General features: G+C 37.8%; 2 long non-coding RNA genes across 2 annotated transcripts; one reads left to right on the top strand and one right to left on the bottom strand.

Moving 5' to 3' along the window:
* Positions 1-40784: 40784 nt before the first annotated feature.
* LOC131246209 (uncharacterized) lies at positions 40785-54268 on the bottom strand. The gene is made up of 7 exons (XR_009171251.1): positions 54045-54268; positions 53854-53923; positions 53579-53766; positions 53195-53491; positions 52964-53071; positions 51956-52882; positions 40785-41017 (listed from the first exon to the last, which is right to left on the bottom strand). It is a non-coding gene; the product is annotated as an uncharacterized LOC131246209 (long non-coding RNA).
* An 11247-nt stretch (positions 54269-65515) lies between these two features.
* Positions 65516-66012, top strand: LOC131246208 (uncharacterized). The gene is made up of 3 exons (XR_009171250.1): positions 65516-65563; positions 65653-65844; positions 65982-66012. It is a non-coding gene; the product is annotated as an uncharacterized LOC131246208 (long non-coding RNA).
* The last annotated feature ends 6077 nt before the right edge of the window (positions 66013-72089 follow it).

Here is a 72089-nt window from a genome sequence, read left to right as displayed (position 1 = left end):
AGAAGTCTTCTGAGCCACAGTAGTCCACAAAGTCCTTTATCCATTCCATGAACTCTGCTTCAGCACTTGATAACGCCACCACTTTTTGCTTCTTACTTCTTCATGTAACAAGATTCCCTCCAACAAACATGAAGTACTAGAGGTGGATCTTCTGTCTGTGGTATTCCCCGCCCAATCTGCATGTATATAACCATTAACTCTGAGATGGTTATTTTTAAAAAACATAAGCCCTTTTCCCAGAGAGGATTTTAAGTATTGTAAAATCTGGATCACCACCTCCATATGATCTTTACTAGGTGGATGCATGAATTGACTTACTACACTCACTGCATAGGCAATATCTGGATGGGTATAGGAGAGGTAAATAAGTTTACCAACTAATCTCTGGTATATTCCTTTGTCTGTTGACATTTGACTTGAATATTCTCCGAGCTTGTGGTTCTAAATAATTGGAGTGTCTGCTGGCTTACAATCCAACATTCCAACCTCACATAGTAAGCTAATATATATTTTCGCTGAGAAAGAAATATACCTCACTTTGATCTAACAACCTCTATACTTAGAAAATATTTGAGTCTTCCTACACTTTTCATCTCGAACTCAGTCGCTAATTGTTTTTGAAGCGTAGCAATTTCCTCCTTATCATCCCCTGTGATGATCATATCATTGATATATACAATTAAAGTTGTTACCTTGCCCCATTGGTGCTTCAAAAATAATGTATGATCTGAATTACTTTGGTGGAAGCCATACTTCTTCATCGCTAGAATGAACCTCCTAAGCCAAACTCGAGGTGATTATTTTAATCCATATAGTGCTCGCTGCAATTTGCACACAAGTTCAGCTTTTGAAGATGCTGTGTAGCCTGGAGGAGTATCCATGTAGACTTCCTCTTTAAGGTCACCATGGAGAAATGTGTTCTTTACATCAAATTGGTGTAATGGTGTGAGACCTGACCCGAGTTCACATGTTTGCATGTGTGTGTGTGAGTATGCATCTCGTGTATTTTGGTCCCGCGGTCCTACCGGTCAAATTTCAACGACCCGCGGCCTTCGGATAGTGATTGCGGTCACCCTCGAGTTTGGTCATGTAGACCCAACTCGGATTGACCCAAGACCTATGCCATTCCGACCGCATCGTCGCCGCGGTTCCAATGCCGGGTCTCATGCATAAATCCGGCGTGTCCATCGAAAGTTATGGGCCGCGCATTATTTGGACCGTTGATTGCATTTTTGGTGGGACCCACCTGATTGCACATTTCCCCATGTGCACTATTCCCCATGTAAGCCACCTTTAGCCTAGCAATAATGGCTTCTTTTCTCAAGAAAACCATGATGAGATTGGCTTCTCTAGGCAATGATGAGCCACCTTATCCCATGAGCAATGATTATTTCTCTTTTCAAAAATTCATCTTTTTCTAAGAAAGCAATCATTTCAACCTTAGAAACTCTCTCATCTCCCTCTCTCTTTCTTCATTTCTCTCTTCTCCTCTTTGCAAATGTCCTCCATTGCTGAATTTTTCCAGCCCTCTTTCCTCTTCTTTCCCCCTAGATCTAACCATCAAAGATCCATCATCACCATTGAACCTCCTTCCTTGTAGCTTAAGGAGCATGGTGGTTGAAGAATCTTGAAGATCCAACAAGTGGGTGAGCATGTAGGATAGATTGCATGATTCTTATTGTCATAGATCTTTTGTTGCTTCATATGGAGAGTGTAGGACTCACCACATCAATGGTGAAGGTCCACCACTCCTTGGATAAGGTCTTTTTAGCCATCACTTGCATGCATGTGATCTTGATGGGGCCATTCTCCATGGACCCCATCTTGATGAGATTTCCTTTATTCCTCTCTTCTCCACTTTCTATGGTTTGGATGTAATGATTATGTGGCCCACCTGATGTGCCATGCAACCAGAATTTTTAAATTTTGGGACATCCAGGCCCAAGTTGTTGGACACCCAGGCCCAACTGTGCTGCCTAGTTTTGTTGCTTGATTTGGAAAGCCTTTGGGCCTGATTTTATGGATTTTCTTGGGGAGGTGCTGGGCTTGGGAGTTGTGTAACACATCAGGGTGGACCCCACCTTATGAAATCTATGATTTATTTCCCATTTATTAAATTTTTGGGCTGATCTAGACAGCAACATGTTGCTGTCCAGATTGCTGGAATTTTTTTTATGCTGTAATGTATGTGTTGTAGGCCTTGTTTGTGGTCTCATTTTTCCTGATTTCTTAGACTTCTCTTTGAGGTATGGACCCCACCTAAAAGTATGCTAAACCTCAGCTTCAAATGTCCCTATTTGATCACCCAAAAGGGTGGGCCAAGGAGGGTGGACGGTCCAGATTTTTCTGGACTGTCCAGCTACACTGTTTGCTGGAGACTCATAAATATCAGCCTGATTTTGAAATGCTGGGCCACCTTTGTGGACCCCACCTTAATGTATACTTGTATAGGAAGGTTGGCCTTGTATTTTTCCAAACTTACATAGACCTGGGCCCACTCAAATGGGGTGCTAAAGTCAGGGACAGCAGCATTGCTGCAGCAGGAAAATAAAAATCTGGACCTTGCTGTCCATAAATTGCATGAGTTAAATAAAATATTTTTACTATCCCAAAAATCCTAAATTTTTTTAGGGAGGTGTCCCACCCATAGTAGGACCTATCCACAAAATTTCAGGGCCAAGGAATCCTATTTGGGCATCCAAAAGGGTGGGCCAACATACTGGACTGCCAGAAATTTCTGCTGTGCAGTCCAGCAGCATAGTCCCATAAAAATAATATTAAAAAAATAATTTCTAAGAAGGTGGGCTATATTTCTGGATGAAAAATTGTTTTAGGCTTGATGAGGGACCTTGGGTCCAAATTTCAGGAATTTTGGAGGCCCAGAACCCACCCATTGGATGGCCCAAATTCAGGACAGTTATATTCCAGCAATATTTCACCCTGGATAGATTGTATTCTTTAAATTAATTTAAATACTTCTGAGTATCCTAAAATCATGAAAATTTACAGAGAGGTGGTCCACCCATGGTGGGACTCACCTACAAATTTTTGGGGCCAATGGAGCCCTGTGTACACCGTGAAAAATGCTGGAATGGCTCACCACGTCCAGGTGTCCCGATTCACCAGATTTTCTTAATGGTCTGATTTATTTAAATTAATTAAAATACTTCTGATCGTCCAAAAATCACAAAATTTTGAGGATTCGTGGTCCACCTATGGGAGGACCATCTTATAAATTTTCATGGCCATCGGGCCCCTGTACTGATCGTGGTGTGGCCTACAAACTTGGGTCGGTTTTGGGCCAGATACTCAGGCCCGTAGGACTACCCACCACGGGACGCCCCTACCTTGGGCTGTTGCTGGGCCTGTATTCTAGCAGCATGGCCCACTTCTAATGCGTGTTGTGCATTCCCCTCTCATCTGGTGGGACCCACTGTGATATGTGTGGGTCACCATGGGCTGGTAACCCATTGAATTACATAAATTTCTGGATTCCAGCAGGCCCAGGAAGTGGGTGGGCTGAAATTCCAACAAGGGGCCCAAATTTGCTCCATAGTTGATTGTTTTGGAGCTGTTGTGGCCCACCAAATTTAAAGGAGTGTTGCACACACTCCTTGCCTTATTTCCTTAGATATTTTTGGGCATAATTAGTGGCTCTTAAGGCTCACCTTTGTGGTGATGTTGTGGGTTAGCCTTAACCAGATTTTTGGTAGTTTATAGACCCAATGGGCTGGAAACCTATTTCTTGAGCCCAAGATCGTGTAGGGCCTGACCTTATTGTTTCACGGGCCCAACGAGCCGTCTACAGGCTGACCGTGTGTATTTATTAGCCGTGATGCCCTCATGAAATGCTTAATTATGGGCTGACTTGCGGGGCCCACATAAATGTATAGTGTGGAGGGCCTTGCTAAGTCTTTGGGCTGATGTGGCAAGGCCCACACTGTCAGTATAGGCCTTGCCTATGTGTATTCTTGGGTTTATGGGCTGCCCTCAAGCCCACCATAATGTATGAATTGGATGACTTTTGTTTTGGGCTATTTCTTTAGGGCCCATTATGTGATATAGTATATGCATGTTTGTGTTAGCAAGTAGGCCTTGTGGACTCAGTTCTTTTGGATAGGCCCATTGATCTTGAGCCTATACTCTCCTATCTATTGTGATGGGCTTAGGGGCAATGATACACAAGAAGTCGGGCCCTTGGCTGCCCATTAAACTGACCCTGTACTTAGGCCAAAAGTGAGGCCCAACTCACTTGTGTTAAATGTGAAACTTGCCCATGTAAATGAATTATTGGGCTGCCCATGAAGCCCACCACAATATGTGGAATTATGACCTTTGTGGTTGGGCCCAAACATTACTTGAGGGCCCACTATATGGCTTATGAGTTGGGCTTGGTGTATGGCCTACTAGTCTACGCATTGCTTAGGCCTTAGATCTTTCATTATATGGGTAGTGGTGAGCTACCTCTTGGAAACCAGTTGAGGTTGGATGTCCTCCTGGGTGATCCTAAGGCAAGCTCATAGGTTTCTCTATGGGTGGTTAAAGGCCCACCATAGACCTTAGGCTATTTATTTAAGGCTCAAATGCATGTATGTAGAACCTACCTTAATGCATGTTTGGTCCAGGCCGTCCAAGCCTTGGATCGCCCGATTGTGGAAGCACTCTCTGCCTTGGGTTGCTGCTGGACTCACAATCCAGTAGTAGGCCTACTTGATCTTTTCATGATATATACACACTCTCCATCTGGTGCGGTTCCCCAGTGAGTATAGTTGACCTTCATGAGATTATTTCTACATACTCAACTAATTTCTGGACCTTAGCAGGCCCAGGAAGTCAAACGGGCCAAAAGTTTATCAAAGGGCCTTTAATGTACAATTTTATGGTTACAACTTTATTTAACTGTGGGGCTCACCATATTGAGAACTTGTGTACGTGTTACATGCTTATGCTTTCTTATAATCCTTGGGCTTAATCAATGCATTCTTTTAGGTCACTTTTAGTGATCTTATGAAGACCCCATCTTAAGATCAGAATTTTGGGACATCCAGTGAGCCCAGATTGGGCAGAGACATCCTAGCTTGGCCCAACCATACATTGGGCCGACTTCCACCATTTTGATGGACTTGTGGGCTGAGGTAAGGATAGTATTGGGTCCTCGGTTGCCTACTCAAATTGCTAATTATTGGGCTGATATAGTGGGGCCCATTTCATCCAAACTTAAACCTTTTTTTGGGTCATATATTGTATATGCGGGCTGCCCACCAAGTCCAACTTAATGCATGGATTCTATGGCCATTGGGAATTGGGCCTTGGGCCTTAATTCCCCTCTTAGAGCCATGTTGTTAAAAGTGGTATTATATCTTTTTATGGCCTATTATGAGAAATATATGTATGTAATTACTTTTATTTTTATCTTAAATGTAGGCCTTGGGCCTTTTATCCATATAGTTCATGGTAGATATGCCTTTTTGGGGAATGGTGGTTAAATGTCCCCATTATGGACCCCTCTAGGTCTGATTGTATTTAAAAGTGATTGGATACTTATCTTAGACAATTGCTAGGCTCATTTCTATATTACTTAGACCCGTAGTTGTATGCTTAGTCTTGTGGGCTACCCCAGGTAAATGGGCCCCCACTAGAGGTGGGATTCCTTATGGATATTATCAAAGTACCTAGTCTTGGTTCCTTCTTGGATAGGAGGAATGTAATTTACTTTGTATATCGCCGCATGATTCGCCTAGACCCATCTTCATGACCCATGTGCATCATTGTATGCTTGGATGACACTGTGTGTGTGGTTATGATTGTGCCATTGAGCATTGCATGCTATCTTCCCGAGGGACGTAATATTCCCTCTTGAGCATGTTGGATGCTTGGAATTGATGCATAGTTGATTGTGTGATTCATGCATCTGGCATTGCATAATATATGAGCATTATCACCCTTGCTTCATCAGGGTTGTAGCCTCCACAGATACATCGTGGATGGCCATGTTTGGACACCGGAAATGTTACTTGAGTATACTGGGTGCATAGGATGCCCATGGGTGAAATTCCCAAAACTTCCACGGTACCAAGGATCTGCTCCAACGCCGTGACCGAGTGGAATATATGAGCGCACGAGGGCCTTATATTATTAGGCCGCGACTCCCACTGTCGTGTAGTCGGTTGGATAGGGGTGTGGCCTTACTCGCCTGATGTAAGAGGGCATTGCTAGGCTGAGTCTGACCAGCTCGTGAATGGGTCCGCTACCGTCAGGCCTTGCTGGTGATTGGTTGTCCACAAAGCGGGTAGTGAGGTCTCTTACGCTCGTTTGATGTGCGGGGTCTGTAAAGCGGCGGTCATTCCAGCAGTGTAATGGACCCGGTGATTTCCTTATGATTGGAAATATACTTGACATATGGTTTGGTTATGAGCACGGCATTACTTGCATCGCATTAGTATTGGTTATGTAAGCCCCTTCATGCATTGCCTTGGTATGGCGTCCGTACTCATTGCATCATATTCATGATAAGCCTTGGTAAGGCTAGTGATATTCTCATTGAGCATGTCTCCTTCCCGTATCTCCTATTATTCTTCGTGCACTATTATCACACACTTACACCACCCTCTAAGCTTCTATAAGCTTATGCACGATTGATGCGTGCGGGAGACTCTAGGTAGGCGCCAAAGTAGCAGAGCGTGGAGTAGAGCTGAGCTTGAGGACCCAGTATTGCATCCTTCCTTTCTTTCTTCTATTATCTTATGTATGTCCTTTTGGACCTTATGTAACTTGTAAAAGTTCAAATTCTTAGTGGATTTTGTGATATGTGCCTTTTTTATTCTCAGATTTACTTGTTATGATCTTGGGTATGCTCGTATTGGAAATGGTTATATTGTTATGAAAATCCTCCTTGTAGGATCCCAGGATCGGAACCTGCTTTAGGAGCCGAGAATGGGGTACTACGGAGGCTGTTGCGGCCAGAACCGGCCATCTGGTTCCTTGTGAATCCGATTACCGAGTCTGGGGCGTGACAAATGGCCAGTCTAAGTTGGCTACGAGAGATAACAGGACCCTGACTGTATTTAACTTGGCTAATGGTGAAAAAGTTTCTTGATAATCTCTGCCATATGTTTGAGTGTATCCCTTTGTGACTAGCCTTGCCTTATATCGTTCTATAGATCCATCTGCCTTATGTTTAACAGAGAAGACCCATTTGCACCCGAGTGTTTTTTTTTCCTTTGGGCAATGGAACTAAGGTCCATGTTTGATTCTTTAGTAGTGCTCCCATTTCTTCCTCAATTGCCTGCATCCACTTGGGATCAGCTAAAGCTTCCTGAACTATAGTGTGAATATGACATGCAGACAACTTGTGTGAGAATATCTTAAAAGGTTCAGGTAGATTTTCAGTGGAAACATAGTTGGCAATTGGATACCTTGACCTTCTTTCCTCAATGTCTGGAGAGTATTTGTTTAATGGCTTCCCACTATTATGCCTGAAAGGTAAGGTATACCTAGTAGACATATCTATATTATTCATAAATGAGGGTGTAGTGAAATTGCTTACCTCAGGAATATTCTCAGGAGATGGGTCTGCAGGCACAGAGAGACGGGGGGATTCTGGTTTTTCTCCTGATGATGTGAGCTCAGTTGCCGAATGCCCTCTAGATTTAGAGGATATGTCAGGCCTTGAAGATATATTTGTTGATTCCTTGCCAATTATTGGTGTGTCATTTTGATCTTCAAGCCAGCCAAAACTCAGCCAATTCAACTCTTTGTCTAGTGTCTCCCCCCTGAAGAGAAGAAGTGGATGCTGAAGAAGGATAGAACGGTTCAGATTTCAAAAAGGTGACATTCATAGTCACATAGGTACACTTGGTAGCAGGATCATAGTAGTGACATCCTTTTTTATGTGTAGCATAGCCTAAGAAGAGGCACCGAAGGGCACATGGGTCAAGTTTGGTGCGTTGGTTCTTAGGACGTGCATATACGCCACACACCCAAATATGCGAGGAGGGAGCATTAAGGCCGTAAGTAGAGAGACCTAGGCTGATAGAGACTATAATGGGGTCTTAAAATTAATATTTTGGAAGGAAAGCGGTTGATTAAATGTACAACAGTGTTAATAGCATCGGGCTAATGTCGTGTGGGGACATGAGCGCCTAGAAGGAGAGCCCGAGCAGTCTCAAGAATATGCCGATTCTTCCATTTTGCTAAGCGGTCTGAGGACACGAGGTCTCATGAATAAGACCATGTTGTTGAAAATAAGAATGAAAGTGGTGATTAACATATTCACCACCATTGTCAGAGCGGAGAATCCGAATCTGAGCGGAAAACTGGGTCTGAACCATAACGTGAAATGACTGAAAGATACTAAACACTTCATCCATATGTTTCATCAAATATAACCAAGTTATCTGGGTGCAATCATCAATAAATATCACAAACCACCATACACCAGATATAATAGATAAAGGAGAGGGTCCCCATACATCAAAATGAATTAAAGAAAAAGGTGTATCACTTTTATTCATACTTAATGGATAAATAGCATAATAACTTTTGGCTAAAATGCAAATATCACAGTGAAATTCAAAATTCTCGACATTAGAGAATAAATAAGGAAATAAATGTCGTAAGTACCCAAATGACAGATGTCCCAAATGACGATGCCACAACCAAATCTGTCGAGCCTTGGAACTAAGTATAGAAGACATGTGATGCACATGACCCAAACTGAAATCATCCATGTAGTATAATCTCCCCTCCTAGTACCACGCCCAATTATCTCCTTAGTGAGAATATCCTCAATAAGACAAAAATAAGAAAACATCAACACCACACAATTTAGATCTATAGTAACTTGGCTAACAGATAATAGTTTGTGAGATAAAGAGGAAACAAGCAGAGTGTTTGGTAAATGAAGAGAGGGTGATAGGGTTATAGATCCAGTCCTTGTGACAGGTGAGGTCACCCCATTAGCATTCGTAATGCTGGTGCGCCTTGGAGGTGAGTGGTGGGAGAAATCCGTGGGATCAAACGTCATATGATCCGTGGCCCTAGAGTAGAGGAGCCAATCATTACTATCCACGTCGTGGCTACGACTAAGCAAGGCATGATAGAGGTTACCTGGATCCACAGGAGAGAAATCTGATTTAGGTGAGGCAGTGGGCAGGACGAGAGAGAGATAAGGTTTGGCTACTGCCACAGCAGCCTTTCCTGCACCTTTAGTCGTACCATCTCTATATGTCCTAGAGGGGAGGGGAATAGGACAATGCCAAATTAAAATGAGAACAGCGGAAGTTAAAAAATTAAAGGAAAGATAGCACTATAATCAAATCACAATACTGAAATGTAAAGCAACCTCAAATGTATGAGTATTGAGAGATTGATACAAATGTTGTTCTAAGGACAACCTTACACCAAAAACCAAGGTTTATGGTAGGACAACTTGGTTCCTAAAAAGGTCTATGTATCAAAAACTCAAACTTGATATAGAGGAATAAATAAATAAATAGCAAGGAAATGAAATCTAAGTTATTACAACATTCACATCCACAAATACATTCCACAATATTGAATGATAAAAGATATAGAAATTAAACCACACATCCAAACACAAAGGATTATAGTGGTTCGCCTGTGTGTACACCAACTGTTCAACAACAGCCACACAGCTACTCCACTCCTAATATCCTCACACAGTGGATATTAGCATTCACTATGAAAATAGGTTTTTCTCAGGTTCACCTAAAACCTACACTCTTTGAGTTTTCTAGTTCTCCTCAGATAACAAAAAAGAATGAGATTTTTCTGGCTTAATCTCAAAAGAAACCAATACAATGGAAAATACAATAATATAAAATACCTAAATTTCTCCTTTTATTACAGCCTGGAAGAACCAAGACGAAGTAGAAGTTCGAATAGAAGTTCAATGTCCAATACTCACTTTGAAATGGTTCTAGGTTCTAATTGATTTTAAATTAAATCAAGTTGGGCTAGCTCTATTTGATTTTGATTCCAAGAAGTGGGAATACCTCAATCCCTCTTTCAAATCAGATAGGAATGTAGAATACAAAATCAAATATAAAAAGCTAATAAAAGAGAATATGAAATGAGCACAATATAGCTTAAAAAGTTTACAAACTTATCTCTCAGAGTGATGCCTTGATCTTACTTGAATTGAATTGTCAAACTCTGAAAATCATACTCTATTTATAAGTGAAGAAGTCGCACCTTTGACTGGTCCTGTGGACTCTATGACTGGTCGTAAGACCAACAGATTTTTGAAATTTTGATCACGATCGGATAAAATCGTTCCACGACTAGTCGTAGGTCCTTCACGACCGGTCGTGAGGCCTCCACGACTGGTCGTGAGGAGCCAGGAATAGTTGCTGGAGTTTGAATCATAGTTGCTGGACTGGTCGTGAACGAGTCGTGCACTGTTCACATGACCGGTCGAGCAGACTTAAGAACTGGTAGTGGCTTAGTAAAAAATTCTAAAAATTTGCAACAACTTAGGACTGGTCATGAAATTTCTTGAACTGGTCGAGCCAGTGCTAGGACTAGTCGAACAGACTCCAAGACTAGTCTAAGAACAGACTTAAACACTTATAAAATAAGTAATTGACTAATGTATCTGAAATGACCTACCCTAAGGTCAATCTATGGTCTTTCATACCTTAAACATGAAGTATGAACATTGAACCTTCTTTTCTTTAGATGATGGATGATCTTTGACGTTCATGAAGCTTGAGATCTCAACACTTAATGAAGCTTGAATTGAGATTTTTGGAAGCTTGAATTTGTAGTTCTTGAGTTGTACTTCACCTTGAGTCTTGAACAAGATCTCATCTTTCAATGCAACTTTAAAACTTTGAAGCTTTCAGAAGAGAACAATGTACTTGATCTTGCAGTTCTTGAAGTAGATCTTTGTTCTTGACTTGAAGCATTGTCCTTGTACATGAGATGCATTGCCTTGAACATATATATAATGTGCTACACAAGACAAGATTGAGGTTTTGGCACTTACAATCTCCCCCTTTGTCAAATTTGTGACAAAACACACTCAAGAAATAAGAGAGGCATCTCAATAAAGAATCATGCACTAATTATAAAAGAAAACCAGTTACAGCCTAGTTAAAGAGTCATGTACCAGTTATCATCAACTTAGCACACATTATCATAAACTAGTCAAAACACCTCCTTGCTTACTCCCCCTAAGTAGCACACGTATATCCATAAAAAAAATACTACTATCCAATCCCAATCGAATCCATATCCATACAAGCATAACAAAATAATTTGCCCCCTTTTTTGTCACAATATGACAAAGGAAGCAACTAAGATATGGAAGAGGAAAAGAAAAGAGGAATAAGGAAGCAAACTAGTCAAGTTATGAAAGAGATAAGCAAATTCAAAGATCACATATCATTAACCAGCATAAACTAAATTCATCCAAAGTCAGTCTCAAAAACTGAAAGAAAAGAGTTAAGTATCACAAGAGTTATTACAACCCAAAAAGAAACTTAATCAGATCCAGAAGATGGTGCAGGAATAGATGGATCAATTTGGTGTAAACCCTTGTTTAAGCGCCTCATACATTGAGAATCTTGGGTTACACGAATCTGAGCCACCTGTTCCTCAAGAGATTGTAATCACTCATCAAAATTAGAAGGCCGATAGTCAGGGTCAGCCTCAGAATCTAATTCAATCTCATTGAAGACATCATCCATATTTATATCATCAGGAGGTAGATCGCATTCTTCTTCATTCACTGCTTCAGCTCCACCACCACCATCCACTAGGCCATCAGCCAACCTTAAATTTATCTTATTAATATTGGATTTGTTGAAAATAAGGTGATGAATAGGAGCCTCTCTGACAGGCATAGCAACTAGAATGTGAGTAGCTAACACAGTCATAAGATATGCAAATGGAATATCACTGTGTCCAGGATGGAGACGAAATTGAATTATAGAATGACAGATCAAAGAAGGAAGACAAATATTTGTGCCTGAAATAATGAAATGCAAAATTTGATCCATAAAGGAAGTCAGTTCTGTATTGTTACTAGAACGTGGATACAGATTTGAAATAAATATTCGATGAAGAACCCTGTATCTGGGTAACAAGTACTTGGAAGCAAGCGCATTCCCATTTTGACTCCATTGTGCATCTATGTTGCATAATGCTCTAGTAAGCATGCGTTTTTCTAATTCTGAGGGTTTCTCAATTAGAGTGTGAATAGAATTACCCTTGTCATTAACAGGTATGTCCATTAGAGATGAAATCAGATGACGGTCAATTTCAAACGAGCCTTCTCTGGTAGTAATTTTAAAAGTTAAATTTTTTGTAGAGAAATCAGAAATGCATGCCAACATAGCCTGCACAATAGACTGGTATGTCGGCCCACCCCATTGTAGAATGTTAACCCATCCTACAGCATGAAGAAGTGGAAGGAGACCAAAAGGAGCAATGTGTTCAACATGCACAGGTCGCTCAACAATAACATTGCGCAATCTTAAATCCCGCACATATGAGGGATCATCTTCGGGACCGAAGATGGCACCTTGTTAAAGGTGTCAATCTAGATGAGGAGGCACCACGAAAAGTTTTCTTTTTACCTCTAGTATCCATTTACAACTAAGAAATGAAGGAATCAAGAGGTTGTAAAAGATGTAGAGTGGGTTTCTTCAAAATCAGATTATGGAGAAGAAAACTCCAAAAACTTCAAGAAAACTTGAAATCAAGCACTCCAAGGAAGAAAATGAAGTGATTAGAGCTTGAATCTATGAGAAAAACTAAAATAATGCACTAACCTTGATGAATTAAGAAGTTGGGTATGACTAGTCATGCTATGGTCTGTTGGAGAAAAAAGAGGAAATAAGGAAGAAAGGGTTTTTCCCCAAATTAAAAGATCCAGCGTGCTACACGATTGGTCGTGGGACATCCTTGACCGGTCGTACCATGACTGGTCGAGTACGTCCTCGACTGGTCTGCAAAAACAAAAACATGCATTTTTCACATAATTCTCAAATTTAAAATTAGAATTTAATAAATATATAAACTATAATATAAAAATGCATGAATAATCAATTTAAATTGCACATTCCAAGATCAAATTTTAATTTATTAAACCTGCTTTTGTCGAGCGGTTTAGTAAAAATGTCAGCAAGCTGAGTCTCGGTTGAAATGTAATCCAAAGAGATTGTCTTTTCTTCCACTAATTCATGAATGTAGTGCTATCTAATGTCAATGTGCTTGGTTCGTTAATGGTGAATTGAATTTTTAGATATATTTATTACACTGAAATTATCACAATATAAAACCATTGAATCCTGTACAATTCCATAATTGCTTAACATTCTATTCATCTATACAAGCTGAGTACATGCATTTCTAGCTGCGATGTATTCAGCCTCAGCAGTTGATAGCAATACAGAACTTTGCTTCTTGCTAAACTAAGAAAGTAAATAATTTTCAATATAGAAATAACCACCACTGGTTGATTTCCTATCATTGATATTACCAACCCAATCAGCATCTGTGTAACTAGCCAATTGAACACTAGTATCATATGGATACCAGAGACCTAAATTAGTTGAACTTATGATATATCACATAATCCGCTTAACAGTAGTTAGATTAGACTCTTTAGGGTCAGATTAATATCTAACTCAAATACCAACATTAAAAGCAATATCAGGTCTACTTGCAGTTAAATAAAGTAAACTGACAATCATACTACGATATAATTTAGGATCCACACTTTTACCTGTAGAGTCTTTTGAGAGTCTTAATGTTGTACTCATAGTAGTATCAAAATTTTTTCCATTCTCAAATCCGAACGTTTTAATTAAGTTCAAAGTATATTTGGTTTGAGAAATAAAAATACCATTAGGTTGTTGTTTTACTTGCAAGCCTAGAAAATAATTCAATTCCCCAACCATGATCATTTCGAACTTAGATTTCATTAAATCTGCAAACTCAATAGTCAAGTTAGTATAGATAGATCCATAAATAATATCATCAATATAGATTTACACTATTAAGATATGATCACTATGTTTCTTAACAAAAAGAGTCTTATCAACACTTCCCATTAGAAAATTATGACTTAGTAGAAACTTAGTCAATTTTTCATACCATGCCCTGGGAGCTTGTTTCAAACCGTAGGGAGCGTTTTTTAGGCGATAGACATGATCAGCATTCTTAGGGTCTTTAAAACCCGTTAGTTGTTCAACATATACTTCTTCATGCTGATCACCATTTAAGAAAGCACTCTTTACATCCATTTGATATATTTTGATCTTTCTAAAGCAAGTAATGGATATAAATAGTCTGATTGATTCAAGACGAGCCACTAGGGTAAAGGTTTCATTATAATTGATGCTTTCAATTTGAGTGTACCCTTATACAATCAGTCTAGCCTTGTTTCGAATTATATTACCAAGTTCATCAAACTTATTTTTGAAAATCCACGTAGTTTTGATAGTATGTTTATTTTTAGGTCTATGAACAAGATACTAAACATCATTTCTCACAAATTGGTTAATCTCTTATTGCATTGCAATAATCTAGTATTCGTCAGTAAGAGCTTCTTTTACGTTAGCTAGTTCTGTCTGGGATGTAAAGCACACGTAATTACATATATCTTCTAGTTGTCTAGAACTGTGCACACCAGTGAGATGGTTTCCAAGAATTTGAGTGGTTGGATGATCTTTAATAGTCCTCAGTTCAGAGTTAGTTTGATTTGATGAAGTATTTGGTTTGCCAATTAAAAGAACTTCATCATTATCTAAATTTGAGGTAGGTGTATTTAAGTGATCATCAATGACCACATTAATGGACTCTTGAATAACACCGGTCCTCTTATTTAGTACTCGACATGCTCGACTATTAAAAGAATATCCTAAAAAGATCCCTTCATCACTTTTAGTGTCAAACTTGCCCAGATTTTCATGGTCACATAAAATATAGCACTTGCTGCCAAAAACTCGAAAGTATTTGACAGTAGGCTTCTTATTGGACCACATTTCATAAGCCGTTTTATTATAATTTTTACTTGTATAAACTCGGTTGATTATATAGCATGGAGTATTTACAGCTTCAGCCCAAAGATTTTTACGGAGCTCCAGACTATTCAACATTACATTTGCCATTTCTTGAAGCACTATATTTTTTCTTTCAACAATTCCATTTTGTTGTGGTGTTTTGGGTGTAGAGAATTCATGTAGTATTCCCTAATCACTTTTCAAAACTACCACTACCAAAAAATCAAGCAAAGGCTATGGAGGGTGGAAGCTTTTAACTACGAATTTAATCCATAGCTATAGCCTAAGTTTTCTGTCGCTAAAGCTACTCCCCACCTAAAATATATTAAATATATATTAAAAACAAAAGGTGCTCTAGGGATCCATGAGGTCCACTGGAATATACGCGTTTGATCTAAGCCGTCTAAAAATTCTGATATATAATTTTAGTGTATGAGCCCAAAAATTATATAGTTTAAATTTCTAAGTGGACCACACCATAAGAAATAATATAAATTGAATTTATACTGTTAATATATTGTGTGGTCTCCTTATAGATTCGATCTAACTCATTTTTTTAATCATCACTTATAATAAAAATTTAAAATTAATGGACAGAGTGGATATATGAAATACATCACAGTGGGCCCCACGGTCCTTAAAACAGAAAACGTCCAGGGAGCCGTCCGTCACGCGCCCCTCCAAAACCTCAAAATCCCTTCAAAACCCAAAACGCCCTTCCGCCATTTTCTCCCGCTCGCCCGACGAACCCATCTCTCTATCTCTCTCTCCATCTCTCTCTCTCTCTCTCTCTCTCTCGCACTCAATCTCTCTCTCTTTCCCTTGCCCTCTCTCGATCTCCTGATCTCCCTCACCCTCTCTCCCTGTCTCAAGGCCGCATTCCCCTCTCTGTTTTCAAAAACCCATTTCACTGCAAGAAGGAGAAGAAGAAAGAGAAGGAGAAGAAGATGGAGCAGTTTCTTTCTTTCTCTCTCTTTATCTCTTTCTCAAATCTTTCAATCCTTCAATCTGCATTCCCCTCTCCCTATTTCTGAAATCTAAGGGCCTGTTTGGCCAGTAAGATTGGAAGGGATTGGATGTTATTGGAAGGGATTGGAAGTTAAATCCTGGGATTGGCCGGGCGTGCCAAATAGAGTCAACCACCCATATTGGCCATTTTGGGCATTTCAGATACAGGCCAACCTCGAATGGAACGCCCACCATTAGGGCCTGTGGTGATTGAATGCCCACCATTAGGGCCTGTTTAGCTGGGCAGATTGGATGGAATTGGATGGTATTAGAGTGGATTGCACAGATTTCTAGGTAATGATAGCTGCGTCAGTGGATTGGTGCAAGATCTATGAGATTGTTATTTTCGGTCTATTTGGGATGCTCGACCAATACCACGATTAAACCTTCAAATCCCTTTTAATCCCTTAAACCAAACACGTCCCAAGCATTTTTGAAGGGATTAGGGTGGATTGGATGGGATTTAAAGGTAATGATGGTGATGTCAGTGGATTGTCTTAAGATCCATGGGATTGCTATATCCTGGGATCAGGATCCTGTGTATGTTTGGCATCAATTTGAATTTCTATGTTTTTTTTTCAATGTCTTTTATGTTACTGGCACAGGCATTCATATACATTGAAAAATATGATTGAAGTGCTAGACTAACATGTGCATTTACACCATTTTTTAAATGTTGGTGACTCATCCACCACATGTGTCATAAAACATGTTAATCCACTGCATTGCATTCATCAGGAATTAAGCAGTGGTATGGAGCTATTGAGATGCATCTGACTTTATTGCACACTATTGCAATGGTTGGTCATAGTGTTTGCAAACATCAACTAACTTTCATTCAGCATATATATATATATATATATATATATATATCTTGAAGGGAATTTCAGAAAATTTGTTGGTTTGTCAGTTTGTGAGATCAATTTGAATGTCTTTTAATTTGGTGTAATGTCTATTATGTTACTGGAACGAGCATTCATATACATTCAGAAATGTGATTGAAGGGCTAGACTAAGTCACTAAGATGTGCATTTCCACCATTTCTTAAATGGTGGTGTCTCATCCACCACACATGTGCCATAACACATGTTAATTCACCTCACTGCATTTGTCAGGTATCAAGTAGTGGCATGAAGCTACTAAGATGTTCATTGCCATAACACATGTTAATTCCGTAGCCTTTGCTCGATTTTTTGGTAGTGTAAATTTTCATGAAGTTCTCAAGACCATTCCTTGAGAATAATATTGCATTTTGATATATGTGGCTTTATTATCAGTTTATGATTCAGAATATTTCAGGTGCCTGGATTGTAATATGAGGCATTTTTTTGGCAGCCATTGGATTTAGGCCTCACAAACTGTAAATAAATATAGAATTTTGGCTCTCAAGTTTACAGTCCCTGTATATGGTTGAATCAAATTAACTGTGGGTACAAAACAAAAACTTTGGCTGCAACTATACTTTCTAGCTCATTTGACAGATTTAAGGCTTGTTGGATGTCCCATGTAACCATTGTGGGATTGAAGGATATTTAAAAAAGCAATGGCGGAAGATTTGTTTCCCCACTTATATCAGTTTGGAGCAAAGAACTATTGGAAATGTTGCTTATTTAGATTCAGAATTTGGCAAATGCTTGTATGACAGATGAGCATCTATTCTGCCTCAGGTGGATGTTGAATGTGGGAGGGTTGGAGCTACATATTTCAGATTCAAGCATCTGGTACGTCTCTTGTCAAGAATGCACATGTGTAGTTCATTAAACAATACATTATGTGATATCGTGTGCATGATATCTATGTTGTAATTTCCCTCATGCATTTTGCTTAAAATCCATGTTTATGCATGATTCTCATGCATTGACATGGATTTGGGCCAAAAAAGATCGAAATGGAAAATTCGAGAAAATAGGAGAAAATTTCTTTTATAAAGTAAGTATTTGGGGCCAAGTGATTATGTATTTACTCCATTAAATTTGCTCGAAATTAATGAAGCAGACCCGGATGTGCGTCGGAGCTATCTGGATGAGTGGGGGTCCCTGGAAGGTGGGAACCGCTGTTATGACCATGATGAAGCTGTCAATTTCCTATGGACAGCATTAGAGGGGCCTGACCATTTGGACAAGTCGTGTTTTTGTATTTGTTCGAAATTAATGGAGCAGACCCGGATGTGTGTCGGAGCTATTCGGATGAGCGGGGGTCCCTGGAAGGAGGGAACCACTGTTATGACCATGATGAAGCTGTCCATTTTTTATGGACAACATTGAAGCCTGGCCATTTACGCTGGATGGCCGTGTTTATATCTGTATTTGCAGGGACCATACCCTTAACCTAAACCAAAACGTATGACCTAAAACCTTAACCTATAACCTAAACGTCAACCTTAACCTAAACCTAAACCTTAACCTAAAACCTAAAACCTAAACCTAAACCTAAAACCTAAATGTATTCTCAAATCCCTAAACCTAAACCTACACCTAATCCTAATCTCAACTCCCTAACCTAAACCTATACTTAAACTTGAAAACCCAAACATAAACCCGATCCCGAACCTGAACCCGATTTCCTAAACCTAAACCTTAACCTATTCTCAATTCCCTAAACTTATATCTTATAACCTAAACCTAAACCTTAACCTAAACCTAAACCTAAACCTTAACCTATACCTATAACCTTAACCTAAACCAAAACCTATGACATAAAACCTTAACCTATAACCTAAATCTCAACCTTAACCTAAACCTAAACCTTAATCTAAACCTATAACCTTAACCTAAAACCTAAAACCTAAACCTAAACCTAAAACCTAAATGTATTCTCAAATCCCTAAACCTAAACCTACACCTAATCCTAATCTCAACTCCCTAACGTAAACTTAGACCTAAACTTTAAAACCCAAACCTAAACTGGATCCCGAACCCGAACTCGATTTCCTAAACCTAAATCTTAACCTATTCTCAAATCCTTAAACCTAAACCTACACCTAATCATAATCTCAACTCCCTAACCTAAACCTATACCTAAACTTGAAAACCCAAAATAAACCTGATCCCGAACCCGAACCCAATTTCCAAAACCTAAACCTTAACCTATTCTCAATTCCCTAAACCTATAGCTTATAACCTAAACCTAAACCTAAACCTAAACCTATAACCTTAACCTAAACCAAAACCTATGACCTAAAACCTTAACCTATAACCTATAACCTAAAATTATAACCTATAACATAACCTCAACCTAAACCTAAAACCTAAACCTTAACCTATAACCTAAAACCTAAACCTAAACCTAAAACCTAAATGTATTCTCAAATCCCTAAACCTAAACCTACACCTAATCCTAATCTCAACTCCCTAACTTAAACTTAGACCTAAACTTTAAAACCCAAACCTAAACTGGATCCCGAACCCGAACTCGATTTCCTAAACCTAAATCTTAACCTATTCTCAATTCCCTAAACCTATATCTTATAACCTAAACCGAAACCTTAACCTAAACCTAAACCTAAACCTAAACCTTAACCTATACCTATAACCTTAACATAAACCAAAACCTATGACCTAAAACCTTAACCTATAACCTAAACCTCAACCTTAACCTTAACCTAAACCTAAACCTAAACCTAAACTTAAAACCCAAACCTAAACCTAAAACCTATAACCTAAACCAAACCTATAACCTAAACCCAAGCCAAAACCTATATCCTAAACCCGAACCCATTCTCAAATCCAAAAACCTATAACCTAAACCTAAGCCTTAACCTAAACCATTAACCTATAACCTAAGTCAAAACCTCTAACCTAAACCAAAACCAAAACCTATAACCTAAACCCGAACCCATTATCAAATCCTAAAACCTATAACCTAAACCAAAACCAAAACCTATAACCTAAACCAAAACTAAAACCTATAACCTAAACCCGACCCATTCTCAAATCCCAAAACCCAAACCTAAACCTAAACCTAAAACCGAAACCTAAACCTATAACCTAAACTCAAATCCCTAAACCTAAACCTAATCTTATAAACTAAACTCAAATCCCTAAACCTTAACTTATAACCTAACCTAAACCTATACTTATAACCTAACCAATCCCGAACCTAAACCCAATTTCCTAAACCTGAACCATAACTCATTCTCAAATCCAAAAACCTATAACTTAAACCTAAACTAAAAGAAAAATTTATAACCTAAACCCGAACCCATTCTCAAATCCCAAAACCTATAACCTAAGCTAAAACCAAAACCTATAACCTAAACCCGAACCCATTCTTAAATCCCAAAACCAATAACCTAAACCTAAACCTTAACCTAAACCTATAACCTATAATCAAAACCTATAACCTAAACCCGAACCCATTCTCAAATCCCAAAACCTAAAACCGAAACATAAACCTAAACCTATAAACCTTAACCTAAACCTATAACCTATAACCTAAATCAATGCCAAAACCTAAACCTATAACCTAAACCAATAACCTATAACCTAAATCAAAACCTATTACCTTTCCCTAAACCTTAACCAAAACCTATAACCAATAACCTAAATCAAAACCAAAACCAAAACCTAAAACCTAAACCTATAACCTATAACCAAAATCAAAACATATAACCAAAACCAAAACCAAAACCTATATCCTAAACCCGAACCCATTCTCAAATCCTATAATCTAAACCTAAACCTAAACCTATAACCTATAACCTAAACCAAAACCTATAACCTAAACCAAAGCCAAAACCTATAGCCTAAACCCGAACCCATTCTCAAATCCAAAAACTTATAACCTAAACCTAAACCTTAACCTAAACTGTTAACCTATAACCAAAATCAAAACCTATAACCTAAACCAAAACCAAAACCTATAACCTAAACCCGAACCCATTATCAAATCGTAAAACCTATAACCTAAACCAAAACCAAAACCTATAACCTAAACCCGAACCCATTCTCAAATCCCAAAACCCGAACCTAAACCTAAACCTAAACCTAAAACCTAAACATAAACCTATAATCTAAACTTAAATCCCAAAACCTAAACGTAAACCTAATCCTATAACCTAAACTCAAATCCCTAAACCTTAAATTATAACCTAACCTAAACCTATACTTATAACCTAAAACTATTCTCAAATCCCAAAACCTATAACCTAAACCTAAACTTTCCCTAAACCTATAACCTAAACTCAATTCCCTTAACCTAAACCTAGACTTAAACCTAAACCTATAGCCGAAACTCAAATCCCTAAACCTTAACCAATAACCTAACTTAAACCTATACTTATAACCTAAAACTATTACCAAATTCCAAAACGTATAACCTAAACCTAACCTTTCCCTAAACTAAATTCCCAAAAGCTAAACCTACATCTAATCCTAATCTCAAATCCCTAAACCTTAACCAATAACCTAACCTAAACCTATACTTATAACTTAAAACTATTCCCAAATTCCAAAACCTATAACCTAAACCTAACCTTTCCCTAAACTCAATTCCCAAAAGCTAAACCTACATCTAATCCTAATCTCAAATCCCTAAACCTTAACCAATAACCTAACCTAAACCTATACTTATAACCTAAAACTATTCCCAAATTCCAAAACCTATAACCTAAACCTAACCTTTCCCTAAACTCAATTCCCAAAAGCTAAACCTACATCTAATCCTAATCTTAACTCCCTAACCTAAACCTAAACCTAAACTTGAAAACTCAAACTTAAACCCAATCCCGAACCTGAACCCGATTTCCTAAACTTAAACCATAACCCATTCTCAAATCCAAAAACTATAACCTCAACCTAAACCAAAACCAAAACTTATAACCTAAACCCGAACCCATTCTCAAATCCCAAAACCAAAACCTATAACCTAAACCCAAACCCATTCTCAAATCCTAAAACCTATAACCTAAACCTAAACCTTAACCTAAACCTATAACCTATAACCCAAACCTATAACCTAAACCCAAACCCATTCTCAAATCCCAAAACCTATAACCTAAACCTAAACTTAAACCTAAACCTTAACCTAAACCTATAACCTATAACCTAAATCAAAACCAAAACCTAAACCTATAACCTATAACCTAAATCAAAACCTATTACCTTTCTCTAAACCTTAAGCTAAACCTATAACCTATAACCTAAATCAAAACCAAAACCAAAACCTAAAACCTAAACCTATAACCTATAACCTAAATCAAAACATATAACCAAAACCAAAACCAAAACCTATATCCTAAACCCGAACCCATTCTCAAATCCTATAATATAAACCTAAACCTAAACCTAAAACCTATAACCTAAACCAAAGCCAAAACCTATAACCTAAACCCGAACCCATTCTCAAATCCAAAAACCTATAACCTAAACCTAAACCATAACCTAAGCCGTAAACCTATAACCTAAATCAAAACCTATAACCTAAACCAAAACCAAAACCTATAACCTAAACCCGAACCCATTATCAAATTCTAAAACCTATAACCTAAACCAAAACTAAAACCTATAACCTAAACCCGAACCCATTCTCAAATCCCAAAACCCAAACCTAAACCTAAACCTAAACCTAAAACCTAAACCTAAACCGAAAACCTAAACTCAAATCCCTAAACCTAAACCTAAACCTAATCCTATAACCTAAACTCAATTCCCTAAACCTTAACTTATAACCTAACCTAAACCTATACTTACAACCTAAAACTATTCTCAAATCCCAAAACCTATAACTTAAACCTAACCTTTCCCTAAACCTATAACCTAACTCAATTCCCTAAACCTAGACCAAAACCTAAACCTATAGCCTAAACTCAAACCCCTAAACCTTAACCTATAACCTAACCTAAACCTATACTTATAACCTAAAACTATTCCCAAATCCCAAAACCTATAACCTAAACTTAACCTTTCCCTAAACCTATAACCTAAACTTAATTCCCTAAAGCTAAACCTACATCTAATCCTAATCTCAACTCCCTAACCTAAACCTAAACCTAAACTTGAAAATCCAAAGTTAAAACCAATCCCGAACCTAAACCCGATTTCCTAAACCTAAACCATAACTCATTCTCAAATCTAAAAACCTATAACCTAAGCCTAAACCAAAACCAAAACTTATAACCTAAACCCGAACCCATTCTCAAATCCCAAAACCTATAACCTAAACCAAAACCAAAACCTATAACCTAAACCCAAACCCATTCTCAATTCCCAAAACCTATAACCTAAATCTAAACCTTAACCTAAACCTATAACCTATAACCAAAACATATAATCTAAATCTAAACCTAAACCTTAACCTAAACCTATAACCTATAACCTAAATCAAACCAAAACCTAAACCTATAACCTATAACCTAAATCAAAACCTATTACCTTTCTCTAAACCTGAACCTAAACCTATAACCTATAACCTAAATCAAAACCAAAACCAAAACCTAAACCTATAACCTATAACCTAAATCAAAACATATAACCAAAACCAAAACCAAAACCTATATCCTAAACCCGAACCCATTCTCAAATCATATAACCTAAACCTAAACCTAAACCTAAAACCTATAACCTAAACCAAAACCTATAACCTAAACTAAAGCCAAAACCTATAGCCTAAACCCGAATCCATTCTCAAATCCAAAAACCTATAACTTAAACTTAAACCTTAACCTAAACCATTAACCTATAACCTAAATCAAAACCTATAACCTAAACCAAAACCAAAACCTATAACCTAAACCCGAACCCATTATCAAATTCCAAAACCTATAACCTAACCCAAAACCAAAACATATAACCTAAACCCGAACCCATTCTCAAATCCTAAAACCCAAACCTAAACCTAAACCTAAACCTAAAGCCTAAACCTAAACCTATAACCTAAACTCAAATCCCTAAACCTAAACCTAAACCTAATCCTATAACCTAAACTCAAATCCCTAAACCTTAACTTATAACCTAACCTAAACCTATACTTATAACCTAAAACTATTCTCAAATCCCAAAACCTATAACTTAAACCTAACCTTTCCCTAAACCTATAACCTAAATTCAGTTCCCTAAACCTAAACCTGGACCTAAACCTAAACCTATAACCTAAACTCAAATCCCTAAACCTTAACCTATAACCTAACCTAAACCTATACTTATAACCTAAAACTATTCCCAAATCCCAAAACCTACAACCTAAACCTAACATTTTCCTAAACCTATAACCGAAACTTAATTCCCTAAAGCTAAACCTACATCTAATCCTAATCTCAACTCCCTAACCTAAACTTAAACCTAAACTTGAAAACCCAAACTTAAACCCAATCCCGAACCTGAACCCGATTTCCTAAACCTAAACCATAACCCATTCTAAAATCCAAAAACCTATAATTTAAACCTAAACCAAAATTAAAATTTATAACCTAAACTCGAACCCATTCTTAAATCCCAAAACCTATAACGTAAACCAAAACTTTAACCTAAACCTATAACCTAAACCCAAACCCATTCTCAATTCCCAAAACCTATAACCTAAATCTAAACCTTAACCTAAACCTATAACCTATAACCAAAACATATAATCTAAACCTAAACCTAAACCTTAACCTAAACCTATAACCTATAACCTAAATCAAACCAAAACCTAAACCTATAACCTATAACCTAAATCAAAACCTATTACCTTTCTCTAAACCTGAACCTAAACCTATAACCTATAACCTAAATCAAAACCAAAACCAAAACCTAAACCTATAACCTATAACCTAAATCAAAACATATAACCAAAACCAAAACCAAAACCTATATCCTAAACCCGAACCCATTCTCAAATCATATAACCTAAACCTAAACCTAAACCTAAAACCTATAACCTAAACCAAAACCTATAACCTAAACTAAAGCCAAAACCTATAGCCTAAACTCGAACCCATTCTCAAATCCAAAAACCTATAAATTAAACCTAAACCTTAACCTAAACCGTTAACCTATAACCTAAATCAAAACCTATAACCTAAACCAAAACCAAAACCTATAACCTAAACCCGAACCCATTATCAAATCCCAAAACCTATAACCTAAACGAAAACCTATAACCTAAACCCGAGCCCATTCTCAAATCCCAAAATCCGAACCTAAACCTAAACCTAAACCTAAAACCTAAACCTAAACCTATAACCTAAACTCAAATCCCTAAACCTAAACCTAAACCTAATCCTATAACCTAAACTCAATTCCCTAAACCTTAACTTATAACCTAACCTAAACCTATACTTATAACCTAAAACTATTCTCAAATCCCAAAACCTATAACTTAAACCTAACCTTTCCCTAAACCTATAACCTAAACTGAATTCCCTAAACCTAAACCTAGACCTAAACCTAAACCTATAGCCTAAACTCAAATCCCTAAACCTTAACTTATAACCTAACCTAAACCTATACTTATAACATAAAACTATTCCCAAATCCCAAAACCTATAACCTAAACTTAACCTTTCCCTAAACATATAACCTAAACTCAATTCCCTAAAGCTAAACCTACATCTAATCCTAATCTCAACTCCCTAACCTAAACCTAAACCTAAACTTGAAAACCCAAACTTAAACCCAATCCCGAACCTGAACCCGATTTCCTAAACCTAAACCATAACCCATTCTCAAATCCAAAAACCTATAACCTAAACCTAAACCAAAACCAAAACTTATAACCTAAACCCAAACCCATTCTCAAATCCCAAAACCTATAACGTAAACCTAAACCTGTAACCTATAACCTAAACCAAAACCTATAACCTAAACCAAAACCAAAACTTATAACCTAAGCCCGAACCCATTCTCAAATCCCAAAACCTATAACTTAAACCTAAACCTATAACCTAAACTAAAACCTATAACCTAAACCAAAACCAAAACCTATAACCTAAACTTGAACTCATTCTCAAATCCCAAAACCTATAACCTAAACATAAACCTAAACCTTAACATAAACCTATAACCTATAACCTCAATCAAAACCTATAACCTAAACCAAAACCAAAACCTATAACCTAAACCCGAACCCATTCTCAAATCCCAAAACCTATAACTTAAACCTAAATCATAACCTAATCCTATAACCTAAACTCAAATCCCTAAACCTTAACCTATAACCTAACCTAAACTTATACTTATAACCTAAAACTATTCCCAAATCCCAAAACCTATAACCTAAACCTAACCTCTCCCTAAACCTAAACCTACACCTAATCCTAATCTTAACTCCCTAACCTAAACCTAAACCTAAACTTGAAAACCCGAACTTAAACCCAATCCCGAACCTGAACCCGATTTCCTAAACCTAAACCATAACCCATTTTCAATTCCCTAAAGCTATAACCTATAACCTAAACCTAAACTTAAACCTAAACCTAACCTAAACTTATAACCTTTCCCTAAACCTTTAACTTTAACCTAAACTTAAAACCTAAATGTATTCTCAAATCCTTAAACCCAAACCTACACCTAATCCTAATCTCTACTCCTTAACCTAAACCTAAACTTGAAAACCCAAACCTAAACCTGATCCCGAACCCGAACCCGATTTTCTAAACCTAAACCTTAACCTATAATCAAGTTCCCAAAAGCTATAACCTATAACCTAAACTTAAACCTGTAACCTAAACCTAAACCTTAACCTAAACCAAAAGCTATAACCTAAACCTTAACCTATAACCTAAACTTAATTATAACCTATAGCCTAACCTTAACTTAAACCTATAACCTAAACCTAAACCAAAACCTATGATCATATGGTGAGACCATTTCTTTTGTGTCAATTTCATTCCTTTTTGAGTTTTTTTTTTTATAAAAAAATTCATTAAGAAAAAAAAAGTGGTTATTCGTGATGCACTTCTTTCACTGTCTTTCTTTTCCCCAATGGGCATTCTAATTTATGAATGATATGACTGTTTGTAGGATGATGGAATATACGAAGCTGTTGAAATTTCAGGGTGAAGTCAAGCACATTTCTCTAATGAAGCCAAAGATTTGTATTTTCAGCATTATTGCAATTGTAACTGTAATTGGCTGAATGAATTAGATTATAATTGATTGTAATTGTAATTGATTGAATGAAGGATTATAATTGAATAAATGAATGATGTAATTGATTGAATGAAGGATTGTAATTGAATGAATGAATGATTGTAATTGAATGAATGAATGATTGTACAGGTAGTAATTGAATGAACAAATGATTTAATTTTTTAATGTACAAAATAGCTACGGATATTGACCGTAGCCACTAAATCAGACAGGTGTAGCCTTTTCAATTTTGGCATATTGCTACGGACTTTTAGCTACAAATAATATCTGTAGCTGTTTCAAGTTTTCGCTACAGATATAATTGCTACGGATTATATCTGTAGCTGTTGTAACCTATAGCTACGGATTAAATCCGTAGCCATAGGCTCCAGACCTATTGTTATGGCACCTACGATGACGGTCGTGCAACGGACTAGCTACGGACAAAAACCGTAGCCATAGGTCTATGGCTATGAATTTTATCCGTAGCCTTTGCCCATTTTTTTGGTAGTGTACTATTCTCAAATTCTGATCCATGATCACTACGGATCTTACAGACTTGAGAACCTTTTTTCCTTTGGATTCGTTTGAAAACTCTTTTTACTTCATTAAGGGTTTCTGATTTATCCCTTAAGAAGGCTACCCAGGTGAATCTGGTAAAATCATCAACGATTACCAGTATATATTTTTTGTCACCTCGACTCTCCGTCCTAGTTGGTCCTATAAGATCCATATGGAGAAGCTCGAGCGATTTTGATGTGGCATTGGAGTCCACCTTTTTGTAAGCACTCCTAGTTTGTTTGCTAATCTGGCATTCGCCACATATTTTGTCTACTTTCTGTAATTTAGGTAGACCTCTTATCAGTTCTCTTTTGCTAAATCTATATAAATTACGGTAGTATTCATGTCCAAGGTGTTTATGCCATAACTCAATCTCATCAGTATGGACCATGTAACATGATTGACTAGATGAGCTAGAATCATTAACAATATAGCAGTTTTTAGAAGTTCTACAACCAGTTAATATTACAGAACCCTTTTTGTTTAAAATTTCACAACCTTAGTTAGTAAATTTTACACTATGATTGTTATCGCATATTTGAGATATGCTTAACAGATTGTGTTTTAACCCTTCAACGTATAAAACATTTGTAAATAAGGGAAGGTTAAAGAGTTGAACCATACCTTGACCAATAATCCTGTAGTTGCTACCATCACCAAATGTGACTAAACCATCAGCCATATCTTTAAGATCGGTGAATAGACCTTTATCACCAGTCATATGCCTTGAGCATCCACTGTCTAAGTACCACTTTGAATGACTTGAAGTTTTGAAAGCCGTGTGGGCAACCAAGCAACCTTAGAACTCATTTCATAATTTTTTTGGGTTTAGGAGTATAGATGGTCTTCTTATGTTTGTAGTTGTTGTAAGAATGACCTACTGAGTTAGATTTTAAGAGCTCCTTAAGTAAGTCAACTATTTTCTCAGCTAAAGGGTTTCGATTCTGATTTTTATAGTTGATATGATTACATTTGGGTTTTAAAGATTGAAAAGTTTTAGCATTTTTAGAAAATTTTTGATTTGAACTATTCCCTTTTGATTTTGAGGACTCTTCTTTCACAAACTTAGGAGGAGTATTCTTCTGTTTAGGAGGAATATTACTATCGTAGCCCAAACCGAATCGGTTGCCACATTTCCTTGATCAAGATAAAAGTTTTTCTAACTTTAGATCACCTTGGGCATACCTCCATGTATCCTTTAAACTCAAAAGTGAAGAGACTTCAAGTTTAAGTTTTTCATTTTTAGATTTCAGATTTTCAATAAGGGAGGTTTTAAATTCTAAATCGCATTTGCATTTTTCAAAACAATCTGAAATGTGGGATTTTTCTAAAACAAGAGAATCAAAATTTTCTTTAAGCTTTGAATACTTTTCTTTATGAAGTTTAAGTTTAACAGCAATTTTACAACTCTCCTTGTAAAGGGCATTATAAGCATCTTAAAAATCATCTTCATTTTCATGATCACTATTCAAATTTTCTTCACTAGTTGAATCATTATTATCAGAAAAAATGAATTTGGCTAGAGTCATAAGGGCTTTAACTTCACTGCCCGACTCAGTTTCAGAATCTTTTGATTCAGAAGAGGCTTCAGAGTCAGAGGATTCATCCCAAGTAGCCAACATTCCTTTCTTTCTAGGTTTATCATTTTTAGGACACTTGTTTGCTAGATCCCCATATTCATGGCAGTTGTAACATTGACTATCTTTTAAAGATTTTCAAGATTTAGATTTGGATCTTTTCTTATCATTAGATTTTTGAAAATTAACCCTCTTTTTACTTTTGAAAATTTTGTAAAACTTTTTAGCTAAAAGGGCCATATCATCTTCAAAATTTTCTAAATCAAAATTACTACTATTTTCTTGAGAAACATTTTTAGAAGATTTAAGGGCGACATATTTACCTTTAGGAGCTTTAAAAGTTAACTCATAAGTCTCTAAAGAGCCAACTAATTCTTCTACCCTCATATTATCCGTATCACGAAGTTCCTGAATCGCAGTTACCTTAGAATTGAACCGTTCAAGTAGTGAGCGTAGTATCTTTGCACATACTTTACTTTCTGGGATTTTATCGCTAAGACCCCACATAGAGTTCACAATGTCATTTAAGCTTATATAAAACTCCATAAACATTTCATTTTACTCCATATGTATTTCCTCAAATTTGGTTGTGAGGATTTGGACTTTAGATTTCTTGACACTTGATGTACCCTCATGTGTCATTTCTAAAATATCTCAAGCTTGCTTTGCAGTATCACAAGATATAATTCTTTTAAATTCATCCGGTGATAGTGCGCAAGTGATTGCATTTAGTGCTTTTGCATTGGCACTACTCTTATTTTTCTGAAGAGTGGTCCATGAGAAATAAGGTGTTACTCTCATAGATTTTAATATATCGATACCAGTCACTTCAGTGGTAGGAGGGGTCCATTCAGTCATTATGGCTTGCCACATGCTCTCATCCATGGATTTTAAGTAATTTCTCATCCTGGCTTTCCAATAAGCATAATTGGAGCCATCAAATGGTGGAGGCCTAGTGACTGAAAGGCTATCAAAATTTGACATCTTATAAATAGCATAGATCGATTTGCTTAGGAAATAAATCCAAAAATATAACAATAAGAATGATCTATTAGGCTCTGATACCACTTGAAAAGGCCAAGCTAAATAGGACTATGCCAAATTAAAATAAGAAGAACGAAAATTAAAATACTAAAGGAAATATAGCACTATAATCAATTCACAATACTGAAATGTAAAGTAACCTCAAATGTATGAGTATTGAAAGATTGATAAAAATGTTGTTCTAAGGACAACCTTACACTAAAAATCAAGGTTTATGGTAGGACAACCTGATTCCTAGAATGGTCTTTATATCAAAAACTCAAACTTGATACAGAGGAATAAATAAATAAATAGCAAGGAAATGAAATCTAAGTTATTATAACATTCACATCCGCAAATACATTCCACAATATTGAATGATAAAAGATATAGAAATTAAACCACACATTCAAACACAAAGAATTATAGTGGTTCGCCTATGTGTACACCAACTGTTCAACAACAGCCACACAGCTACTCCACTCCTAATATCCTCACATAGTGGATATTAGCATTCACTATGAAAATAGGTTTTTCTCAGGTTTACCTAAAACCCTCACAATTGTGTCTTTTAAGTGGGCTTACACAATTCAAAAACCACACTCTCTGAGTTTTCTTGCTCTCCTCAGATAACTAAAAAGAACGAGATTTTTCTAGCTTAATCTCAAAAGAAACCAACATAATGAAAATTATAATAATGTAAAATACCTGGATTTCTACTTTTTTTTTCAGCTCGGAAGAACCAAGATGGAGTAGAAGTTAGAATAGAAGTTCAATGTCCAATACTCACTTTGAAATGGTTCTAGGTTCTAATTGATTTTAAATTAAATCAAGTTGAGCTAGCTCTATTTAATTTTGATTCTAAGAAGTGGGAATACCTCAATCCCTTTTTCAAATCAGATTGGAATATAGAATATAAAATCAAATAGAAAAATCTAATAAAAGAGAATATTAAACGAGCACAATATAGCTTAAGAAGTTTACAAACTTATCTCTTAGAGTGATGCCTTGATCTTACTTGAATTGAATTGTCAAACTCTGAAAATCGTACTCTATTTATAAGTGAAGATGTCACATCTTCGAGTGGTCCTGTGGACTCTATGATTGGTCATAGGACCAAAAAAATTTTGAAAATTTGAGCACGATTAGATAAAACTGTTCCACGACTAGTCATAGGTCCTTCACGACCGATCGTGAGGCCTCCACGACTGGTCGTGAGGAGCCAGGAATAGTTGTTGGAGTTTGAGTCGTAGCTGCTGGACTGGTCATGAACGAGTCATGCACTATTCACACGACTAGTCGAGTAGACTCCAGGACTGGTTGTTGCTTAACAAAAAATTTTGAAAATTTGCAACAGCTTAGGACTGGTCATGGAATTTCTTGGACTGGTCGAGCCAGTGTTAGGACTAGTCGAACAAAGTCCAGGACTAGTCTAAGAGTAGGCTTAAACACTTATACAATAAGCAATTGACTTATGTATCTGAAATGACCTACCCTAAGGTCAATGTATGGTCTTTCATACCTTAAACATGAAGTATGAACATTGAACCTTCTTTTCTTCAGATGATGGATAATCTTTGACATTCATGAAGCTTGAGATCTCGACACTTAATGAAGCTTGAACTTGATATTTTTGGAAGCTTGAATTCGTAGTTCTTGAGTTGTACTTCACCTTGAGTCTTGAACAAGTCTCATCTTTCAATGTAGCTTTAAAACTTTGAAGCTTTCAGAAGAGAACAATGTACTTGATCTTACAGTTCTTGAAGTAGATCTTTGTTCTTGACTTGAAGTATTGTCCTTGTACATGTGATGCATTGCCTTGAACATATATAATGTGCTACACAAGACACAAATTGAGGTTTTGGCATTACAAAATTTGACAATCAAAGGAGCATGAAACTATAGCACTTACATGAAGCTCGTGCCACCAATCAGGGTACCCATGCAACTGGAAGCAATTTTCACGTGTATACTTCGTATTGCCACAATGAGAGCATTTGAGACCATCGGATGAGGTATGGGCTTTAGAGGAAGGTTTCCCAGTATGCTGAGAAGCTGATCCAGACAGGCCAAGCTTTAGGCCTTTCAAAGCAAGCACTGCCCCTTAAGGTGGTTCATGGTCGCCGGTGTTCTTCATCACTTGGTGAACAGCCACCCTGCGGACATGGGCATATGCTTGCTCCACGGTGGGAAATGGGTGCATTTGCAGCACGTCGCTGTGAATATTGTCCAACTTGTCATCATGACCATCTAAGAATACATATACCTAATCTTCTTGGAGAAGATTATAATAACGTTCAATATCGGCAGGGCACTTCATCGGATTGGGACGTCGAAAATCAATCTCACGCCAGAGTCCTTGCTAATCTGTGTAGTATTTTTCCAGGGAGCTACCCACTTGGCGAAGATGTGAGACGCTGCGCAAGAGATCATAGACTTGAGAGGTATCGCCACCATCAAAATAGGTGGTAGCAACTGAATTCCAAACCATTTTGGTTATGGGAAATCAAATGAAATTATCGATTAACGCTGGATCCATTGGAGTTATTTAGCCATCCTTTGACAATGGCATTGTCAGTACGCCATTTACGGAAGGACAGATCAGTCGGAGATGACGGAGGTAACTCCCATTGATGTAGCCCAACTTGTCTTTACTGGAGATGTACATCTCGACAACTTAGGGCCATAAAGCATAGTTGGAACCATCCAACTTGATGCCGATCGGGACAGCCGCAAGTTCAGAAAGCATGGTCGGGGCCTAAGCTTTGGACAGAGCTTCAGCCATTTTTATGGTCTATGGAAGAGTCACCGGACTTTGTCGGGGTTTTGGTGTCTCCCATATGTGAAGGTGGCGGCAGAAGGAAGCTATGAACTAGGGTTAGATGTGAACGAAGAGCCAGCAATTTTCTTATTATTGTATTTCTTTTTTCTTCTTTTTTTTTTTTTTACAGAGATATTGTATAAATATATAGGGAGATTAACAATCCTATTCTTAGCTATACATAGATATTGTACAATCACGAATATAATCTATCTGATTTTATTTTAATTGATAACTCATTGATTGATTTGACAACTCACAACAATAGCATTCAATTGAAAATCACAGTGAATGGAAGATCCTAGACATCAATCTCTTTTATAGAAACCATTTTCATTCAGTACATTATAAATGGTCGGAGACCATGAACTTTGCTAGTTTGGAGTGAGTTGGTGAAAGTTGAAGGCTCTAAAAAGGTATGAGGGCGGACCAAAAGGACTTGGGTGGAGGTAGTAAGAAAAAACTCGATAACCTATGGTCTACCTGAAGTTATGACCCTTGATACAAGCATCTAGATGGTAGCATATCAATAAAGGCTAACTACTAAATGTTTAAAACTAATTACACATGCCTAAGAATTAATGAGTTAATGGGTCAAGATTTCCAATAAAAAGGTTTACTCCAACATCTAAGCCCTTCTTGTCTTTGGAAGCCTAGGACACAAAAAAGAAGCATTAGATAACATTTGCAGGACTCGGGCATATTTAGTATCAAGAACTAGGTACACCATGTGTCAACTATTGGAGGTCAATAATTAGATGCCTAAATGGAGAAAACATAAAAGATGGATATATTCGGGTTGTTGAATGGTTAAATTAGTGAAGCCTCAAGATGGGCATACTATAAATCGATGTGTGGCAACCAACAGTACCAACAGGAGAACTACTGGCAAGGAAAACCAACATTAATTTTATAAAAGTGAATCTCCAAAACCAGCCATATAAATTATGTGCATTTACAGAACAACGGTAGCATATGTTATAAAAAAAAAACTTTACAATAGCAGCCGCCATAGCAACAAAGAGAACTCACAAAATTTGGTAACAAAACAATCTATGCTGATACCAGACCAATGCATGTTGAAGCAAGTCAGCCACCACAAGCCACAAATTGTGGCCCACATTGTTGTCAATTTGAGTATTTCCATAAAGTAATAGAGCAACCACCTGTCAGCACACCAGCCTAGTGTGCTAAGGTCCATGTTGTTGATTACCTCACCAAGCCATCCACATGCCATATGAAGGATATCAACTTAACATTCAAAAAACTCAACCGAGACACGAGCAAAGAGACTGCCATCACTGCAATAGAGGTAGTAGCTATTTGATAGGATACTACCCAACTTCTCCTGTTTCATTTTTTCTATAACGTCATTGTGTGGCGTGAGATAATTAATAGAGGCAAAACATACTTATCATAAGCTATGTGAAAAACATGACTTACATGAAAAGGAATCACATTCAATTGACCTCGAAATTGAACAAATTTTTTATCTGTGTCCATTTGATAGAAAAATTGGCATCCTCATAGCTAGCTCTTCACAAAAAGAGGACACTTTTGGTTTCATAATATGTAATGAAATAGAATATAAAGAAGCTCAGATAACAGAAGGTGCATATATAGAGTTATTTCTTTCTTCTAAAATGATAAAACCTAGAGTGCAAGTGAAATGGCTTTTTCATTCTAAATCATAACTTCAATTTCAGGATAGCCACAGGTGGCCTTCTCACTGCATATCAGGTACATCTTTCAAATTTACAATAGAGATAGATACTTGGGAACCATAGTACTAGACATTCTAGCTATGTGAAAGATGAAGGTTATCTGACCACATGTCTAACCTGAGTATAGCTTCATTCCCTTTTGGTACCACCATTTCATTAATTATTCCATTAGCCACCTTAAAAAAAATAGAGAGAGAGAGAGAGAGAGAGAGAGATTGCAAACTTCAATACTTCCAGAATGCATCTCACGTATAGTGTTACGAGTAGCCAACTTCAAGAAATCTAGTCAGCTGGAAATGCCTAGGCATCGAAACGGATTCTCACAGCAATGAAGAATGGTAAGAGCTTCCCATTAGATTTATTGGCCACAGGAAAATACTCCTGGTGCTTGTGCCTAACCTATATAAACAACAAAGAATGGTCATCAGATTGATAGAATCCTATGCACCAGAAAAGTACATCCAATAGCTAGTTTGATCTTGTCACGCCCCAAACTTGGTAACCGGACTCACAAGGAACCCGATAGCCGGTTCTGGCCGCAACAGCCTCTTTAGTACCCCATTCTCGGCTCTTAAGGTTTCGATCCTGGGATTTCACAAGGAGGATTTTCATAACCGTATAACCATTTCCAATATGAGCATACCTAAGATCACGGCAAGTATATGTAAGAATAACAAAGGCACACATCACAAAATCCGTTATGAATTTGAACTTTTACAAGTATAAGGCAGAAAAGGAATACATCTGATAGCAAAAGAAGTCGGAAGAAGATTTGCAACACTGGGGGTCCTCAGTTCAACTCTAATCCAAGCTCTACCGCTACGACGCCTGCCTAAGATCTCCTCCACGCATCAATCGTGCATAAGCTTATACAAGCTTAGAGGGTGGTGAAGGTGTGTAATAATGGTGCACAGAAGAATAGTAGAAGATACAAGGAAAAATGATCAATGACAATGTCGCTAGCCTTACCGAGGCTTACCATAAATATAATGCAATGAGTACTGGGCGCCATACCAAGGCAATGCATGAAGGGGCTTATACAGCCGATGTGAATGCAATGCAAACTAATGCCAATGCTCAAAACCAATCCACATATCAAGTACATTTCCAATTATAAGGAAATCACCGAGGTCTAGTACACTGCTAGATGACTGCCGCTCTATAGGCCTGCACAGTCAAACAAGTAAAAGAGACCTCACTACCTAACTGTGGATAGCCAATCACCAGCAAGGGCTGATGGTAGTGGACCCATTTACGAGATGGTCAGACTCAGCTTAACAATGCCTCCTTACATCATGCGAGTAAGGCCACACCCCTACCCAACTGACTACATGACAATGGGAGTTGTGGCCTATCGGTGTAAGGCCATAGTGTGTTCATAGTTTCCACTCGTTCACGGCATTGGGGCAGATCCTTCGTACCATGGAAGTTTTGAGAATTTCACCCATGGGATCCTATGTACCCAATATGCTCAAATACATTTCCAGTGTTCACACTTATAGCCATCCAAGAATATCCTTGTGGAGACAAGGCCCTGATGAGGCAAGGGCAGTATCATCATGAAATGCAATGCCAATGCATGAATCACACATACAGATCATGTACTAGCTTCATGCACTCAATGTGCACAAGGGGAGAAACTTCATCCCTCAATGACCACCACACATGCAATCAATTCGCACATATGATGCATATGGATCACAATGATATAAGTGCGCTACCTGTAGAATATATTCCTCCTTCCCAAGGAGGGACAAGGTTTAGATACATGGACAGGTATTGTAAGAAGAAGTGAAGTCCTCTAATAGGGGTCCAATACTTTGAGGTAGCCTATAAGCTAAGATAGTTATAAAGCCTAAGGAAGAAGCAGTCATAATCAAGGGCCTAAGGTGGGCCTTCAACCACCTATAGGAACCTTATGGGCCTACCTTAGGGCCACTAAGGAAGACTTCCAATCTCAACTCAGTCCTAAAAGGTAGCCCACTACCTACATGCATATAAGGCAAAGCCCAAGGTCTAAACAAATCATGGGCCTAGTGGGTAAACAAACAAAGCCCAACTCATAAGCAATATAGTGGGCCCATAGGCAAGGTTTAGGCCCAACCATGAAGATCATAAACCCACATATTGTGGTGGGCCTAATGGGCAGCCCGGTAATCCAACCATATGAGCAATATCATAACTTTATCAAAGTGAGTTGGGTCACAACTTGGTCCTTATACAAGGTCATTTGGTGGGCAACCAAGGGCCCAACTACTTGCATTTATGGCCCACAACCCATCACAATAGGTGGTGAATTACAGGCCCAAATGGTGAAGGGGCCTAACTTAGAAGATCCAAGATGACTTGGGCCTACCAAGGCCAATTGAAACTATGAGTACAATTTCAAAATAAAACCCGATGGAAGTGGGCCTCCAAGCATACATACATGAAGCCCAAAGATACCTCCGAAAGAGGCAATTTTATGTGCATGATTCACCCTTAACCTGGTGGGCCAGACTTCCCTAAAATAGGGCACTAGGGGCAGCCAGTTGGGCCCATTGCTGAATTTCTAGCCCGCCTATATCCTGGGCCTATTGGAGCCCAATAAATAAAAAAAAAATTGAGTATAAGTTCCTTGGTGGCTCACATATATTCCTGTGGGTCCCACCAGATAGGAGGGCTAAATTAAACACATAAAATAGGTGGACCATGCTGCTGGACTGAAAGTCCAGCAGTGGTCCGATGGGCCTGGACGTCCTAAGGGTAGATGGTCCTATGGGCTTGGGCAATTGGCCCAAAACTCATCCAATTGGGTCTAAAAATTGAAAACTACTGAGGGAGATGGCCATGTCCCACATGGACCAAGATTGGATGGATGGTGGAACAAAAAAATACATCAAGGTGGGCCCACAAACTGGCATGGACGGCCAGCCATAGATGGACGCCCCAGCCTGGTGGGCCGGTCCAGCCTGCACCATGGGCAGTACAGGGGTTCGTTGACCCCAAAAATTTACAGGTAGGTCATACCATGGGTGGGCCACACCTCTGAAAAATTTTAAAATATTTGGGTAATCATAAATATTTTAATTAAATTAAGGAATACAATCTGTCCAGAAAATCTGCTAAGTGCAGAGTTCTGGATAGACCCTGATTGAGCACCCAATAGGGTGGCACAGGGTGTCCAAAAATTGGAGAAAATTGATTTCTACATCCCCACATATGTATAGTACAAGGTAAGTCCACCAAAGTGGCCCACTTGATCAAAACATTATTTTGTATTTTTAAGTTTCCAGACTGCAATGTTGCTAGAATTACAGCAGAAAATTCAGCAAGGTACCCATATTGGACCACTCTTTTGAAGACCCAAATGAAGTCAGTTGAGGCTAAAATTTAGCATGCTTATAGGTGGGACATGTTTAAAAAACATATATCACTTGGTACAAAACTCCCCACCAAAACTCCCCACTAAAACCCCCAAATTCTGGCCTCAAGTTGGTTAAAAATCTGTCCAGACAGATTTGGACAGCAACATGTAATTGAAAGAAATTAAATATAGACATCACTTAAGATGAGATTTAACCACCAAAAATCATGTTGTGGACCACCCCAGTGGGCCTGAAAAATATCCAGACCTTCCCCATCATCAAAATTACATGTGCCCCATTTAGGTGGATTTTGGGGCCACATGTCTAAGGATGGACCACCATGGACGTCCAACCTCTATGGATGGTTTGGATTTTTGTTGGTCCATAAGATGGGCCACACATGCATGATCAGAATGCCAACATCAGGAAAAAATAAAGGATTGGCCACAAGAGGAGGGGCTACGCCACATTAAGGCCCTCCCCTTCATCAATCACACCACACATTTCATTGATTCACATGTCACAACATATATCAATCACATGCATGTCCTAGACTGAGATCAATGGTTGAGATGCCATCCCAACCATGATTCTAGGGTCTAGATGACCCATCATGCAATGAAATCCAAGGGATCCTCCATGATGGGGCCCATAAGGGGAAAACCCCAAGCATGGGCATGCATGCATCAAATAGGCCATTTGGCCACAACTAGGGGATGGTGTAGGATCTCCACCAATGATTGGTGGGTCCTTCACTTCCCATATGAAAGAAAAAAAAGATCTAAGAACATAGAAATGAAGATCCTACATCCTAGGAGTACACCCACCTTAGATCTCTTCCAAACTTGTATCACCTAGCTTCTAGTGCTCCAAGGATGATGAATCAATGGATGAGATGAAGTGATAAGGGCTAGATGGGAGGGGATTAGAGAGAGAAGGGGCTGGAATAATGGAGGGATGTGGGACGGTTTGGAGTTGCTAGGGAAAGAAGAGAAGAGAGAGAGAGAGAGAGAGAGAGAGAGAGAGAGAGAGATGAGAGGGAAAAAGAGAGAGGGAGGGTTTTAAGGCAAGCAATCATTTCTCTCTTGCCTTGGTTAGAGAAGAGTGATGATTGCAATAGGGAGTTAGAAATAATGTTGCAGTGTTAGTAGGCTTTTTAGGTTTATGGGTGGTGTTTTAGAGACAGGTGGTGTAGGAATAGGGCCTATGTAGTGTGTGTGCATGTAATGTGTGTTGGAAATAGTTCTAAGAGATAGGACCTACCTAGAAATCCATGCACATTATCCCTAGGTGGGCCACATGACCATGATCAAGGGCTTAGAAAACAAATATACACAACTTATGATCAACATGTCGGATGGACGCAGAAGATGCGGCGTCGGAACTGCAACGACGAAGCGGACAAGACAGCACAGGCTTCTGCTCGATCCGAGTTAGGTCTACATGACCGGACTTAAGGATGACAGCGAACACTATTTGAGGGTCGCAGGTCGCTAGGATTTGACCGATAGGACCGTGGGAACAAAAGAAACGAAATGCACACTTATACACACACATGCACACACCCGCACTCGGGTCGAGTCTTACAGAACTGGTAGCAGAATCACAAGATTGAAAATGAAAACTAAGAAACACAAGATCCAAAACATGAACACAATCACTCTACTATAATGGACAAACTGATCAAATAAAAAATAGATGCATTATCATTTTTATTTTTATTTTATTGATGTATCAAATATTTCATAAATGTGAAGCTGGGTAAAGTATAAAATAAATTAAACCAACTATCTTGATCACCAAACAATTTTGTGTTTATGCACAAAAAACTGTGCAAACCTTAAACATGTGCAATTCCAGAGTTTTGAAGTATGGACCAGACCTCATTTCCAATAACCTTCCTCCCCTTTCTACTACACATGTCCTTCTTTTGCTTTTTTCTATTGGCAGTTCTTTCTCCATTTCTCATTTCTTGTCAGACTTCCATTAAGGATAAGTAGCTTATATGCAAGTTCAATCCATGTAAAATGTTATATATAAATAATCATCAAAGATTCAAAGAGAAACAAATCCTAATATCCTAGAAGATATCCCACCATATCTTGTTTCCTAACACCATGGTTGTAGTCATCATCATCATGTAATGTGTGCGTGATATTAAATTGTATAAGAAAAAATTTGATAACATTCACCATCGTGTAGTGAAGGTCCCACTACTTATTTTGGTCCTATCCGAACCAACATGTACTCATCACCTGAAAAAAGTTTTACGCTAACTTGATGTGTGCCTGCCTTTCGGTTCTCCAAATTAGCCTAAAGAACCAACTTCTTAAAGCAGTGAAAATGCTAATAGAAGTAACACTACACCAAAAAGGTCATTTAGGAACGGTTTTAAACCGTTCCTAAAAGAGGCGTCACATATTAAGAACAGACTCTTAAGAATGGTTTTAAACTGTTCATAAGGTTGTAAACGGTCAATTTTAAATTTTAGGAACAAAATTTTAGGAATGGTTTTAAACCATTCTCAACAGTGAAATTTTAAAATTTTGGACATTTTTCATTATTTCGAATGACCAATAAAAGCTGTACATTTGTTTTTATATTTAAAAACCAAATAATATTATATACAATTAAAAATTAATATTGAACAAATGTAGTACAACTTTATAATAAAAATTATATATATTTACAACAATAAGTTTACAATTGCATGAATATAATATAAATAAATAAATAATCCTCCATGATGTGCTCCACTCCTAGAGAAAACACATGGTCCTTTGTGGTTGCACCATGACTTGCAATGACACTCTGAAAGAGGAACTTGTCTTTGCATTGCATATCAGGTAGAGCTTCTTTTTGGGCTTGCATTGTAACTATTAAAATCAAGACAAAGACTATAAGCAATTTGATTAGCCAAAAAACAACATAAAGATTCAAAAACTAAACACACAAAAGAGTGACCATTCAACAACTAAAACTAGAGGATCACCTATAATGTTGCATACCGTCTTAGGCAAAACAATGTCTGTGTTAGGACGCACATTAAGGATCCAAGCACTTGTGCACACTTAACACAGAGTACGGAGATGATTCATTAGGTACTATACAAGAGCACACGTTCTAGTTAATTCTAAGTTTAAAGTATCAACTGAAACCTATGGCTGTATCACCTTGAAAAAGATTTAATAAATGCTTCATATAGATATATAGTGAGCAATATGATAATGCAAAATTTGATTTTATACATGAGACTAACTTCATGGGGATGCCTGACATTTTGGTGGGTTAAGATTTACGAGGGACAACGAAGAGGAGAAGAGGTCCAGGCATGGCTTATGGTGATACTTTGCCTTGACTTTTGAAGTTGTGGCTTTTCAACAGAAACAAACTCCAAAAAAGCTACTCGAGGTGGGACTAGGCACTATCAGGTTGGGCTAAAGCTGTAAATGGTTTACTCTCTATTTAGATCTATGGATTTTTTGTTAGAGCCAAAGGATAGGTGAGGTCCTTGCCTCTTTTTTGTGAGGCCCACCCGAAAAAGGTTTTCTCCACAACATATCCCTCAGTTAAAATAAAATTAAAAAAAAAACCTCCAAAAAGCAGCTGCTTCAAAGCTGAACCTTATGGTGACTAAATAGAGTTTGGAAGTTGGCTTTTCAGCTAACCAAAACCCAGCCTCTAGCTTCAAAGATTAACCTGATGGAGATTAATAATTTAGTCACATGTGGTTTGACGAAGCATCCACAGTCTCATGCATGGCAATTTACAATATCTTTCTATAGGAATACACAAACAAATTTTTCACAGTAATAGCTATAACATCTACAACTCAGCGCAAACTTTAGCATTCTTATATTTTAGGATTTCGCTGAAAGGTCGAAGTGAATCCGCTCTTCTTCCCTATGTAATGATATTTTACACTTTGTTATGCAAAACTAGCCTAACCAACTCAATATGATGGGCCATCTCCACAAATCTCTCAGATGGGAAGAACCTATGCATCCAATTGTGTCTCTTTTACAATTGAATGTAGATTATTTTCCCTTTTCACAATTTGAATGTCACCAATCAAAGGTTTAGCTCTTATTCACAATTTGAAGGTTTGACCAATTTGATTAGCCAAAAAAAAAAAAAAACATAAAGATTCAAAAACTAAACGCACAAAAGAGTGACTATTCAACAACAAAAAGTAGAGGATCACCTAAAATGTTGCATGTCGTCCTAGGAAAAACAATGCCTATGTTAAGATGCACACAATGTTTCTTTGGATTGGTTATTTTAACTTGAAAACAATAAGGCACCAAAAAAATAATAATTTAGCATGGCCCAGCCCATGATGGGTAAAATCAGATCAAGAGGCGGGCCCACCAGTACCATTACAGGGTCAAACAAAAACAAGTCAAGCCTTTCGATCAAAGCATCACATGATACCTCAAAAATAAAACATTTAGGAAATCAACTAGCATATAGATTTCTTCTTTTGTTCTAGCAGGAAAGTGCATTTAGTACTTGAAATGTGAACTGCTCATGGATGAATGAAGGTAAACAAAATGTAAAAATACTCACATCTTCATCAAGGTCACTGTCAAACTCATCAGCAACCTCTACTTCTCGTAATTAGTATCATTCTCGTCCTAAAAAGGTATTTCCATATGCCAAAAAAGTCAAGATCAAATTCAATACTTGGTATTGATACTGACATGATAATGTTAAAATGAACTGAAGGACAAGGCAGATCACCCTCTCATGGAACAGTTAAAACCACTTCAAATAGAGTGGGTTCATCTGTTGCTTTGTTACCTTCTCTAACATAGAAGCCTTATCCATGGGTAAGATGGGATTGAACCTGTGACCTCAAGGTTGAAGATTAGAGCACCATCCAATTGAGCAATGAGCTCAACTCCAACATAGAACTATGGAAGAGGGTCAATGCAATGACAGTCAGGTCATGCAACAAAACGTGGTCTATTATGCTAATCTAACACATAAATTCAAAATAAGTGTATAAGGTTTGCTTATTTATTTACCAACCTACAAGGTCGTGTACATGACATCTTCAATGGATCTATTAGAGAAGAGAGTAAATTCCATGGGTCATTGGAAAAGGAAATTTATAATTGGGAAGGAATCAATGATGTGATATTTGGATGAGTGGTCAAGATGAAATTACTTGATCTAGTATGTATTTCACAACAACAGTAGGGATAGAGACACCATGCTTAGAAGTTATTCTCTTTAGTGTTTGAAGCAAAGCTTGGAAGAGACTCCATTTAAAACATTTAGGCCATGTTTAGAAACCATGGATTCCATGCCAAACTTTTCAGATAGAAGACTTGCCCATCACAGTTCCATTCTTGCATTTCAAAATCTATCAGAACCTGAATAGTACATAAATTCATGAACACATGCATGGATAAATCAGGGCTTAAAACTTGTGACTCAACTCGGACTCAATGTGGTCCAGTGTCTGAGTCAACTTGAAACTCGTTCGAGTACTCAATTGATTTTACCAAGTTCAAAAACATTGCTATCAGATCATTTTAAAAACTCAATTGAGATCATGCATGCATATGTACATACGTATGGATACATGCATACATATGTACAAATGTGTAATCTCAATATGGATATTTACGTATGTACATACATGCGTACACACATACATACATACAGCTGGTGTGAGTATCACATGCAACCTTGCTCAAAGTCAAGATGAAACTTGTGAAGTGCAGGACATAGAACACATGGCCAGAAGTCCTAACAATAATATATAGATATGTGCAACCATCTGTAGATGATTAGTTCTCACACGAGTGAGGGAGAGATTTATGGGTTGAGAGAGAGAGAGAGAGAGAGAGAGAGAGAGAGAGAGAGAGACGTTATGAGTTTAACTCCTATAAGTTGACAAAGTTCTGCCATTCTCCGCTGAGGACGCATATCTACAATAGAATGCTACACCTAACAAAGCATAGTCCTAGTTTGGTAAGTGCATGAACACCTCATATCTAAAGCATCATGTGCAAAGGTGTGTTTGTATACACTGACTCATTGAATTGCAATATCACGATAAAGAGGAAGTAATCATATTATAGTTTCTTAGCACAAATTGCAATTACATTACTTTCAAATTCGACTTGAAAGGAATGAGACTACAAGTTGAGTTTGAGTAAAAATGAATATTCACAATTCAATACATCCAAACATAGCCTAAATCTTAGAGAAACTGAAAGTGTTTCCATTACCTGATTGCTAACAATTGGAATCCCATTTTCTAAGATTATTTGTAGCCTTTTGGTATCCATTACGTGTACAAAGCCCAAATCACAAATTGAGCTTGATTCAGATAGGCATGCTATGGCTACAAACAGATGCATGAAACTCTTTTGATAAACTTGCCCTTTTCTCTTCAGTTCTTTGGGGATCTTCCCATACTTTCCTGCGAAATTTGGAGTAAACACATTCACTATAACTAGGAATTGCCTGGATGTTTCACTTAAAACTCGATGATGAATATTAAACCTTCTTTCTGTGGGAGATTCTGTGGCATGCTTTAATGGATTGAAGGTCACTGGATCCGCATTTGTCCCTACAATATGCAATGGCAACTTAGAATATGGCTCGACAAATAAGGCATCAATCTAATTCTTTTCTTTTCTTTTCTTTTCTTTGAAAGGCAATGCAATTTTGTTGAAGGCACAACGGAGGCAAGGAATCAATGCAAAAAATTACACTACAGAGAGCGAAAAACAATCAAAAGAGGCACAAGAAACTCCAATGAATATCTTAATGCCCAAGACCCACACATTTCTATCCAACGGATGGTCAAGACACAATGTGTACATTATTAGACCTTAAAGAGTAATCCGTTAGTATCTTGGAAAAATTGAACTAAGAAATTGATTGCATTTAACATAGAAAAGTATAAAAGCATACCATGAGTTTAGGAGGCTACTAGAATAAATAAGTGAGTGCACATCTCCATTGCCATGAGGTTTGGTCTATCCAATACACAAGTAAATATGAGAAAGAAAGAAAAGGAAAAAGAAAAAAAATCACCCACATTTAGAGGCCTTGCACCAAAACCAAGAAAGACAACAGTATAAGAGCTATACCTGAAATTTATATTTGTTTTGAGGTTCAATTGCAAGCCTGGTATATCCTACTTCTTACAAAGGACATAGAAAAAACATGACGATGTCATCTAAGCAGAGAATAAGAAGTGGAAGTTGTCTCTACTAGTCCTAAGTTGCAATACACACTCAACCCAAGGACTGAACATATGGATATCCCCTCTGCTAGTGTTGTTGTTGTCTTTGCTGAGGAGGTCTGCCTGGCTGCCTCTACTGCTGAGGAGGAGCCTTAGGAGAGATGGGTGAAAGCTGTGCTCTCTACTGCTACTGAGGAGGACGAGGAGGAGGCAACTACGGTGGCCTCTGCTGCTGAATGGGGAGAGGGCACTCACGCCTCCGATGCCCAGCCTGTCTATAACCGAAGTAAACACCAGAAAAGGGGCCGGAAGATGAAGCAACTGGCGGTGCTGATGATGATGAAGAAGCTACTGACTGAGCCGCAGGCTGTTGATACCCTGATATGCCCCTCCATCTCTGCTGACGGTGCATCCTGGAACTGCCGGCTGGAGCTCTCCTCTTCCGGTCTCTACCAGAACTCTGCTCTCTCGGCCTTTGGGTTATAGCCCAATTCTCCTCATAAACTAGTGCTCGATGAACGACCTGGTCGAATGTCTCCAAATAATGCCCTATCACACGGCTATGAAGGGCAGGATGTAAGCCAGTGACAAAACGATGGGCCCTTATCTTCTCATCGCTGGTGAGATGAGGAGCAAATCTAAACAAGGCCAAGAAACAGGCCTCATACTGAGATACAGTCAAATTTCCTTGAACCAGGGTCTCAAACTCGATCCTCTTCTGGATCTGAACATGCTCGGGGAAGAATTTCTGGTTAAAATGGACCACAAATTCCTCCCATGTCCAAACAAACTAGGGCCCGACCATCCTGGATACGGATGGTGGGCGTCGCCCTGAAGGAGATAGGTCACTAGGGACTCTCTGATCCGCAGGACTGTCGGCGACAGAAGGGTCAAGGTCACCGCTAAACCTCGGGGGATCATGCTGGCAGAACTCTCGAGATGTCATGCTCACACGCGGCAAGTCAAACTGCCCATAAACCTCGGTGGTAGTAGGCTGACGGGTCTGCAACGCAGTAGCTACAAGCTGCATCAGTTGCTGAAAATGCTCGGCTCTTATAAGCACTATCGAAAAAGTAGGAGTGGCACTCGCCTTGGGCGGAGGTACGAGTGCGGCTGGCAAAGTAGGAGCCTCTACAACCAGAACAGCAGGCTGAGGAGGGGGAATTGGAGCAACTGAAGGAGCAAGTGCTACAGGCTCAACTAGAGGAACAGGCCAGATCGGGACCTCAGGAATCGAATCCTCAACAATGGGAGCGGGATGTGCTCGAGTAGAACGGGTATCTCGGGCTCCTCGTCCACGGGCACTATGACCACGGACACCACGGCCACGGGTGCCATGTCTAGGCGGCATCATCTACAAAATAACGATGACGCAATGAATTAAGACAATTACAGGCTCGATACGGAGCGAAAGGAAGGGTCTCAGGACACTACTTGTCCTATGCTCTGAGCATACATGTAATGTTATCCTGAGTTATTCTAGAATTACTTGTTATGCTTTGATACCAACTCTTGTCATGCCCCAGACTCGGTAACCAGACTTACAAGGAACCTGATGGCCAGTTCTGGCTGCAACAGCCTCCATAGTACCCCATTCTTGGTTCCTAAGGCAGGTTCTGATCCTGGGATCCTACAATGAGGACTTCCATAACAGTATAAATATTTCAATATGAGCATACCCAAGATCACAACAAGTATATCTGAGAATAACAAAGGCACACATCATAAAATCCACTATGAATTTGAACTTTTACAATTATCCATAAGGTCCAAAAGGACATACATAAGAATAAGGAAAGGAAAGGAAAGTCTGCAACACTGGATCCTCAAGCTCAGTGCTAATCTAAGCTCTGTCACTACTATGCCTGCCTAGGATCTCCTGCACGCATCAATCGTGCATAAGCTTATAAAAGCTTAGGGAGTGGTGAAAGTGTGTGACAATTGTGCACAGAAAAATAACAGGAGGTACAAGGTGAGAAATGTGCTCAATGACAATATCACCAGCCTTACCAAGGCTTATCATGAATACGATGCAATGAGTACTGGGCACCATACCAAGGCAATGCATGAAGGCGCTTATGTAACCAATGCTAACATGATGCAAGTAATGCCAGTGCTCATATCCAAACCACATGTCAAGTACATTTCCAGTCATAAGGAAATCATCGGGGTCCATTACACTGCTGAATGACTGTCGCTCTACAGACCCCACACAGTCAAACAAGTATAAGAGACCTCACTACCTACCTGTGGACAGCCAATCACCAACAGGGCTTGATGGCAGCGGACCCATTTCACGACCTGGTCAGATTTAGCCTAATAATGCCCTCCCTCATAGGCGGATAAGGCCACATCCCTACCCAACCGACTACATGACAGTGGGAGTCACAGCATACCGGTATAAGGCCCTCGTTTGCTCATAGCTTTCACTCGGTCACGGCGTTGGGGCTAATCCTAGGTACCATGGAAGTTTTGGAAATTACACCCATGGGCATCCTATGCACCTGGTATGCTTAGGTATCATTTTCGGTGTCCACATATCCATCCATCCATAAATATCCCTGTGGAGGCAAGGCCCTAGTAAAGAAAGGGCTGTATCAATATGAAATGCGATGCTAATGCATGAGTCAAACGTACAGATCATGCAGAAGCTTCAGGTACTCATTATGCATGAGGGGAGAAACTCCATCCCTCAATGACCACCATACAATGCAATCAATCATACAGATGATGTATATGAGTCATAATGATGTAAGTGCGCTACCTATAGGATATATTCCTCCTTCCCAAGGAGGGACAAGGTCTAGGTATATAGATAGGTACTCTAAGGAGAAGTGAAGTCCTCTATTGGGGGCCCAATACTTTGGGGTGGCCCATAAGCTAAGAGAGTCATAATCCTAAGGAGGAAATAATCCTAGTCAGGCCCAAGGTGGGCCTTCAACCACCTATAAGGGCCCTATGGGCCTACCTTAAGGCCACCAAGGAGGACATCCAACCTCAATCGAGTCCCAAAAAGGTAGCCCGCTATGCATATAAAGTAGGGTTTAAGGCCCAAACAATATATGGCCTAATGGGCTATACATAAGCCCAACTCATAGGTAATATGGTGAGCCCTCAAGCAAGGTCTGTGCCCAACCACAAAGGTCATAAATCCATATATTGTGGTCAGCTTCATAGGCAGCCGAGTAGTTCATCCATATGGGCAAATTTCACATTTAACACAAGTGAGTTGGGCCTCACTTTTTAGTCCAAGTACAGGGTCAATTTAGTGGGTAGCCAAGGGCCCAACTACTTTCATATTATAGCCCCTAACCTATCACAATAGGTAGGAGAGTATAGGCCCAAAGGCCATTGGTCCTACTTAGAAGGTTATAGTCCAAAAAGGCCTAAGGAACTAGTCAATTAACTACATACATCATTCTAATAAAAACCCAACTTGAGTGGGCCTCAGATGGGCCTTAATTAAACCCAAAAAAATACTGAAGGAAAAAAGGAAAAATAATAGATTAATCCATCATCAAATCTGGTGGGCTATGCTACCCCAGAATAACTCTTATGGGTAGCAGTATTGGGCCCATTGCCAAATTCTAGCCCACCCATTTTCTGGGTTGATTGGAACCCAACAATAAAATTGTTTTATAGTATATTTAATCCCTGATGGCCCACACACATCATTGTGGCTCCCACTAGATGACAAGGGGATATACAACACTCACTTCAAGTGGGCCATGCCATTGGAATACAAACCCAGAAGCAGTCCAAGACAGGGATATCCCATATGAAGCCAGCTCTACGTTCCCGGGTATTTGGCCCAAAAACTCATCCCATGGGACCCAATTGAGGCTACTAAAGGGGAGGATGGTCAAGTCCCCTAAGAACCCCATATGAATGGATGTCGGGATATACAACAAATTTAGGTGGGCCTACAAGGTAGGCTAGAGGGCCAGACAACCCTGGATGCCCTAGCCTAGGCGTCCCTGCCTGGTGGGCCACTCCAGGCCACAACACAGTCAATACAGGGGCCCGATAGCTCCAAAATTTTGCAGGGTGACAATTTCATAGGTGGGCCACACCTCCACAAAATTTTAGGATTTTTAGATAACTAGAAATATTTTAATTCATTTTAAGAAAATAATTTATCCCGAGATACTGCCTGATCTGAACATCCCATTGTGGTGGGCCGGTCCAGCCCTAGCCACAGTGTGTACAGGTGTTCATTGGCCCTAAAATTTTGTAGGTGGGTCCTACCATGGTGGGTCACCTGCCTGCAAAATTTTAGAATTTTTGGAGTGACAAAAGTATTTTATTTAATTCATACAATTTATGGACAATAAGGTTGTTGTCCCCTTTTTGGATCACCCATGGAGTGGGCCCATGCCATAGAAATTAAGGGAAAGTGGTTGGGAGAGGTGCCTCTGCTGCTGTACATCAATGTGGGGTCTACATCAGTGGCCAACCATCCCAAAACATGGCTTGCAAAGGGGCTTTCTAAGCCCATATACATGGCTGGACGGTCCCACACGTTGGACCGCCAGGCCCTCGGGCCCAGCCCTTGGGCGTCCCAAAGAGAGGCTTCTAGGGGTGGTTTTTAGCATACATTAGGGTGGGGTCCACATGCCAACGACCCATCCTCAAATCCTTCAAAAACAATTCAAACATGAGGGTCAAACCCTTCCCAAAAATCAGCAAATAGGCTTGTAAAAAAAATAATAATTCTGGACAGCAGGATATATTGCTGCCTAATGTAGTCCACAAATAAAAGTATAACAAGAAAATCCTCACACACATTAAGGTGGGGCCACCTAGATGGGCCACACACATCCGGAACATACTTCCAATCGACCCAGGCCTTGCACATGAGTATAAACAGTAAGGTGGATCTCCATATGTCCAACAAATGAGACATGGGGACGTCCCATCAAGGGTGGATGGTTGGATGTGTCTTGCACATTAGATGGGCCACCTTGATTAACAATATTTGGGAGAGAGAAATAGATAGAAAAAGAAAATAAGAGAGAGAGATCGGCCATACAAGAGGGATTTCACCACTATAAATCCCTTATACACAAGGAAGAACCAACATATATTGCTCATCTTATAGATCTATTCATGCATGGACTTCCATAATAAGAATATGAGGTGGGGATGCCATCCTCACCATAAAATAAAAGTCTAGATGACCTTGGAAGGGTTGAGATTATGAAATACATCATGATGGGGTCAATGGAGGATGGCCCCATCATGGAATGACACATGCATGAAGGATGGCCAATGGCCACATCCAAGGAATTAGATGGGATCCCCACCATGGATTGGTGGGTCCCACTTGTCCCATACATGAAGAAACAAAAGAAATAAGAGAGAGGAGAGAAATCAGTACTATTAGAAGCACCCACCTCATATTTTCAAGCTTCCACCATCACTAGGGATCTCAAGCTCTAAGGTTTAAGATTCAATGGTCAAGATGGGACTATGGTGGCTAGATGATGAAGGAAAGGAGGGTGAAAAATGCTAGAAAATGGGAAAAGGAGGGCTAGACGTTGGAGTGGAAGAAGGAAAGAAGAGAAATAAGAAGGAAGAGAGAAGGAGAGAGAAGTTGTAGGGAGGTGGTAATGATGGACTTGTAAGAAGAGTAATCATAGCTATGGGAGGAGATTACTATGCTCATAGGGTTTAGGTTAGGCTTGGGTAGTGTTTAAGGTGGGTAGTGTTTATTCCATGAAATTGTAGTGTGTGTGGGTGGTTTGCATGGGAAATTGTGCCATAGAAGTAGCCCACTTGCATTACATAAAAAGTGGGCCTCATGATTAAATGCTCATAACTTTTGATCCATAAATCGGATGGACGCACAAGACGCGTCATTGGAACTGTAACAACGATACGAACAAGATAGCATAGGTCTAGGGTCGACCTGAGTCAGGTCTATATGACCGGACTCAAGGATCACCGCAAACACAATCCGAGGGTCGTGGGTTGCCGAAATTTAACCGGTATGACCACGGGAACAAAATGAACGAGATGCATACTCACACACACTCATGCACACATGCGAATTCGAGTCAAGTCTCACAATTTTGATGAGATCAAGCTTCTCAAATAAACATCTTATTGACAATAAACAACGATCCTGTCGAATTCTTGTTACCTTATTCAGGTGCAAATTTCTCTGTTGGACCCAAGTAGTCCCACCTAAGATTACATTAGACCATTAGACGAGAGGGACCATTGTTGATTGTTCAGAACTCTAAAATCGCTTGGATATAATGGCCATAGGCATCTGATTAAGATCCCGCAAAATGGACAGAGACCATTTTTACTCTATATATCTTTAACAAAGCATTAAGGTTGTCTGCACAACTATAGTAACAATAATAGCAGCAGCAAGAACAATCATAGAAGCAACAATAGTAGAGGTAGATTGACTTGATCATTAGCTTACCATTTGTACCAGGGCCTTGTTCAATGTCCTAATTCACTAAAATGAAGAGATTTTAGGTTTTTAAATGTCGTAACTAAGAAATTCCATTGGAGACAACAAATTATAATTAGCATTCTGGAAATTATTTAAATTGCTGGAGATTGAGAAGTTCGTGTTGCATCTCACCTCTCTTCCTGTAAGAATGCCTAGATCTTTCAAGTTTTCTCTCCTATTTTCTCCAAAACCTACATTACATCTATCATGTCCAGTCTATAGAAACAACTAATCAAGCTATACAAGATGTACTTGGGATGCAGTCCACAAATACAATCAAAACATACAGTCCAAAAATGTGAATTGTCCAAAAAATTGTTAGACTAATGTCCCTAATCGGTGAACTCTATAAAGCAAGAATGCCATGAAATAAATGAGCCAATTCCAACTTCGCCTAAATTCGAATGATATCTGTCTGGCTCGGGCAATTCGGTGTCTCCTTTAATAATGATATCAATGGCAACCTTGTAAAACTCTTCCCGAAGAGGTTTGCCATGAATCATTTGGGGCCCATCTGCCAAAAGATCTCGCCCTTGAGCAACGAGCTCTTTACACCAAGAATACAACTTACATGACTACATTCTCTCTACACATTGACAATTCCCAACCGATGGTCCACCAGTTGATTGTAGATTCTCCCGTTGAACCGAATCCATGTGTTTCTGCTAAAATAAAGTTCCACACCATGTGTTATATACAATAATTGAAGAAAGATTATTACTATTTAAATTTTAAAAAGAAGGATTTCAATGAAAATTAACTTGAAGCATCTCTTTGGTACCCCCAACTTGGTCTGTAAGAAAATCTATTTTAGAAGATAGCTCTTAAATTTTGAACGATTACTCATGAATTGTGGATGATTGCTCTTCTACTTTTCCTTTATACATAGAGATTTTTTCAAGAGCTGCAGCAGACCCCTTGATTTGTGATTGGGAAATGGTGGTCCTAACACCTCGAACACGACCCCTTGTATCAGGACCAAACACTTGAGTCAATGGATCATTGAGGATGTCGTGGGAATTACTTCCTTCACTAGAAAGTAACTCTTTGATTTTTTTCCTGCAGTATTATACAATTACATAAGTAAAATTGACATTGAATTTAGATTCTATAAACTTAAGTTTAAGACAATGAAGTTACCACATGTGAAGCTGCATTACTGTGAATAGAACCATCTTTTCTTGTATGAGTTTTAATCCATACTTTAGTCTTACTAATCGGGGTGTCTCCATCTTTCTTTAGGCATTGCTATATTTGGATGAATTTCACATTGTTAGCTATTAAGAACACAAAACAACTAAAAAATTTGTTAGCTATTAAGAACACAAAACAACTAAAAAATTTAAGTTACATGTAACTATCAATACTTACCATTTCTTCCTCAATTCTCGCATGGCCATGCCTGCCACTCGTATGGTTAATCTTTAGCTTTTTCCTATTCTCGGCATTTTTTTTCCTTTATTCTATAGTTTTGGGATCTGAATTATGTTCAATGAACATTTCGTAATCTTCAGGCCTAACTCTTGGTGGATGGTTGTTTAATTTGGAATCATGATTTGAATGGGGATCGAGGTACTTAATCCTCAATTTAGTCTTATACTTCCTAAATATAACGGACATGCTTTTAAAGCATAGCTTTTGGTAAGACTGAGGAATAACAAACTCATCCTACAAGAAAAATTGAGATTGAATTTAGTTGAAGCAGAAAAAGAATAATGGTTAATTTATATCATAAGAAAATTCTTTGTATCTTACCTATAAGAGCTTCAAAAGTTTTTCTTTCTTATTCTTTGGCACTATACGTCAATTCTTGAAGGCAATAGAGACATGGGTGCGAACCAGCTCTCCACTTCTTGTAGCCAACCTATGTGAGTGTTCACCCACAGGTAGTCTAAGTGCATTTAAGGTGATGAAAGGCTTATTTTTTAACAAAGATGAAGTTCCTAACACATACAAAACTTATGTTGTATTTACTTGCATTATTTAAAACAATATATTAAATGATAAGGTAATGAAGGAATTGTATTTACCTATATTTTTTGATGTGTGTGCTTATGAAGTTGACATGTTCTCCTCGACAATTGACATGTCCAAGCTCACCTATAAACATAAATTTATGTAAGAAGTCATCATACAAATATAAATTTATTTATCAAGATATTTTTTACATCAGATAAAATGTCAAATGAATCAACACAAAATATGATAACAAAAAAATTACCTAAAACTCATAGCCAATTTCCTTTATAATATTTTCTAAATTTATATTCTCGCCCCTAGAAGAGGAAAACAGAGTCGGATCTTCCAGTGTGTCCACGTCTTTCGTTAATCTTTTTGGTGACATTAAAACAACATACCATACAGGCCTTGTTTGATCCTTAGAGTAGAATACTTGACTTGCTTGGGATGCAAGTATGAATGGTTCATCTCCTTCCTTCTCATGCCCTTTCAATTTCTCCATATTTACCATTAATAAATTTGACTCGAGATCAACAATGCATCCGTTGGTCTTGTCTTCCATTCTGACCCAATCACAATAAAATACCGTTTGACGGAAGATAGTGTAATCCAACTCGATTATCAGTTTTACTACTCAATAATAGGTAGCCTCATCTTCTTTGTAATTCTTATATTTAGCACTTGCCATGTATTTAGTGATGGCTTTCATGGACACCCCACTATTTTGTGTTGACTTAGTAGTCTTGTATTTACTTAGAGAGAATACAAAACCATTCACGCGATACTTGTTATAGCATTTTGCCTTAAATGTAGGGCCATCTACTAATTGTTTCAATGTCAACTCACCCTCAACAAACTCCAACTGCAAATAAGAAAAAAGTAATAACTATATATGAACAAATATATTAATTAAATGGATAATTAGAAAAATACCTCCTTTCGTAACCTATTGATGAAATCATGTTCATTGTTCTTCGACACACTGCCCTTTCTTCTTTGCCCCTTTGCTGTGGTTGTTCCTAAATATATTTCATACTTCCTATATGAAATATATGTAAGTGTTTATCTAATTACTACACATGATTCGATATTTTAGAAAATTTATCTACTTACCTTTTCCATTCATAAATTCCATCATAAAAGTGTAGAACCCATCTACGTACTTGTTAATGTTATATATTAGTTAAGTATATATTCTTGACATTATCCAAAGGCTCTTCATCACACACCCTATCCTCATTCAGGAACCTTTGACGTGTATGCTTGTGACTTCCTCTCTCACTGTTTGGCATGTACTCCATACAATATAAAATAGATTCTTCTATAATGTAATGCTCTACAACACACCCTTCAGGATGTGCTGTATTCTTTACGTATCCTTTATAAATCTTCATTAACATCCAATTAATAATATATTGACAACATATGATGAAGATGAAGTCTAAATGAATCGCATTAAGGTTAGATATTTACCGTTCAAAAGGATACATCCACCGAAATCTAACTGGACCGCAAGCTAATGCTTCATTAGCTAGATGTACCACAAGGTAAACGCTAATAACAAAGAATGAAGGAGGGAAAAAACTTCTCCAAAACACAAATTGCTACAACAACTCTTTATTTGACAGCAATGATGTTATCTGCACTAATTGTCTTCGAGCACAGGACATTAAAGAAGTAACAATGTGCTGAATAGCAGTTCGCAACGGCTTATGCTTTGAGAAAGCATGTTGTGGCAACACGGGTAATAACTGACAAATAATGACGTGATAATCATGCGGCTTTAGTCCCTTTATCTTGAGAGTTTGTAAGTTCAAAAGATGTTTAAATTTGGAACTATACCCTGTTAGAACCTTCAAGTCGTGCAATGTTCGACAAAACAATTCTTTCTCCTTACGACTTAAAGTAAATGATGCCTTTGGTTTAATAGTTTTGTCATCCGCTTCTTTCAACCATAAGCCTTTCATTATGTTCATTTTTTTCAAATCTTCACTTGCACTTATATCATCTTTAGTTTTATCTTTGACTTTTAGAATCGTCGACAGAAGATGGTCACCAACATTCTTTACAACATGCATTACATCCTAGTTATGCCGAATTGGTAACTCTTGGAAAAACACAATTATGATAGAATATTAAGTTTTTATTCACTGTCATACATGTAAATAAAAGTAACAAGTTAAGGAGATCACCTTCCAATATGTCAAGTCGAATAGAATCAATCTTTTGTACTAAGCAGTTATATTCTCAGTCGAATCATCACCGTAACTTTTTCGTTTCTTCCCATTCTATTTACCAATATCCATCTAAATACTGATTACCTTTGCTTTAACCTCTAAACCACTTAATCGATGAGGTCTTCTTTCTTCTACTTTATTATTGAATGCCGCTTTTTGGGTCCTAAAAACATGATTAATAGGAAGAAATCTTCGATGGCCCTGATAGGAGTACTTGTTGCAACTCTTGAGTCGTTTAGTGACGGTTCCCTAGACACAAACAGGGCAAGCATATTGTGCATGTGTAACACATCCTGATAAACTCCCATATGTAGGAAAATCATGAATTCCCCACATTAAAATGGCTTTCAAATTAAAAATTGTCTTTGAATGAGAATCATATGTTGACATTCCATTAAGCCACAAATTCTTCAACTCGTCAATCAATGGTTGTAGGTAGACATCAATGTCCTTACTCGGTCCTTTTGGACCTAGTATTAATATCGTTAACATTAAAAATTCTCTTTTCATACACATTAAAGGGGGTAAATTATATGGCACTATAATGATTGGCCAACAACTGTAGACACTACTAAGATATCCAAATGGGTTAAATCCATCAGTTACAAGCCCTAAACGCACATTACAAAATTCTTCAGTAAAACTTGGCCACTTTTTATTTATTACCATCCAACTTGATGAATCAGATGGATGCCGCATAACACCACTATATTCTTTTGGTTGAGAATGCCAAGTCATTTGCTCCACTATCCATGGCACACTAAAAATAAAGTTTTTTTTTTTTTTTAAAGATTACTTATTAATTTTTTTAACAAAAGGTATATAAGATAATATTAAAATTATATTTAACATTGAATGCACACCTGTATAGCCTCTGTAGCCTTGGTGTCAAAGGAAAATATCTCAAAACCTTTGATGGAACTCTAACGCCTTTTTTCTTTGCCAAGTAATCTGACCTCCATCTTGACGTATGACATGTTGGACAATTTTGTCTATCTTTATACTCTTTCCAATAAATAATACAATCATTAGGACATGCATGTATAGTCTCATAAGTCATTCCCAATGAATTGATCATTTTTTCACTTGATATGTGCTCACTGGTAACGTGTTTTCTATTGGTAACAACTTCTTAACCAATTGAAGAAGATCATTAAAGCTGTTATCCGATCAACCATTATGTGCCTTTAAACTATACAACTCAATAGTAACCGATAATTTTGTGAGTTCTTTAGGGCAAGAAGGGTACAAAGATTATCTTGTATCATCAAATAAAGCCTTATATCTTTCTACATCAAGGTCTTCATGACAATTTTCATTTCTTCTAATATTATCCATAAGAATATCAGCATGTTCTCCAATATTTCTAAATGCATCGTTAACAAGTTCCTCCATTCTAGGATACTCATCATCGAATTGATCATCAAATGTCAATGATGATGGCTTCTCGTTACTTTTTGCAAGACTTTCACCATGAAAAATCCAATGTGTGTATGACTTATCAATACCATTAAGGAGCAAATGTTCATGAATCTCTCCAAGAATGAACATGCCACCCCTATTTCTACATTTTGCACACGGACACGAATAATGATTAAATCCACTATCATTATTCTTTGTAAACTCAATAAAATGCACAAGTCCATCCAAATATTCTAGACTTAACCTATGTTTGTCCATCCAAGCTTTGTTACTTAATGACGACATTCTGCAACAAATGAGATAATCCAGTCAATTTGATGTTAAGATGATGGTTTGACCCTACTAACTAAATGTGTTTAAAGTGAATAAATAAATTCTAATGCATGCTTTAGTGAAATAAAATAAGTTTTTATTTCCATTTTCAATCGTAAGTATGATAACAAAAAAAAAAAAAAAAAAAAACACTGTCTCTGCTTTAAACTTAACAGGCAGATTTGGTAGTTCCACACTAGGACCCTTAGGTTGGCGTGAAAGTGGGTTCCAAATGAGCTACTTCTCAGAGAACACAGGTAGAGGTGTTACCTCTTCTACCAAATGGGCTATTGTTCTAAAGAAATTTAAACTAAATAATAGAACTGTAAACAAGGATCTAATACCAATTTCAACAGAATATAAATGAAGTGACAAAATATAAATTAAGCATACCGAATTCAATATCAAATCCAGTGAATTAAGTGCCTTCATAGGTATAAGCATCAAATAAGACTAGCAAATAAAAATTTAACAAAAAACACTTTCTCTTTTAGACTCAATGAGCATATTTGGTAGTTTCATGCTAAGACCCTTGGGTTGATGTGAAAGCAGGCTCCAAAGGATCTACTGCTCAGAGAACACAGGTAGAGGTGTTACCTCTTCTACCAAATGGGCTATTGTTCTAAAGAAATTTAAACTAAATAATAGAACCGTAAACAAGGATCTGATACCAACTTCAAGGGGATGAACGAGTGTAAAGGTGAAAGTAATGTATAGTTACAAATATGTTTACATGAAGCAATAAAAATATAAACTAACCAAGGCTATAGGTAAGCACACAATTATACCTGATTCAACAAGTTCTTATCTATAACAAGAGAAGTGGACTTCTAACAAATATGATTATATTCCTAAAATAAAACAAGAACAATCTTTAAATTCAATAAATATCAAAACAAAATAGATATATGGTTCATTTAATTAAAGAGGCATTTAACATTCTATAGAAGCATTTGATGTACCACATAATCTAGTGCAATTCCATATATTTAGATGGAATTTGCATGGGACTAAATGCATTTCCATAACACCTAATACCACACGTGAAACAAGCATTTTCAGTCTAATAACTTTATATATATAAAAATGATACCTGAAATAAATAAATTAGCCACAGATGATACATGTCTCTATTTAGAGGTGATAATTGTCTCTATCTCATTCGGTACCATACCATGTACTATCCTCATACAGTTTACATGCGATCCGAAATTTCGACAGTACCTCCCCATATTCTCTAGATATATGTAAAATTCAATACTAATTAGTTGCCACATGTAATCCATTACACATGGATAAAGGAAACCAATTAGTAAAGAACCACATATCTAAAGAAAATATAGGGAGACGCTAATGAAATTCCAACTACATGTAAACTGAAAATGAGGACAACCTAAGTACTTGGTATGGTATCGAACCGTCCAAAATGGGACAATTTAGGAATCCACAAAGAACAAGCATTTTCAATCGAATGACTATACCTGTTCAATATAAATTCCTAAATGGGGGGATGCATTGTTAAATCACTAGGTGGCCTAAATACTAATTAACAACATTAGTCAACAAAGAATCATAATCATAAACATTTAAAGAATAAATATCGAAATATATAAGAAAAAGAATGAGATAATGATTTAAATGTAAGTTAAGTATGCATATAGATTACACTTTGATCATTCTACCAAGACTTGTACAGGAACAGTTCTTACGACCATTCATGTGTACACACTCTATGAATTCCACATATAGTTTACACTTTGATCACCATGGGAACATTCAAAGAACTTACTTTATGAAATCAGCCCCTAAGGGTTGAAACTATTTAAAGAATGACCTGTTTGGCTTTTTAATTTCCTATCATTATCATATTGATCTATTATGCAATACATTTATTTCACATCCAACTATTTAAAAAAAATCACAAGTGGGCCCCAACACAGCTTTCAAGGAATAAAGCCATATACACAAGTGGGCCCCAACAAAGCATTCAAGGAATAAAGCCATATACACACTTGTGTGTAACATTGAGCATATGTTGGTGCCCACGTGAGGTTGGACAGGCCTATTCATCAGTGGTACTGGCAGGCCAAGGGCCAACCTGTACAAATTAAATTATAATGGAGAATATAATGCAAATCCAGGGCTGTAAACGAATCGGATGCGTCCAAACAAACCATACATGACATCATGCCACATGTACAATACATCACCTACATGCTCATATGGTGGTTTCCTTCTTTGCACATGACCATCTTCAAAATCAGGCCAGTCCACTATTTGATAGTATTTCTCTAACCGTCCATTTCTTTGCAGATGTGTGGCCCAGTGTGAAGAGCACTCATTGCACGCGTCAGATTATGAACATGTGCCATGTTTGCATTAGTGTTGAGCTATTTTTTTGGCACATGAAGATGGACAACCTGTAATTAGAATCTATGCGATTTTCTACGGCTATAGCTGTAATGTCTCGAAAAAATTTGTACAAGGACCTAAGTACCACCTCAGGTAGAAATTACTAAAGACCAAATTCTGCGAAAATTAGATGGAAATTAAGAAAGTACTAAACTAAATTAATAGGTGGATTGGCTTGAACTACTATGTATACAAACTATAAGACCCAAAACCATTAAAATCACTAACTCAACATTACCTAAAAACCTCAGGGAAATCCCAAAACCTAGTTATGTTCGAGAGCACATTTAAACTCTGTATTGGACTTGGACTGCGCGTCAAAAGTTCGATGAATGCGAAATTATAAGGTTATGACCACCTTATTGGGCTTGACAACCAACGCGGGAATCGAGCCTAAACAGTATCCAGAAGTGCACAACTTGAGCCCTAAGCGAAGTGTGTGAGAAACGCGAATATCTTTAGAAAATGAATCCAAACTTAAGTGAATTGGACCGTTTGCTTATGGGTAAAATTGAAGACTTCAAACCGTCAATTTTTAACCCAACTACACCCATGGATCAGGGAAATTTCCCTGTACCTACCGGTATACTTGTGGCCTTGATCGAGGGACGATGATCGTTGATATGATACGAGTCCTTGATGGCAGATCAGTTTGTTAGATCGCACCATAAACACAGTCCTGGCATAGATCCATTGTCAAGGTACTTACTCCATGACGTGGGTAAGAAATGGACCTTCCTAAGGGCCCTATTTTTCAAAAACAGGCACCCTTTGGCTATAACCTAAGTATATCATGGCCCTGGGACCATTGACATCACTCTGGGCCTATATAAGGACCTTAAACCACCCCTCTCTCATTCCATACGAATTTCCTTAACCCTAGGAGAGAGAAGAGAGAAAAGAAGAGAAAAGAGTAAGGAGAGAAGGGAGATTCCTGAAGATCGTTGCTGGGATCTTTACCCACGACTCCACACGCCGTTTTGCCTCCCCACCATCGCTAAACGAACCTTTCTAACTATGATTTGGGTAAGGAATCCTAACCCTAATATTGCTTTAGAAATCCAGATAGAGTGATCAGTGAAATAGCTAACCTATTTCATGATTTATGTACCCGTTGTCCCGTTTACGGTAACATAAGATTCGAACCGTGTCCGAATCAAGTATTCTGACGAAAGGTGTGGACTATATACATTTAGGTTATGGTTTTCAAGGCTTTTAACATCAGTAATGATTTGTGTCCAACTTGATTGCTACCATATGATCTTAGTTACGATGTATTCGATAGATTATGCATGTGTGTGAACTATGTGAATATATAATGCATTCCATGTGTTTGTTGAAATGTTTGAATGAAATTGAAATTATGATTTGTGCTTGCCATGACTATTAATCGAGAACACATGTTTGTTATATGTATGACAACTCCTTTGTGAAAGGATTTGCCATAATATATGTTGTAACTAAGTTAGTTCATGTATGTAGTAATGTGTAGTCTAAGTGTTTGACAAAATGTCTAAATGAGAAATTGTTTGATGAATTGTATTTAATAAGGGTGTTGAGATAGGATTCTTAACTACCTTATCCATATTTATAGTCTCCTTCATGTAATCTAAATTGCTACTACGTGATTTACGGATGAAATGCATATGTATAACAATATGTTCAATGTGTTTGATAAAATGCTCAAATGGGATTTATATTTAAAATTGTTTGTTAAATGTTGTTATGAATATCACATGTATTCACATCCTGCATTTGAGTATGATTAGGACTACAATGTAGTCCAGGCAATCAGTAACGGTTCTCGATTGAGTGGCCGAATTATTCTCGCCACATTGGATACGCTCGATGAATCCAAGCCGTACGATAATTATCGACAGTGGTTAGGCCATGTGGAATGCTTATGCGTTCCATGTTGATTAATTCAGCGTGCGCTCGTATCAATTGAACTTATTAAATAACTTGATTGGCCTATTATGTGTTTACCATGTATGGATACTACTGCTTGAATCTAAGGTATCACTTACCAATGTAAAGCCTGTTTCAACCATGGTACCATGATCCGCTAAGACTCATGAGCCGGGCATGGTGGTATAGGACATCGTTGTTGAGTTATCAGCCTATACTAGGGTGACGAGCCTCCCTGTAATGTCCAATGAGCAACCCAAACTAGTGAACCGAATATAGTGGTATGGGACACTATATTCGAGCTGTCAGCCTATGTTAAGGTGACGAGCCTCCCGTAGTGACCTCGAGTATAATCAATTGAACTTGCCTATCCACTGCTTTTTATTAGGGGTGATGCCCTACAACTTGCCTATCGTATGTGAACAACTAAGATTGACGGCCCTAGATGGATCTCCATTTGGGTTAATGATATAAAGGGAGGTACTTTAGCTTCCCGAATCTACTGTTTGAATAAGTCTAATTAGTTAATTGGCTAACATGACCATACACCGCATTGCATATGCTTTGGTAAGGAAGTGTACGTTTAGGGAGTTTTCCATGCGCGATCGTTAGATGAAGTTACTAAGGGAGTGCAGGTAAGGGCATGCATCATTACAACATACCATCTCTGCATTAACAAGAGTACTTAAGACATGATTGTTGTATTGCCTTATCATTACTACTTGACTGAATTGATAACATGTTAACCTTTGCCTTATAGTACCATTGAGTTGATCACTCACTTCCACTCTGGGATGGTGTTTTAAAACACTAACCAGACCCTGTTTTAGTTGCGGATGACAACGTGGCTTACGCGACGGAGCCGAATTTCTTATACGAGGAGGAGTTCTCCTACGTGCAACTCTCAGGCGGGTTTATGTAGACCTAGAGCTGCGTCGCTGAGATTACAGGGTTATGGATTAGTTGGACATTTACACTTTGAAATTTTGTAAATTTTGGAACAATACATGTATATATTCAGCCTGGTATCATACTCATACTCCAGGGATTGAGAAACACTTACATACTTTATATACCTATCTCAGTCTTTCGCTCACTTAATTTAATTATCTCTGGAGTATGATATGCTGATTTAGTATAATCGCTCTCATGTTTAATGCACTAATATGGACAACATTTAAACATCATTATCTATTTTGCATAAGTGATGCGTTGGATCTTGGGAGTAGAGCTTTGCTCGACCCTTAAAATCCGGGGCGTTACAATAGCAATGGAGCAGGTCTGTGGGCTTGCAGACCTAATCCATTTTGGGCATGATTACAAATTGATTTATAAACATGGTGGGCCCAAATCTAGGTTCCACTAATGTTCTATTGAGATTTGGTAGGATCTCACAATTAGATCCTTTTATGTGTGTCATGGACCTGATCAAGTCTAATCCTTACAAAAAGTTCTAGTCCTGACATAGCCACAAATAGGAATGTATTTGCAACCCATTTTCATTTCACCCTTACTAATTTGAAGCACCTCATAATATAAACTGAAGGGAAGTAGATTCAGTTTGCCACCTTGTTATTTCTGTACAAGTGACTTGACTGGATGAGATCAAAACCATTCATTTGATATTTTCATTAGTGAATGGGCCTTGGTCCAGCAATCTCAAAATTTGGACCATCCTAACCTTTCATTTGGTAGCACACAAATGTAAACGATATCTTCCATTCAGGGAGGAAAGGTCCATTTATTAGATGATTAAGGGTTTGTATGTGCATGTGTTCTTGATATGTTGTTTAGAAAGTAGTAGCTTATTTCTATATATATCACCAACAGTTTTTGACGATTTTGCCCTGATAATTAGTTTTTAAGAGAGTGCTCTACCTAAAGATTTGGAAGGATGTATGAGGGATTTACGATATAGTTCGGGGTATTTGGGGCATCATCAATTAAGGTTATTTTCCTTATTTTAAAAAGGCCTTCAGCTTCTACTTAACCTCTTCCTGATTTCCTAGCTACCTACTTTCTCTTTCCCAATCTCTCTCTTCCTTCCTCTCTCCATGTGCAACGCATGTGCCACAACCTTGGTATGTTATAATCCTAGTGACTTATTGATAAGACTAGGTGCTCACCAATAGTTATGGACACCTGTAAGAAACTTTTTTAGAAGGGTTCAAGAGTCACTGCTGGACACTAAATTCTTTTATTGATCAGAGGGACACTGCATGTTGGGATAGTGTCCCCTGTATCTCTGTTAAATTCAATCTATTGTGCTAGTTTCCTTCACTTGCTTTTTGATTTGAGGGTAGAGAAGTGGCTTAATCTTAATCTCGAAAGGAAACTCTCTCCACACTGATTGATTTGTGCCTACTCCATGCATGGGCCTAAGATAAATAGTTTCCTTTCAGACTTCTTTCTCTTGAAGGGTATACACTGTTTTATCTCTTAAATATCATGTCTTAATTTCCCTCAAAAACCAGTTGATGGATGTCAAATATGCTTTTCATGAATGCCTTCTGGAACACGTTTCTATCACTTGCTGCTCAAAGAAAGAAAGGAAAGGAAAAAAGACAAAAAAAAATGTCTTTATCACTTAACATGCTAGATTATACATCCCGACTGCCCATTTCATGTTTATAGGTCAACAAAGCTATGCATGAGCTTGTGCAGGTTCCAAGGGTATGGTTTGAATTGTTATACCAGATGCTTGAAGATGATGGGTGCAACTTTGTTGGGTGGGTTGGAACTTTAAATATGGGTGTTACGTATGGGTATGGGCCTAGATTTAGGACACCCTTTTATTCCCAAATTTTATGATACAAGGATATGGCTATATCTATAATACTTTTATTATCATAATATTTTGAACATTCTTTCTATTAATTTCCAAATATGTTTGTATTCTGTAATGACTTTTTGATTTAAACTATTTAGGCATGGCTGAGTCATACTTGCACCAATATGGGTCCTATACCCATATAATTGTTATGTCACAGAAAATATGGATCCCTCAGGGATTTGAAAGATCTAGGTATCATGGGGTGCAAGCTTCTATCTATATGTATTTACTTGTTAAGAAAAATAAAACATAGCTATGATATGCATTTTAAATCTTTTATTATCTTCACTTATTTTGCTACTTTGTGTAAGTTTCATTTTCCAGCTATGTCATCGATTCGTATGTTTGTGTTTGATAGAAATGACTACGAAATTATGGAAATGTTAGCAGGTCCTATTTATTCTACTTCTCTAACCCTCTCTCTCTCAACGCATCTCTATGTTTCTATCTAAAAGGTTGCAAATAGCTCCTCTAGACATCGTAGATTATCTCAGTACTTTCACTATATCACACACTCTCCATCTTTCTTCTCCCTCTCGTTTCCCCTATACTCTGTTTTTAGTGCTTATATTTTTGTGCTCACATCTGGATTATGCTTCAATACTTGGAGCAATTGGAGCAATCTTTTCTGCAACAGATTCTGTTTGCACCTTACAGGTTCAAAAACTCTTTGCATAGCTGTGTTGCTATCTCAACTAATAAAAATAAAGACTCACTGCAACTAAAATACCTTTCATCAAATGTAGGTTCTTAACTAGGATGAGACTCCTCTACTGTATAGTCTTGTGTTCAGGGAAGGTGTTGTCAATGATGCGACATTAGTGGTACTGTTTAATGCAATTTAGAGATTTGATCTCACTCACATCAACTCTAACATTGCTTTGAAGTTTGTTGGCAACTTTTCTTTATTTATCCTGAGCACCTTGCTGGGAGTTGGGGTAAGTTACTTCCTATTTATGTTAGTGCTATTGTTTTTATTGTTATTTGAAGTTTGTAAGGCAAGTTTATTTTTTCTCTTCCCATTTCCACAATGTGGAATTATATTCTCTGATGATGTGTTTTATCTATTTTACAGGCTGGACTACTTAGTGCATACATTATAATAATCAAAATATTTAAAAAAAAAAAAAACTGTATTTTGGCAGGTTTGTTAACAACAGAATTCTATAATTTTATTAGTGTTCTGGTGCAAATGTTCTACGTCATGAAATTTTCTTAGAAAGTATTTTCCACCCAAATACTTTCCGAGCTCCTAACGCATGAAAGTAATTCTACGACCAATGAGTTTTAGGAGCAAAGTTCTATAACACAATGGACTAAAAGTTTAGCAATTTCCTCAATATTCTTTTATTTTTGTTTCTTATTTATCAACAGGGAGGCAGTTGTTGTGTACTCAAGTGAAGTGAATAGGGTGGCAAAGGAGCTCCTTGATAATCTATTCGTGATGATGAACATGGATAAAGGCAGTCTGCTAGGACTGCATGGGGAGATGAAGCAAGGTATTCGTATGAACTACTACCCTACTTGCAGCAGGCCTGATCTAGTTCTAAGTGTGAGCCCACATTCAGATTGCAGTTCTATAACCATTCTTCTGCAAGATGATGAAATTGTTGGACTCCAAATTTAGCATAAGGGTCATTGGGTTCCTATCAAACCAGTTCCAAACGCACTAGTAGTGAACATTGGAGATGTTATGGAGGTATTGAGACTCAACCATCCCTATTTCTTTCAATATAGAAATTGGAACATGCACCATTAGTTTCGTAATCTCAATAATCACTAATTGCCATAGATCTAAACCAAAGTCACATCAAAAGTGGCACTAAAGAAAAAAAAAACTCTAGCAGGTGATAAAAACAACTCTAGATGTTGGAATTTCTTGTATTTTTGTAGAATCCTTCTAGATAATCTAGAGATCCCCTTGATAAAATTAGAATATTCTTATAGATTTAAGAGGACACCCTCCCAGATAGAATCCTAACAATGTGATAGGTGAAGCCAATAACAGAATACAAACGAAATCATCACCCTTAGTACTATATGTAGGAACCTTCAGAATTTTCAAATCAAAGAGTCAAAACCTTATGATAAAATAAACGGCTTCAACCCCATTAAATGAACAGATTTCAGATCATAACAGAACATAATCACTCAATTTCTACAAGAATAAGCTTAAAACCTTCAAAGCCAAGAATCAAAATGGTAAATCAAGCTAAAAAGTAGATTGGATGAATAAGATCAATGCATTGCAGCCCAATTTAAGAATCTTCAATCGATTTACTTTAAAAACTTCAAACGTTGAGCAAAAAACCTTCAAATCAAGCACCAAAATCTTTTAAATCCACTCACTTCAACTGTATTTTCAACGTTTCGCTGATGAAACTCGATTTTTGCAAGGGAAAGCACTGAAACGCATCAAATCCAGTAGATTACTTACATTCTTTCCATACCTAGAGAAAAGGATAACTTGTTGTTTCTGAGAAATTACCAAAATTGCCCAAGCGAGCAGCTACCAAAGAGAAACGAGATCCACACATCACCAAGTTCTTTGGATCAAGATCGAGAGAGAGTGTTGAGATCGGGAGAGGGAGATCGAGAGAGAGGGTTGAGATCGGAAGAGGGAGATCGAAAGAGAGGGAGATTGAGAGAGGGAGAGGGAGGGGGAGATGAGAGAGGGAGATGGAGGTGCGGTTTGCGAAATGGAGGTTTTAAGGCTTTTGGGGTAAAAAAATAGGTAAAATCAATCGGTAGTCTATGGTACATTGTTGAGGGTCAAATATTGTATATTAGACCCCAGTTATTACCTGGATCTACAAGCATAATACTGTTTAATGGTTGATTTAATCGTGTTTGTGATGCAGAGTGTACTTACGAGCTTAGACTGAAAAAGGATGATAAAGTATAGATTTAATGCTCTGATGGTACCAAAGGCAAGGGACGGACTCCAGGGGACCAAGATCGACAAAATTACATGCCAGGGATCCATGAAAATTGAGAAACTGAAGCTCAAGCGGCCTGAAAGTCAACCAAAATGCAAGATCACTGGGTTTCCATCATCTGTTCGGCTCGAAACTTCATACATGGCTCGAGGATCAAAAACTAACCGTACACGTCAAATTTCAGCCATTGAATCCCTCTAGAAATGGCCCAATGGATAGATCAGCCCATAAATCAGTGATTTGGGGCCCGCCTGGTATCTGAAAATGCTTTAATTTTGTTCTCAATGCCTTAAATGGAGTGACACATCAAATGGACGGATCGGATGTCTCACGAACATCACAGTGGACCCTACATATATAGTGCGTGTATATAGTGTACACGTGCCGGCCGTGCACCAGATGGTCAGCCCGGTCAAAGACGGGCTGACCCGTCTTCTTCTTATGCAGGGACAGCGGACGGACACTGTCCGTCCATTTTTGGCTAGTGGGCTCTACTCATCATCTGGTTCGATGATCTGAACCGTCCATTGCATCAAAGGGGTAGCTACAACCCTCACCAAGCTCGCCTTTTGGTCCCATGCATGTGTACGCTCGTGAATTGTCAGAGAACGCAGGATGAACGATGGAAGAAAAATAGTAGTGGATTGCATCAAAACTCGACAAAAAACCAGTCCATTCTGACCAAAATTTTGAGAGGAATCTGATTAACGGGGTGGATTTCATCAAAAGCATCACTGCAGGGCCCACCAAACACGTCAGCACAATGACGAGCAAATAGCGTGCGTCCATGAAAACCAGAATTTTTGGGGAGTTTCATGGCCCAAATCATGATATTTTCGACGATTTGAACCATCCATCATGTAGAGGACCCAAGAAAGTCCTAAGGGACGGTGTTTCTTTGGAATTTGAGCGAGGAAAGTGGCGATTTTTGAAACCCCGAACTTGGCTGCAGAAAGGCTTTCGCTGCGCGTGCAATAGCTTTCCAAATCCGATTTCCACCACTCCAGCCACTCTAGCAGCTATAAAAAGAGTTCTAAAACGTGGAGGAGGGCATTGAATCTGGAGGGCAGCCAAGCTTTTTGGACGTGAAAGAGAGAGAGTAGAAGATTTGTTTCCTTTTCCTTTTCTTTTCGTTTTCTTTCTTCTTTTTGTTTAATAGAGATTTAGCCTAATCATGTTTAGATCAGGCTAAACCTCTTAGCTAGGGCTAAGAGGTGAAGCTTGTAGTCTGATGGGGGAATCTTTCGCTTGTGCTTTTTGTTTATACTGAACTGATGTGGATTTTAGTTTGTTAATGGGAATGTTTTTAGTTTTTAATGGTCTGTTGTGACTGAAATTACAATGGGTCTGCGATAGCTTTGAGCATATTCGTATCCTTTTTTATGTTTATGACGTCAGGAAGCCCTGCTGTTCACCATCATCTCTTGGGCATGGTCGGATGACGGTACCCTTCCTAACCTTCATAGCATGTTGATTGGTTAGTAATTAGTTTGATTCTGTTGTTTACTCTGTCTCATGGGCATGGTCTGGTGATGGAATCCATTCTAATTCATATACCTTTCATCTCTTTAAAATTATATCAGAGGAAGTTCAGTTTAATTTCCATGATTCTTGAAGCAGGCGTAAGATCTCCCTGATCTCTACAAGTGGATCCTCTGAATCCCTAGTTTCTTATCTCTGATTTCTCTTAAGTTTTACATAATTATTTCACAATTATTCCCTAAATTCCATTCGATTTAGATTTCATTTTAGGCTAGTTCTATTTCTACCTAGTTTCAGGTAACGTACAAGTATCAGTACCTTGGGATTCGACCTCGGTCTCACCGAGTTTATTACTACATCACAACCCTGCACTTGGGGAGTGAACATACATATAGAGCAATGTGCCTCTTAGGCCTTGTGGGGTCCACTGAGAGGTATCTAACTGAATCCATTCCATCCATCTGTTTTAAAATAAAATAATAAAATAACATAATAAAAACTAAGAATATCCAACACTCAATTGAGACACACCATCAAAACAGTGGAAATAACCACTTAAAGTTACAGTACAGTTCAGAATTGGAGTCCTGCTCAGAACCGTTTCCAATCAGAAATGGCTTAAAGCCGTTTCTCAACCAAAATTTTACCTATTCTAGTGCACTGATTTTGGTGTAGTGTAACCTGCCCTGACATAAGATGCAAAATATCTCCACAGCATTATCAATGAAAGATCTTTTAAGCTTTCCAAAAGTATGCAGTTGAGTAGAAATATTCAAATTTTAACATCATGTACAAAATTCAAAATTAAATTACAATAGTGCAAAAGAAGTAGTGAAGGATTATCAGGCTAAAATGATAAACAGTCTTCATTTTGTCTTCTGTTTGCCATTGGGTTGGATTTTATATTCTAAGCTATGTTTGTGATATTTTAATTCAAAAATATTGGCTTTTTCATAAAATATTTTCACTTTTGTTCCAAGTATTTTGTTGAACCCATTGTATTCAGGGATAAAACCAACTACCTTTTTTTTTTCAAAGGATATATTCATTATATGGGGCAAACTATACAAAAGAACTTTGAGTGGACCTAACAACAAAAGGGGAGGATAGGTCTGCCTATCGTGAGAAACCGAAAGATAAAAGTACAAAACAATTTAACCCTCCCTCAGATTTCCCAGTCCCACCTGATAGTTTTACAGCTAGTCCATTTTTTCAAACATGGCTAATACCAACCTTAACTAACAATAAGTGACATAATTTATCGTTCTTGTACTCTTAATCATCATCATCATAGTCGATAATCGATTTATTTCTTGTAGTGTTATATTATTTCCACTACTTTGAAAGAAGCACAGCATAACTGAAAAGGAGAGCTTAAGAAGTCTTAGATGGGGAGTGAATAGGACTATGCCAAATAATCAAATAAAGTGCTGAATAATAAATAAATCAGAGATCTCAATTCCCTAAGTATTAAAACGTTGATTTCAAATTATTCATAGGACAACCTTCACCTAAAAGTTTAGGCAGGACAACCCTATTTCGCGAATACTTTTAAAATCAAAATTCCAAAATTTACAAGAGTAAATAAAAATAAATATTACAATCATTCACAAGTTTAACTGAAATGTAAATACAACCATTCACCATATAAGAGATAAAAACATTCACCACAAAACAAAGAGGATTATAGTGGTTTGGTACGTCAACAACTGTTCTAAAATAGCCACACCTACTCCACTCTCAAAATTACTGTCCATGTAATCTTGTCTTTCACTATGAAAAATATTTTCTCAAGGTCACCTTAAAATTGGATACATTTGTGATTTTACCTGGTTATCACAATCAAACCCCTCATTGAGATTTTTAGGTTATCTCACACAAAACCTACACTGAGATTTTCTGGATATCTTAGAAAAACCAAAAGAAGAATTGAAGGTATACTTATCTTCACCGTAGAAGACGTTTTAGAAGCTGTAGCCAAAGAACCGCTTTTCTTAAATTTTGATTTTTCAATGTTTAATAAAAAAGAAACGGTCCAGGGTTCTATTGATTTTAATTAAGTTCAAACCAATGACTACTTGATTTAATTCTCTTAAATCTCAAAAGAAGAGTAGTATTCACTCTCTTTATAAACAAAATAAAAGAATTAGAGATTAAGAGAATTAAACAAAAGTTATAAAAATAATTTATAAATTCCGTTTAATAGCTTGCTAATGACTGGAGCTTCTCTCTCTCTTACAAAAGGATTTTGATAATAATAACTGATATTTCAGATTGAGAGAGAACCTAAATTTATATGAAAAGAAGTTAAATCTTTGACTAGCCCAAGCACCGGATTCTATTTCAACGAATTTCAGATTTGGACGAGACAAGATTTATCCAATCATCGACTAGTTTGAGGACCAGTTCGACTAGTTGAAGAGCTCTATTCGACTAGTCGAATGTCATCTTCAACCAGTTAAAGACCCCACAAATCCAAACGGATTTAGTTGCTAGACTTCAAGCCGAAATTTCTTGGGCTAGTCAAAGATCAGCCTTTGACTAGTCGAATAGAAAATTCGACTGGTTGAATTTGTAACCATAAGTAAGCTTTACTTCGACTTGAACTTAGACTAGCCGAGAAAACTCAGACTAGTCGAACCAAAGCTTAGGCTGGTTGAATTCCAAGCAAACACAAGTGTAAAACCCAATTTAAATAATTTTTTAAAACACCTAAACCTAAGGTCTTTCTATGGTTTTATACTACTTGAGATATGTGAAAT

This window comes from Magnolia sinica, chromosome 5 (assembly GCF_029962835.1).
Source record: "Magnolia sinica isolate HGM2019 chromosome 5, MsV1, whole genome shotgun sequence".
Classification (NCBI taxonomy): Eukaryota; Viridiplantae; Streptophyta; class Magnoliopsida; order Magnoliales; family Magnoliaceae; genus Magnolia; species Magnolia sinica.
Note: the sequence above shows the minus strand (reverse complement) of the source record. Positions and strands in the feature narration are given on the sequence as shown.